The sequence below is a fragment of the Hibiscus syriacus genome, unplaced genomic scaffold, assembly GCF_006381635.1.
Source record: "Hibiscus syriacus cultivar Baekdansim isolate YM2019G1 unplaced genomic scaffold, ASM638163v2 tig00110372_pilon, whole genome shotgun sequence".
NCBI lineage: Eukaryota > Viridiplantae > Streptophyta > Magnoliopsida > Malvales > Malvaceae > Hibiscus > Hibiscus syriacus.
The window spans coordinates 784,859-856,947 of NW_024062709.1; the positions used below are offsets into that span (position 1 = coordinate 784,859).

The 72,089-nt window shown below is 34.6% G+C and overlaps 1 long non-coding RNA gene and 3 pseudogenes across 1 annotated transcript; 2 read left to right on the top strand and 2 right to left on the bottom strand.

Moving 5' to 3' along the window:
* Window positions 1-5,305: 5,305 nt before the first annotated feature.
* LOC120121372 lies at window positions 5,306-11,593 on the top strand (annotated as a pseudogene).
* Window positions 11,594-29,161: 17,568 nt separating this feature from the next.
* LOC120121425 lies at window positions 29,162-32,343 on the bottom strand (annotated as a pseudogene).
* LOC120121374 lies at window positions 32,112-35,518 on the top strand (annotated as a pseudogene).
* A 3,802-nt stretch (window positions 35,519-39,320) lies between these two features.
* On the bottom strand, window positions 39,321-54,862 carry LOC120121426. Its single transcript, XR_005515984.1, has 3 exons — window positions 54,762-54,862; window positions 51,428-51,431; window positions 39,321-39,331 (listed from the first exon to the last, which is right to left on the bottom strand). It is a non-coding gene; the product is annotated as an uncharacterized LOC120121426 (long non-coding RNA).
* Window positions 54,863-72,089: the final 17,227 nt, after the last annotated feature.

Below are 72,089 nucleotides of genomic sequence, written 5' to 3' on the forward strand. Positions count from 1 at the left end.
GTGTGTAAAGTGAGTAATATGTGAAGTTTCCATTGCCTGACAAAATCAACTATTTCACTACTATTCTCGACATACTTTGTAGCTACAAAGTAAAATATAAGGGACTTATCCATCCCCTTTATATCAATATAATATAGTTATGGCTTTCTCGGTAAATTGGTTTTGTGTAGTCAACTTAGGTCTTATCATATCAGAAAAAACTAAGAGAAATTGACCAAGCAACAATTTGATCAAACATAAACGAAACAATAAAACTCTCAAACTGAACAGAAATAAAATAACACCTTATTTGATGAGGACACAAATATAAAACAGTTAGATAAAAGAGATCATTACTTTGTAAAGAATGCAGTATACAGAAATATTAATTAACCCCATAAAAAATTTGATCGTGGCTCTAATGCAATGTTGTCTCCATCATTTTTAGTATTCAAGAAAGAGAGAGAATGTGATTAAAGACAATGAAACAACAAAATAATTATTTAATGTTGTTTTGTTAGAAAAAAAGTTTGGATTTCGTATTTAGTTTCTTTATAAATGATGAAAATGGTATAACATCAGTCATTGATTAGAACTCGAGTTCTTATAACAGAACTCCTTTTGAGAGGGAATCGGTCTAAGAAACCATGACTACTATTTATGGTTGGATAATTCCTTTTTCCTTTTTTATAATAAAATAATTTTATATATTTGGTTATCTACTTATTTCTTTCCAATTTTATCATCACATGTCTTTATTTTATAAAAATATTTATTAATGTTATAACTAATCATTAATTAACTAGTTGTTTTCAATCACCTTTTAACTGAAATGAAATCATGGAGCAATAACGGATTTTGGCATAATATCAACAATAATAGGAGGTGATTCATTTTCTAGGAAAAACGTAAATGTTGTGATCATCGTTAGTACAAAGGAACAATTGGTCGGCAGAAGGGTTCGTATTCCGCTTAAGACTTGTTCAACAAAATTAAGATCAACCTAGATCATTTTTCACGTGAAAAAATGAAATCAATAATTTCCTTGTCCTAAAGTGAACTTGTCTTACATCATGATTCTTCATCAAAACCCTTCTTCTATTTTTATTTTTGATATTAGACTCTAGTATTAATTCCCAATTAAGTCAAATCATATGCAAATAAATGCATGCCCCCAAGAGCTTATCATTTTCGGAAAACAGATTACCAATCAATAATGCAGCAAGATCAGGACTTATAGAACAATGGAAGTGGAACATGGCTTGACCAATGAGTTATATGTGTCAGTAGGTCAACAAAGGGCGGTTATAATTGATAAAACAAGAAAGAGCAGTTACATTTGCATGTACTTCATTAAGACGAAATATACTAGCAACAGATACGTAGGTTAGTTGTATCTTATTGGAAAGGAAGGTTCATGCTCTGGTACAAGGTTACTCCCATGTTGTATGATGACTCAATTGGCTCAGAAAAGGCACGCACCGTTCCTTGTCTTTACTTGTAAGCCTTTCTCTCTCATCTTTATTAATTGCAAAATGCTGAGTTCTTGAATATGTAATGGATTGAACGAGTCTCCAGCTCCTTGGTCGAATCGGTTAAATCAGTGAATCTATCTATTATTAGAAGACTATTGTGGATTGGTCTAAATTGGCAAACTTAGCCTACTTGCCGATAGACTCAGCTCGTAAATGGTGTGACCCATTTGTTGGAGGCCTAACTTCAAAGCCCGTTGGTTGTTGTAGGACAGCAGTGAGCCCACCCGTAAGGGAATTGAGGTAGTTCTTCCTCGTATGTCTCGCTGCTTGTAGTTTTATATTTCAATATCAATTATTTTATTTGATTTGGATGACATTGATGGGATAATAATTCTTTATAAGGGTATTAGAAAAACTATTTTTTAATTAGGATGGAATGAATACTATAAAGTAGTATCTAATATCTTCAAGCTCTTATCACCGTTAATAAGTTTTTATTCTATTTTTTTTAATTAAGGGTGTTTGATAAACATATTCTTTTAAGAGTTTTTAGTTTATTTGATCATAGATAACTGATTAGTAGTTAAACCTTTCATTTTTAGTGTTTGATAAAACATATTTTAAAAGAGTTTATTGTGCAAAATAAGCTAAAAATGAAAATGTTAGAAAATACAGCGGTTTGAAAGAGATAATTACAAAATAAGATGCTAAATTACATATTTAACCTTATTTTTTATAATTACATCTTTACCATAAAACCTAATATAATGAAATAACATTCATCCTAATATATTTAAGCTGAAATTTTTAATTTATTATTCTATTTTTTAGTTATAAATTATAAAATATATTTTAGTTAAGAAAATATAGCAAAACATTAATTAAAAAAAATGTAGTGTTGATATTTTATACAAAGTTAATAGTATGCATCAATCTCACAAGGTTAATATTTGTAAATATTAAATTTTAAAAAGATATTCAAAATTTTCAAAAATATTCACTAATTTTCTTAAGGAATTTTTAATACTTTGTAAAAAAACATTTTTTTCGAATAATTTCATCCCAATAAAGACTAAAATATTAAAAATATATATGTACTTAACAACTAAATATACTGTACTCTTATTTGTCATTTTACCTATATCATCTATCGGCTAAATTTTACCAAATATTTTTATATAAAAAATTAATCAAATCAAATTTTCAATTCAACTAATAAAATCAATTTATCAAATCAATTACTAAAATCAACTACTAATTATCAGTTATTTGTCAAACAACCCATTATAAATTAACTCTTTGCTACAATTGCCTGATTTGACCGCCCGAGTCATTGCTTCCTTAACTTTCCAACTTCATAACGACCAAGTGCAGTTGTGCATTTTTGTGTAACTCCTCCCACAACATGTTCATTTTTTGGGATCTTTCTTGTTTGCTTTGCGACGAGGAGGAGATAGAGCGGGGTGATTCTACGATATATAAAATTAAAGAAACATATGATTTAAAATATTATAAACAACATAAAATATTTTTGGTTATAATCTAAAATGTTGTTAAGAAGGTTTACACTCAAAAAAAAATTAAAAAACATAATATTTTAAGTTATATGCAACCTAAATTATTAAGTTTCTTTATAACATTTTAGGTCTCATCTTTCCTTAGTCTTATATTAGATTGTTGCATCATATAACTCCTCCATAGAGTATTGCTTCCTTTAGATAAATTTTTGAAGATGTCATTTCTCCCATATGATTTTTTGAAGACGTCATTTTTTATTGGGGCTGTTTGACAAACAACTGATAGTTGATAGGTGTACTTGATTCTAGTAGCTGGTTTGACCAACTGATTTGATTAGCTGATTTGAAAAAATAATTTGATTAACTGTTTATATAGAAGTGTTTGGTAAAATTTAGCTGATAGTTGATATGTGTAAAATGATAAATAAGAGTATGATACATTTACTTGTTAAGTACATATATATTTTATAATACTTTAGTATTTATTGAAGTGAAAATATTCATATAAAATGCTTTTGATAAGGAATTAAAAATTTTCTTAAGAAAATTAGTGAATATTTTTGAAAATTTTAAATATATTTTTTAAATTCAATATTTACAAATATTAACTTTGTGAGATTGATGCATATTGTTAACTTTGTATAAAATATCAATACTATATTTTTTTACTTTCAAGTTTTGTTATATTTTTGTTAACTAAAATATATTTGAGAATCTACAACTAAAAAAATAGAATAATAAAATAAAATTTCATCTTAAATATATTACGATGAATGCTATTTTATTATATTAGGTTTTGTAGTAAGGATGTAATAATGAAAAAATAATGTCAAATATAAAATTTAACATCTTATTTTGCAATCAGTTTTTCTAAACCGATGTATTTTCTAGCGTTTCATTTTCAGCTTATTTTGTGCAATAAACTCTTTCAAAAAAGTGTTTACCAATAAGTTATTTTTATTCAAATAAACTAAAAACTCTTCAAAAATTTATTTCCCAAACACTCCCATTAACTTTTTAAAAAGATTAGACGTTTTGAGTGATTTTTGCAATCAGTTCTTTTAAACCGATGAATTTTCTAGCGTTTTTATTTTCAGCTTGTTTTGTGTAATAAACTCTTTCAAAAAAGTGTTTACCAATCAGCTATTTTTGCTCAAATAAACTAAAAACTCTTCAAAAAGTTATTTCCCAAACACTCCCATTAACTTTTTAAAAAGATTAGATGTTTTGAGTGATATTTTTTAGCCCGAAGTTAAATGTGAGTAATATTTAAAGTAGTTTATCGTAAATTACTCACTGTATTTTAATCTTTAAAGTTTCATAATTGATTATTATAAAATATAATTAAACTAATCAAAAAAATAAAATATAATGAAATAAATTTTGATAGTAACCGTAGAGTTTTATCTAAAGAAAAACAATCAAATGCTGTTGACTGGCTTTGCTGTTCGAGAAAACGTATAAAATCTCCCATTTGACCTTTTTTTTAAACAATTCGGAAAGGACAAAGATGAGTGTCTAGAGAATTTTAACTTGGGAGACAAGCAATTCTTATGATTTGCTTACCACTGTAATTTAGTCAAAGACAAGTAGGCAACTAGAGAAAGTCCACATCTTCTCCCGTACATCATTCACTATACATTAATTGAAAAAAAATATTTTTTATAATACCTCATACATGCTATTTTCTCCAAACCATTATCCTAACACTTTTTTCATTTAATTTGTGAAGATTATAAATTAGATGCAATATAAAATACAATCTTTATTTTATTTCATCTGTAAATATAAAATTACATAAATAATTTTAATTTTGACCCACTTTACACTTTATTTTTATCATTTTATAACATTTTTCATTTTGATATATAATAATATATGTAAATTGTTTTATGCAATAGAAAAAAATAATATTATTAACATTACGAATTATTAAGTCTGATATTAAATTAAAAATAGTTACTTCCAAAATAAATAAAAAAGTCAGTAAAAGGTAACACCGGTTCCTTCCACTCAAAGTGGCGCTAAAAATCATTCAGTCGCTTTCATTTGATAACAGCAGTCCAACCAAAATTTAAACCGCCAATAGAAATGGACCCGAGCCAAATTACAACGTAGCAAAGCCATGACGTGGCGGAGTACAGCAGAGAATATGGAAACGGTGACGTACTTGCGCGTGTGAGAACAAAGCTCCGTAATCAAAAGAAATGAATAAAAAGAAAGCGGGTGGGTTTTGGATGGTTGGTTTATTTTTCCGCTTTTTATTTATTTATTTATTTATTTTTGTGTGGAGAAGAGAAAACAACGCCCTTTCGATTCTATAAAAAATATGCACACAAAAAATAGAAAAGAAATATTGTTTTTAGAAAACAAAGACCGACTTTCCGTGAAGAAAAGTTCTCTTTTTGTATTTCTTTGATTTTGATTCTCTGGTTTCTGTTAGCGAGGAGGAGAGAGGAAGCGTTTTTGCTTAGGTGACAGCCGGTTTTGTAACGGGGAATGCGAATTCCTACGTTGGGGTGGTGCTAACGCGACAGCTGAGTGATGGTGATGAAGGAAGATGACCGCTGAATTGAATTCTCATTCGATGCAGGAATTCCAATGTCTCGAACAGCCGTGCCGGCGGTGACTATGGCTGAAGGATCATCGCTTTCGCCATCGTTGAATCAAGGCCTCTCTCTCTCTTTCTCTTCATTTATTTACTCTGTTTTGATTATTATTTTACGTTTTTAATCATGCGAATTGCAACTGGAATACAATTTATTGTTTTCTTGGTTCTTCCCCCACCCGAATTGTCCTTTTGCTAATTTTTATGGTGAACTCTTGTTTGATCATTGTTTAATATCAGTCCTTTGGTTAAGTTTAATTAAGAAATTATGTAAATTTTGAATTCTAATGATTAATCTAGTTGCATTTGAATTACTGAGAAAACTATGTAATTCTGCAGTGATTTTGAATAAATTGTTGCAAGTTTTGGTTTGGTAGCCGGGAAGAATCAGAGATTCACTTTCTTAATTTTTCTAGTCAAATTTAAGGGTTCCAGAACTTATTATGAGATTTACAATTTCCTCTGATGATATTTGTCCTATTTTATTTTTAAATTTATTGCTTTATTACTTGTAGAAAAATATTAAGTTCTATTCTTTTATTTTGACAGGATTAAGGTGCATTTTGTTAATGCTTTTACTGCTTATCTAATTTTCCTACCCAATCAGGCGAATTTGATCAAAACATATTAAAAAAGAAAAAACTATTCTTTTTAGTTGTCTTTGAATAAGTTGATGTAAGCTTACATAGTTGCCAGAAAATAAATTACTTCATGTTTTCTATTTTCCTTCCTGTGATTTCCTTGAAATTCCTTTCAAGTTTTGCGAGCAAATTGGAGATCTTTCTTTATTATTATTCATTTTAAGAAAAAAGCTGAAGTTGACGATTAAGTATAGTGAGTTTCTCCTTGTTCACATGTATCTGTCCTTTAATACGAAACTATGGTCACCTTGCAGGAAGAAAGAGACATGATTCTCCAATGAGCTTGATTGGTTTTTGATAGATACAGGAATGTAACCGTGCTAAGGTGAGCTCCAGCAGTAAAATGCTCGAGCTCGACTTGAAGTCATTCGAAATGTTCAAGCTCATTGTTGTAGAATTTGAAGTCATGTTCGAAACAAGATTATCATCGGTACTAATTAAAAATAGTGATAATAATCTGTATTAAATTGAAAAAAACTTGAATAGTAAGCTATTCAGGTTAGGCATTAGGATTTTCATACTTGGCACACTTAATAGCTTAATTCTATAATGATCAAGTTGAATCCAAATTCTTTTGAGTCGAACCAAATAGTTACAGACGTTGTTTAGACCCTATATAGGCATATAAGAGAAGAAAATGAATATATATTTTGAATCTTGGAAAATATATTGTTTTATCTTTTTATTGAATGATAAGTATTCTTTTGTGTGTGAAAATAAAAAAATGTTATAAAATATTTAAAAAAAATCATTTTGGAGTCTTTTAATTAAATTTCTTTAACTATATTTCTTTTAATAGACAACATGTAAGCGTAAAATTAAATTTTATTTTAAAGGATGTATTTAAAGGTATATAAGGAATATATCATAAGAAGGATATATTTTAAAGGATATATTGCCACGCTTATTTGTTTTTCAAACTTTCTGCATTTATCATAGTTGGTCTTCATGATTCCTTTAGTAGTTCTTTACCGCTGTTTTCCATGTATTTTCTGAACCTACTATTAATGTTATTTCAGTTGCTATGTGGCAAATGAACTTGAGATCCAATGAAACGATGGAATCTAGTCTCTATCCCGAGCGTCCCGGAGAACCTGATTGTTCTTATTATATCAGGACAGGCCTTTGTAGATTTGGGGCAACATGTCGTTTTAATCATCCTCCGAACCGAGAAACTGGTATAAACCAATGGCTTGTATACAATTCTTATGGATTCAGAGTCAACTTTTCTGGGGTGCAAAGTTGAGTTGCAGATGTTGTTATTTGAACCCTAGACCTACTAGATTCCGCCTCTTAGGGCTCTTATCTAGCTGAACCAGTCCTGTTCAGAGTTAATGCCTTTTGAGTGAGATCTTTTGGTACAATGCTAAAGAGCTTAACTTTAGAGGCCTTTCATTGTTGTTATTGGCATAATATTGGTAAGAAGTTGTAGACACATGGACCTTTTACGCATGGATCTTTACAACTAAATCATTCTAAAACAGAAATCATTGTAGGAAATTTATATCAATTTAGATACTCAGAGATTAGCATGGTTTTGTATATGCATAACACTAAAGTTGCTACTAGAAAAGAGAGAAGAGGGATTATACTTAACCTGCTACAGTGATTTCATTTAACCTTGTACTACTCATTTGAATTTTTAATATAGTTGTCAATTGAAGTGTTTATTTAGATTATATCAAATTCCAGGCTATTGCTGCAGCAAGGATGAAAGGAGAGTTTCCAGAAAGAGTAGGAAACTGAATGTCAGGCATGTACTTGTTCCTAGGTTTCACATGTAACAAGGGTTGCTGCTTTACATGTGTGCTTTACAATATGCTCTGTATGGTTACCTTAAGTATACTAATTTTTATGTATCTAAAAAAGGAATTATATTAGTTCATAATGAAACAAGGATTACTTCAGATTTAGGGAGAAATCCTGCTGGATGTTGAATAGAGTGGGACTCATTTTAGGTTAACGGAAAATTTATTGAAGATAAATAGTATAACCAACATAGATTATTGATGATAAAGTTTATATGTGTTTTCTTCCTCTCTTGTCTCTGCTTTTGCCTCAAACAGGTTATTGTTTTCAAAATAAATTCATAAAGACAGATTGAATACCGACTTGATCCTAGTAAGAAAATAACCAAATAAAGAAACTAAGAAAATAGAAATATGCTAATATATTGGATTGAGAAAAGGTTTACTTCTCTTCTAGTGGTTTGACTTAGCTGCAAAACTTTAGTTTGAATTGTCTGCCTGACTAGGTGACTGACTTCCTCCTAGTATTTGTTTTCTTCTTTTCCACTCTTCTATTCGGGAAAGGCTATATAGCACCGACTCTTTCTTTTACTGCATTGTGAGCTAAACTGCAATTTTGACAGAAGCTATTCTTTGGTTTTACTGCATCATGTCCAATTATGGGACTCTATGTTTCTCATTTTCATCTACATTTAGATCCAACATCTGAAATTTTGCTCTTAACTGCTCTGCAGTACTACCTGCAAACAGGTACTTGCAAATTTGGAGGTACATGCAAGTTTCACCATCCTAAAGACAAAGCTGGGATAGCTGGGAGAGTTTCCTTAAATATTTTGGGCTACCTCTTCGTCCGGTTTGATATATTTTTTCCTTTTATTCATTAAAATACAATTTTATAATGATACAAAATCATGTCAATATTCATGCCCTGGTTTCAGTTTTTGTTTGCCGCTTAGTCATTTTAACACAAATATTACAATTTTTTAATTGGATTAATTGAGCAAAACCAGGAATTAATGCCATCCATATTAGATCCGATATAAAAAGTACGCATATAGACAAGTATGATAAATTAAATTTTTTATCACTTGCTACGATTCCATGAGAACCTTTCCTCTTTTCATTTTTAGTTATGAATTTGGTTTCAACTTTAAATATGGATTCATGAAGAAAAAATGCTCTTGAAGTTTGAACAATTTTTAGCCTAGAAATTTCGTTTGGTTGTTGCGTAAGGTTGGACCTTGTTAGAGAAGTATATTTCTTCAATGATAGGTTTCTAACATATATATATATTGGTTATTGGTGTTTCATAGTCTTCATGTAACTTGCTTTCCTTTTCTTTTCCTTAACGCAGAATGAGATGAGTGTGCTTATTATCTAAGAATGGACAATGCAAGTTCGGGAGCACTTGTAAATTTCACCATCCTCAACCAACTAATATGATGGTTTCATTGCGTGGCTCTCCTATTTATCAAACTGTCCCTTCTCCAACTACTCCTGGTCATCAGTCATATCCAGGAGGAATTACAAATTGGTCAAGAGCATCTTTCATTCCCAGTCCCCGTTGGCAAGGTCCATCAAGTTATGCACCCTTGACCCCAAGGGATGGTATCAGTTCCAGGCTGGAATGCTTATAGCGTAAGCTTTTCCTTAGCTTATTACTAATGCTTTGCTCATTAAGCATGTTCGTTTCTTGTTATCATGTGTCTGGACAACATTAGAGGTTATAAGTGAGTCAACTCATGAGAATTGTATTCGTCAGTATGCTAATAATTTGTGTTACAGATCTTTAGAGAGAAGGGCTATCTGTTTCTTTGAAAATTTTAGAGCACCTACGGACTGAAGCTACCAGTCTAATTCTTTTCATTTCTCCAGGGTCAACTGACATCAGCCTCTTCTTCTGAGAACCTGCAGCAGACAAATGTAAATCACCAACTCTACGGAACCTCACGCCAGAATGAATCAGCAATACAGGATCCCAAGAATCCTTTCTCAGTTACGGTCTGGTTCTGTTCCTGTAGGTGTTTATGCATTGCAAAGGGAGAATGTATTTCCGGAAAGACCTGGCCAGCCCGAGTGCCAATTTTACATGAAGACTGGAGATTGTAAGTTTGGTGCAGTTTGTAGGTTTCATCACCCAAGAGAAAGAGTTCTTCCTGCCCCTGATTGTGTGTTGAGTCCTATAGGCCTTCCATTACGCCCGGTGAGTTATGTTTTCAGTGGTATTATTTTAGTTTATTTCTGAATCTTTATCTGTTCAAATTATTATGGCTGTTTATTAGAAACCTAGTATTCATGCTACCTAAAAATGTCATTCCCTCATTTATCTTACATACCTTTTCTTCTAAAAACTTGGTTTCCTGATTGATTCTTTTATATTTAAAAATGGATGTTGCTTTGGTACACCTGCTGGCAATTGGTCATTGTGCGACTGCAATGCAGACTTTAAATTATATTAGAAGGAACTGGCATAAAATGGATTTTCTTTCTTGGTCGGCAATTGGAGAAAACTAGCTTTATCAGAGGATACTCTTAAAGCTTGTCATGAACTTCATTGCTATGACCGAACAGAAAAACATTTAGAATACAAAATCCATATTTATTTTATAAAACACATTTAGAATATTAAAATAGTATAGATTAAACTACTTGAATATATATTACTGCTATAGTTCTTTATTCTTTTTATAAAATACAAAATCCATATTTATTTTTCTGAACTGTTCAACAAGATAAAGTCATGAAACCGAAATCAAGTTTCTTAAATTGGAACTTTCAGTAGTTTTGAAATTTCAATTTTGTATGTTCCTTTTGTCCATTATATGGTATCTACATATCCATGTCCAGCTTTTAGACTCTTCATAGCGTACTATACTAATATGAGATTTTGGAGGGAGGAGTCAACCTTGAATCAAATTTAAACCAGAACCCATACCGAAGTCCATGTAAAATAGGTTACAAGGGTGTCATCCAAATTAACTTCCTAATTTCATTCTTAATTCCCGTGCCTTTGTTTTGTTATGGTAGAGACTAGAGAGCCTTATCATGGCATCTTGTTTTGAAGCTTTAATGCTGTTCAGATTTATCTTCAGTTGTAGAATGTTACTATTTTGAATTTTCTTATTTTCGTTTTTACTAAAAAGCATAGAATGTTTTGTTTATCCATTATCCATTTCGCACATATTCCTTTTGGTTTGAGGGTGGCTATTCTTCTCGTCATTTTGTCTTCCATGCAATATTACCATTTATTTTATGGTGCTTGGGGTTGGTATGCAAGAAGTGGACTATCTTCGAATATGCACTGTTGCTAGTTTTATTTGATCGCTTTTATTCTTTGTTGCTTGATATTTTTTACAATATTGATACTGCTACTTATGAATTCCAACAGTGTGAACCTCTATGCATATTTTATTCTCGATATGGAATTTGCAAGTTTGGTCCAAGTTGCAAGTTTAACCATCCTATGGGAATTTTCACATACAATTATGCAGCATCATCTCCATCTGATGCCCCCGTTCGAAATTTCCTGGGGGTCATCGTCATCTACTGGGTTAAACCTGTCATCAGAGGGCTTGCTGCAGTAGTTTTCTACAAAGACCAGACGACTCTCACTGTCCGAAAATAGACAGCTGTCTCCCAGTGATGATAATATTGACACAGAGGGATAAAAGCTGCAACAAGATATGGCTGATTACATTTGAAAATAGTTTTGGTGGATGAGGAAGAGTAATCTGTAAATTCATTTCCCATTGTTGGAGATGTACAAGTACCTGCCAAGTTGATTTTGTTCTCTGAAAATATGCAATTCAGCCAACAAAGCATCTTCTGAATTTCATAATGCTGCATTGTATAAACCTGAACATTGTCACATTTGGTAAAACCTTATGTGAACAATTCATCTGTCCCGAAGCTCGTTTTCCTTTCTGATTTTTGTGTTATTTTATTTCACATTATGTTGTACGAGGCTTTTTCTTTTTCTTTCCCCCCATTTGTGCAGTTTTTAAGCCTCGCCTAGTTTCTGCTGAATCTTATGGTTTAAGATCCTTTTTCCTTCTACTTCTTGGACCTCAAATATGCAGGCCTTTCTAATAACAGCCTTGTTTCTTGAGGTAATAATTACTATCTGCCCATATTGATGGATCTTGTCAGTGACTCTTTAAGTTTTATTTCTTGCATTGAGACTTTCTTCTTGATATTATAGAAATTGTGGTGCAGAGCATAAATGAGTGTAAAAAGAAATGGAAAAGCACTTTCCTATATTGTGATACATCATTTTCTCGAAGTCTTCAAAGCTCCTGGAGATCTTACTTCAAATTGCTTGCTGATGATGAAACTTAAGTCCCCCCACAGAATATCACATACTCTTGTCCTTGCAGGAGGCTTTTGAAGACGATAGCGGGTCTTTAGAATATTGCCAAAAAAGATTCGAGTTTTCTTGTACATATCCTTGTCAAAATCGTATCAGGTACAGTTTCAATCATGGGAAGCTGTGTTCTATTTCTTTACTTTCTCCCACTTCAATGAAAAAAACAAGTTACGTAACATGTTGAGAGCTTCACTAGTTTAAGATACTAGAAGGTTTTGCCTTTTTTTTGGCCAGCCACTTCGTCATTATGCCAATTTTTGATGTGTCGTGATCATTGTGTTGGAATTAATGATCAACTGATTTAACGTGATAATATCTGTTGGATCTCTCCGGAAAGTGGGTTGCTTTGCTCTGAACTGTGACACTGTTGTTACATAGGGATCTAGAAAAACAGGGAAAAGAAGTGGGGTGTTGGAGAAAATTGGATAGAGAAAGAACTCTGGATTTGGGACCTTGTATTTTCGTGCGTTATATAGGGCTGTAAATGAGATGAGACAGATCGCGAGCTACTCGAGATCGATTCGGTCAAGGCTCGATAAATACTCGGATAAAATGAACTCGACTCGAGCCGACTCGAATTAACAAGCCGAAACGAGCTACTTGATATTCGACTCGAAAAGCTCGTGAGCAGCTCGAAAATATAATATATTAAGTTATTTTTTTAAAAAAAAAATATTAATAATTTAAAATTTATGTGTTGATTTTTTTTTATAAAAAATACAGTAAGACTTTCATGTATTTAAGGTTCATGTTCGAGTTTGAGTTTGAAGCTTCAATCTAATTAAGTTTAAGATTTTTTATTTCGAGCCTTTTCGAGTTGCTCACGAGCTTCAATTCAAGATTTCGAGTTCGCGTCGAACTTAAAAATTTAAAGCTCGTGAGTTTTCGAGTCGAGCTGCATTTCAAAGTTTTCGAGTCGAGTCGAGCTCAGTAATACTCGAGCTCGAGTCGGCTCGTTTACACCCTACGTATATCTGTTGATGAACATGATGCTGAATAAGTTGATGAATGATTTTAGGTTGTAGTTGCATGCTTTGTCTTTCATTGCAACAAGAGTATCGTAGTTTTGTGCTTGAAAATAAAAGAAATAACCTCAGTGACCGAAAATGTCTTATAATATACGATTTTAAACCACTTTTTTTGGATTTGCGAAAATGACTAACAAATTCGCAACGCGAACTTCAATTTCGCAACCCAGTTTCACAATGCGATAGTCAAATTCGCAACACTGAAGTCAAATTCGTAACGCGAATCTGTAAATCGACACGAATTTGTAAATCGCAACACAAAAGTCAAATTCGCAACACAAAAGTCAAATTCGCAACACTAAGTCAAATTCACAACACAAAAGTCAAATTCGCAACGCGAAAGTCAAATTCGCAAAGCGCGTTTATTTTCGCAACAGTTTACCTATATCGGTAATTAGCATTGCGAATTTGTAAATCACGTTGCGAATTTGTAAATCGCATTGCGATAGTACTGTTACCTATATCGATAATTAGTGTTGCGAATTTGAAAATCGCGTTGCGAATTGAAAATCGCGTTGCGAATTTGTAAATGCGTTGCGATAGTACTGTTTACCTATATCGGTAATTAGCGTTGCGAATTTGTAAATTGCGTTGCGATAGTACTTTTACCTATATCGGTAATTAGCATTTCGAATTTGAAAATCTCACTGCGATAGTACTGTTTAACCTAAATCGGTAATTAGCGTTGAAATTTGTAAATCGCGTTGCGAATTTGTAATCGCATTGCGATTGTACGTTTACCTATTTCGGTAATTAGCGTTGCGAATTTACAAATTCACAACGAGATTTTCAAATTTGCAACGCTAACTACCGATATAGTAAACAGTACTATCGCAACGCTAATTACCGATATAGTAAACAGTACTATCGCAAAGCGATATACAAATTCGCAATGCTAATTACCGATATAGGTAAACAGTGTTGCGAAAATAAACGCGCTTTGCGAATTTGACTATCGTGTGCGAATTTGACTATCGGGTTGCGAATTTGACTATCGCGTTGCGAATTTGACTTTTGTGTTGCGAATTGAAATTCAGTGTTGCGAATTGACTATCGCATTACGAATTTGACTTCTGTGTTGCGAATTTGACTTATGTGTTGCAAATTTGACTTCTGTGTAATATTTACAAATTCGCGCTGTGAATTTAACTTCAGTGTTGCGAATTGATTATCGCGTTGCGAATTTGACTTCTGTGTCGCGAATTTGACTTCTGTATTGTGATTTATAAATTCGCGTTGCGATTTAACTATCGCAACGCGATATACAAATTCGCAATGCTAATTATCGATATAGGTAAACAGTGTTGCGAAAATAAACGCGCTTTGCGAATTTGACTATCGTGTTGCGAATTTGACTATCGCGTTGCGAATTTGACTATCGCGTTGCGAATTTGACTTTTGTGTTGCGAATTTGAAATTCAGTGTTGCGAATTTGACTATCGCATTACGAATTTGACTTCTGTGTTGCGAATTTGACTTCTGTGTTGCAAATTTGACTTCTGTGTTAATATTTACAAATTCGCGCTGTGAATTTAACTTCAGTGTTGCGAATTTGATTATCGCGTTGCGAATTTGACTTTTGTGTTGCGAATTTGACTTCTGTGTTGTGATTTACAAATTCGCGTTACGATTTACAGATTCGCGTTGCGAATTTGGAAACTGGGTTGCGAAATTGGAGTTCGCGTTGCGAATTTATTGGTAATTTTCACAAATCCAAAAAAAAGCTGGTTAAAATCGTATATTATAAGGCATTTTCGGTCACTGAGGTTATTTTCTCTGAAAATAAAGATGTTGTCAATGGATATCTGGAACTGTTACTTTCGCATAATAAGTAGTTTACTCATGAATTTAACTTCTTCGAAATATGGCACGAATAAACTTACCTTAGTAGTTAAAGGAATTGTTGTTGTTCATTGTCAAATGAAAGATTATTTAAATATATATTATTTGTAATCTTCTTAGCTTAATAAAAAAAGAAAAATATATAAGATCCATACAACTGACGCCAAATCCAAATGATTTATTGTTATTGTAGAAACGTTATGTATGGACTGGTTAGTACGTACCAATATGGAAATAACTAAATGAAGGGGTCCCTCTCATTTGCATATCTATTCTTACACGGGCCAATATGGTAATAAACTTATTAATGGTCTTAACTAATTAAAAAGATATAAATAATTGTTTTTGTCATTTACACACATGAATTGTATTTCCAATAAGGTTTGTCAGTAATGCATATCAAAATTAACCTAAATTAAGTATTGTTTTTCGAGTCTTTATTAATACTTATACATATAAAAAGTTTTTACCTTCATTTAAATTTTTTTCTTCTTTCAAAGTTTATCTTTTTATCTCTATTCATCCAAGTTATTTTTCGAGGCTTTCTAGATTGAAGCACTTAAAGTTTCCATCTGTTGAGTCATGATGGTCATCGAAAAACTCAAATTTAAAAAATTTGTGACATCTTTAGGCCAACAAAAATGGTTAACAACCTGCTTCAAATGCATTCATAAAGTCAGGTCAAGTGATGGGTTGTATTTAATGTTAATGACTTTGTCAGCGTCATAAGTTCATGATTCATTCTAGTTCATCTTCCTCAATGTAAACTAAATTAACATCTTAGAATTAATTCTAATTGTCCTTTAGTTAGTGCCTTCATCAAACCTTATATAGAGAAGAAACAACTTCGATATTTTTCATGAATATATTTATTCCACAATTTTTGTACACAGTTGATCATAAAAATCTTAGTTAAGTAGCCATGGAAACTATGAATTTCAGATAAAAAAAGAGAGAATTTGAATGAAGATAAAAAAAGATTTTGAATGAAGATAAAAAAAGAATTTGAATTAATAGGAATAAAGATAACTTGGATGAAGAAAGGTAAAAAATTTATAGGATTTAATGAAAATCCTAAAAATAATGTTTTAATTTAAGTTTAATTTTGATATGTATTAATAAAGAAACTGATTTAAAAATTAAAATTTATTTGGGAATGACATGAAAAAAGATTGATGTATATTTTTTTAATTGATTAGGACCGTCGATGATGTTATGAAAATGTTCATAAAATAATTTCTCGTTGTTGACACTATTCAACAACTTCAAAGTGAAGAAAAAGTAAAAATTATATTTCAAATTATAACTAAATTTGGTAATTTAATGTGTATTATTTTCTTGTATTTCCTTTATTAAGTAGTTATATATATAATCAATATAAATTACTATATAATGTATTGTTAACCTCACAAAAATTATACATTTAAAAATGATTATATACATAAAATAGGATAAACTACAAGTTTAGTATTAAATTATCACTTTTATTCTGTTTTAGTACCTAAACTTTTACTTTTTTTAAAACTATACTTAATGTTTACTTTTGTTTCATTTTAGTACTTGCTCTTAACTTTTTGTTTTTTTAGTACCTAAACTTTTAATGGTGATGTACTAAAATGGTAAACGTTAGGTATGATTTTAAAAAAAATGAAAGTTAGGTATTAAAGAGACCAAAAATGATAATTTAGATATTAATATTACCTTACCCTAAAATATAATGTAAATACCCTAAAATATATGTACTTTTGAAAAAACAAAGTTTAGATATTAAAAGGAACCAAAACTGATAATTTATATACTAAATATATATTTTCCCTAAAATATAATGTGTTGAGTTAATCGATTGATGAATTGGCCAAGATGGGGATGAATTGGCAAATTAAAATTTCGGTGGAAGCTTAGCAGAAATTGAAAGTAATTGCGCACGATTTAGAGGTTCGACTTTCTCAACCAAAGTCTACGTCCACTACCTTAGCTATCCAGACTAAGGATTTTCCACAAATTCACTAATTTGTCTTTCTTTTGAGACAAAGAGTACCTTACAAATCCCTCAAGAATTATACCCCAAATTCTTGAGAACACTCTCTCCCAAGAGAACAATACAAATTTTACAAACTTACAAGAAAATCCTCACAAGGCAAGATGTTTGCACAATTCTAGAACAAAGAAAGAACACTAAAGAATAATATAATTGAGCACAATAAGTGTTCTTGAAAGCAAAATTGAATATTGAATGAAATAGGCTTGAAATGCTCAAACTTGAGTTTTGATGCTTTCTCTTGATTCTCTCTTGATTCTTGTTTCTTGTTATTGATCATGGCTTCTAAGCTTGTTTAAATACTCCTTCAATTGATTCTGAACGTTGGGGATGATTAGTGGAGTCAATGGAGCCGTTTTAGTGTGAAATCAATTAATAAAACAACCTGGGGGAATCGGTTCCCTAAGTGTAAAATTCAAATATTTCGACTGTTAATAAGGGGGAATCGGTACCCCCTTGGGGGGGAATCGGTTCCCTCCGAGCATTCTGTTTTACTCGGAGCCAAACCATTTAGGGGGAATCGGTACCCCCTTGGGGGGGAATCGGTTCCCTCTGGACAATCTGGAATTTTTGGCTTTGAAATGGTTCGAAATACTTTGTAAAATTGTTTTGAAATTATTTAAGATTAAAACTTAATTTTACACTTGAGTAAGGATTAAAAATGACATTTGAAAGATTTGGAGTAATATATTGATATTCGAATAATTATATCGAATATACTTAGAAAATCTTTTGGAAAATCTTAAAATTCATTTAACTTAATTTGTTATATCGAAATATCAAAATGTTTTCAACAATCTCCCCCTTTTTGATATAACAAAACATTTTATTAATTTTAAGATTTTGAAATCAAGTTTGAAATTAGTTTGAAATTACTCCCCCTTACTCTAACACTTCTCCCTTTTAAAACACTTTAACTCTTATCCCCCTTTTTGTTAAATCAAAAAGATTTGATAAGGATTATAAAACAAGGTTTTGAAAAACATTAGCCAATTGATTATAAATAAATATAGCGTAAGCTGCTAAGATCACAATCAAGAGAAACATTAGCCATTAGTTCTATAATTCAATATTCATAAACAATGTGAAATGGCAAAAATTGGTAATAATGCAACTAATATGTAAATGATGCAAAAATAAATAAATTTAACCAAACCAAATATATAGAAATATAAGTTCAAACATCCAAAAACCATCAAATAAGTTCAAATATCTAACAACCAACGTAAAAACAATCCAAAGTCATTCAAAATATTGAAACAATAATCTCTAAGTTCTATTTCAAAGTATTAAAGCATGACAAAGAATCAAGCATCCGTATGAGGGTCGGGAGGAGGAAAATGAACTCGCATAGCGCCCATCTCATGTGAGAGTGCATTAATGCGTTCATTCATAGAAACGTTGTTCGCGCGCATCTCTCGAAAAATCTCCAATTGTTGAGCTCCCATTGTGGATAAATGAGACTCTATGGAAGTGAAGCGAGAATCCATGGATGCATACCGGAAATCGAATGTCTTCATAAAGGATTGAAAGTATGGAGGCATTTGATCCTCTGGCCGTGCTTGTTCCTCGTGCTGTTCTTGCTCATCGTCGGAGTAGTCGGCTTCTGGAGGTTGTTCATGAGTACAAACCCAAAGACCAATCTCTTCATTGAACTTCCTTCCTGATTTAGTTAAAGAGAAGAGGTTGATTTGGTTTTTGAGAGGGAAAGAAGCATCAAGACCAACTCTAAGCCCAGCCTTTTTAAACAGATTACTTAGAATACAACCGTAAACTAAAGATGAACATAATTTCTTATTTGGAACAAGATTTACGGTTTAGACAAGTTCAGTAAAGATAATCTGTGGAAGGTTGATTTTAAGATTATTTTGGACACAATGTAGCCAAAATAAATCTAATGCTCGAAGAGTAGAGTAACGACCTCTGGATGGTCAAAACCACCAAAAGATCATTAGATGAAGAAAAAGTCATGAAGATCTAAAACACTATCACTATCCCTTCATTTATACTGAGATCCTACCGTTAGTTTTTCATTGTCTAACCCGTCATTATCTAATCCTAATGCGGTGTCAATGTATTCCAGGTCAAGATGAAAGAATTGTCCTAGAAGATAGGATCGAATTCCTATGGTTAAGGTTTTCTCCCGGTTTTGAATGCAAACGACATTAGAGTAGAAGATACGAACGAGTTGGTGGTAAACTATTGGTTCAAGCTCAAAGAGTTTATCAAATTTTCATTCTTGAAGGGTAGGAAGATGTCGAAAATTGATGTCTAACATGGCTTGAAGGGATGGGATTCGTTCTTCCCGGATTTTGTAAGACTCAAAGTATTAACAAAACCTAAAGTAGAGATTTTGTCTACGACAGGGTTCATTAAAGCAAGAATTGTGAATGGTCATGTTTGGATCATCGAGATTAGGATTAGGAATTTGTTGGATAGGTGGAGGATTTGGAGGTAAGTTTGGAGGTTGGCTAGAACGACTAGAGGAAGGTCTAGAACGCTTGTGAGACATGATTTAAGGTAATCGGAATGAAAAGAACAATCTGCAATTTTAAAACACATGTATGCAATATAATCAATCCCAAAACTCAATTGAGTCCTCAATATTTCAAGGTTCTATAAACCAATCCTAATGGGCAAAGTTTTTGAAAATTATGTTTGAAAAACAAGTTTTGAAAAATTAATATGTGTATAGTTTTCATAGTAACAACATAATTAAATCAAAACACAATTTTTTTTAAATTCGAAAATTCAAAATTAATTGAAAAATTATGAGATTTTGATGAAATTAGTTGTAAAATCTAGTTTCTAAACATTAAACAATCAATGCCCGATCACTATTTCAATCTAGAACTAATTAAAAATAGTCTTATGTTCAAAATTTGATAAAATAGAAGTTTTAGAAAAATACCTTGAAGATTTTCGGATTTTGTGAGAATATGATTATTTTTGCACTAGTTTGATGATTCCAACAGATTTAGGAGATGATATTTGAAGTAATTACGATTAGAAATCGATGTTTTGAAGCAAAGTGGAGATTTGGGAGATAGAGAGAGTGAATGGCGGCAAGAAGGAGAAGAAGAGGGTTATGAGAAAAATAGGGTGTTATGCGTGATATAACCAGAACCCCTAGGGGGTATCGATTCCCCTTCAAGGGGGGTATCGATTCCCTCTGCACTAAAACTGCTAAAATTTGATTTTAAACACTCAAAATGCTAATTAATTTGCTCTAGTGGTATTGACAACTCATATTACTAAAAATTAACTATGTTCAATCAATTAAATTTATCATTAAAATTTATTTGAACATATAATCAATTTTTCACAAAGAATCATAAACTCCCCCTAACTAATAACAAAGAATACAATAAAAATTTATTATAAGCATTTTTCATTTATTCTTAAAAGTGCTAAAATTATTTTAAACACTAAGTGAAGATAGGTCAGTTAAACCTAATTCTATCCTAAGTGTCCAAAATCTTTCCTTGTCTAAAGGTTTTGTAAAGATGTCCGCTAATTGGTGCAAAGTATCAACAAATTCTAGAACTACATCTTCCTTAGCGACATGGTCTCTAATAAAGTGATGTCTAATTTCAATGTGCTTAGTTCTAGAGTGTTGGATGGGATTTTTAGTGAGATAAATAGCACTAGTATTGTCACACTTGATATGAATAGTACCTACTTCAATTCCATAATCAAAAAGTTGTTGTTTCATCCATAAAAATTGTGCACAACAACTTCCAGCTGAAATGTATTCGACTTCAGTGGTAGATAATGCAACACAATTTTGTTTCTTTGAAAACCAAGAAATCAACATATTTCCATGGAATTGGCAAGTACCGGAGGTGTTTTTCCTATCTAATTTGCATCCTCCATAATCCGCATCAAAAAAGGCATGCAAGCTAAAGCTAGAGTCTCTAGGATACCAAAGTCCTAAACTAGGAGTGTCCTTAAGGTATCTAAAGATTCTCTTAACAGCTAGTAAATGTGATTCCTTAGATGATTGAAATCTAGCACATAAGCAAACACTAAACATAATGTCCAGTCTACTTGCAGTTAGATAGAGCAAATAACCAATCATTGACCTATATAATTTAACATCCACAAATTTACCTCCTTCATCTATGTCAAGCTTTGTTGATGAGCTCATTGGAGTGTCATGAGGTTTCCCATTTTCCAGTCCAAACTTCTTGAGCATATCTTTGACGTATTTAGCTTGATTGATGAAGATGTCATCTTTTCTTTGCTTGATTTGGAGTCCCAAGAAAAATGAGAGCTCCCCCATCATGCTCATCTCGAATTCACTTTGCATTAGCTTGGAAAATTCTTGGCAAATAACATCATTAGTAGAACCAAATATTATATCATCAACATAAATTTGAACTACTAATAAATCTTTACCTTTATGCTTTAAAAACAATGTAGTGTTAACCTTCCCTTTTGAAAATCCTTTTTCAATTAAAAAGTTTGACAATCTTTCATACCAAGCTCTAGGAGCTTGTTTTAAACCATAAAGTGTTTTTGTCAATTTAAGAACATGATTTGGAAATCTTGAATCTTCAAAACCTAGAGGTTGTTCCACATACACTTCTTCTTTTATAAAACCATTTAAAAATGCACTTTTAACATCCATTTAATATAATTTAAATTCATGAAAATAAGCAAATGCTAATAACATTCTAATTGCTTCCATCCTATCTACGGGAGAGTATGTTTCATCATAGTCTATGCCCTCTTCTTGTGTATACCCTTGAGCAACAAGTCTAGCCTTGTTTCTCACTATATTACCACTTTCATCAAGCTTATTCCTAAATGCCCATCTAGTACCTACAGTGGATTTATTACTAGGCCTTTAAACTAATGTCCAAACTTTACTCCTCTAAAATTGATTTAACTCTTCTTGCATAGCCATAATCCAATGTTCATCATTTAATGCTTCTTTAATATTCTTAGGCTCTATGCATGAGATAAATGCAACATAATTACAAATATTTCAAAGAGAGGATCGAGTTGTTACCCCTTTGGATGGATCACCTATAATCTCACCGTCATTTGACATAGTTGTACTCTCTTGGATAAGACACTTCCCTTTCTTCAATGGTTGGATTCTCGAGAGGATCATGAGTTTCCTCATCTTTCATTTCTTCCTTTGATGATGGTTCTTCAATGTCATGTCTAATGCCATTTGTATTTATAATGCCTACATCATCATTCACACAAGAATCCTTCCTCGGAAGGAGATTATCATCGAAAACAACATGTATAGACTCTTCTACAACTAAAGTTCTTTTATTAAATACTCGATAAGCTTTAGAATTTAAGGAATAACCCAGAAAAATTCCTTAATCACTTTTAGCATCAAATTTGCCATGATTGTCTTTACCGTTGTTTAAAACAAAACATTTACATCCAAAAGGATGAAAATAGCTAATGTTAGGCTTTTTATTTTTAAAAAGTTCATATGGAGTTTTCTTCAAAATAGACCCTAATCATTACTCGATTAATAACATAACAAGCGGTATTAGTGGCTTCCGCCCAAAAATATTTTGGCAAATTGTTTTCACAAAGCATGGTTCTAGCCATTTCTTCTAATGTTCGATTTTTCCTCTCAACAACTCCATTTTGTTGAGGGGTTCTAGGTGCTGAAAAATTATGGCTAATACCGTTAGAATTACAAAATTCAGTAAATCTAAGATTTTCAAATTCAGTTCCATGATCACTCCCAACACTAGTTATAGAGTAACCTTTTTCGTTATGGATTACTTTAAAAAACGTGATGAATTTTTCTAATGCTTCATCTTTAGTACTTAAGAATATAACCCAAGTATATCTAGAATAATCATCTACCAATACAAATGCATATTGTTTTCCACCCAAGCTAGTAGTTCTAGATGGCCCAAAATGATCTAAATGAATCAATTGTAATACTCTACTAGTGGATACGTCATTAATGGATTTAAAAGAAATTCCCTTTTGTTTTCCTTTAGCACAAGCATCAAAAATTTTATCATTATCAAATTTTAGTTTACGCAACCCTCGAACCAAATCTCCTTGAACTAACCGTTTCAAAACACTCATACTAGCATGTCCTAGTCTCCTATGCAATAACCAACTATCATGCTCATCCTTAGCAACTAGGCATAAAATAGTCATATTGATAGAATCTAAATGCACCATGTAAATGTTTCCTATTCTATGACCAACAAGCATAATCAAAGTACATGCAATGTCAGTCAATTTTGCAAACACTTAATTTAAAAATAAGACATTGTATCTTTTGTCAAATTCATCTAATCGGATTATGATTTAATCCATTCATATACAAAACATTATGCAATGTTGATTATCGAGATTAATAACACATGCATAAAGTTTTTGAAAATGTTATGCATTAAAACTTTATAATATTTTTAAAAAAAATATGCATAATCATTAAGAAAAATTTAAGGTCAAACCAAAGTTCTTGAAAAATCGATATCAATTGTTAAAGAGATATCAATTACATTTTAAAAACAATTTTGACCAAAAATTAATATGATGACTAGAGTTTATAAAACATTACAAAAAACTACTATGTTCATCATACAATATTTTTCAACATGTATGAGATAAAACATAATCATTTAGAATTATTCAACATTTAAAACCTCATGCATGCATAAACTAAATGAGCAACCAAATAAAATAAAAATATTAAGTTTAGAGGTTACCCATTCCTTTTTAATGTGTGACTAGAGCATCTTGAATATCATCATCTTCATCACCATTGCTCCCACACACCTACAAGAGACATTTAAGTAGATTCCTTGAACATTAGTTTCAATGCCTCTTGTTCCTTTTGGAACCCATACTTATATAATTTTAAATCGTTTTCCTTTCTTTAAAGGACAAGTATATTCCTTATGACAATGATAATGACAATGTGAACATATTGTCATTATTGAACTAGATGAATTATTTAAAATGATCTCTTTTTCTTTTGTTAAACATTCAAATCGAAATTTTATTTTTCAATACTTTCAAATTTCATTTTTGAAAGCTCTAAATCCTTCTTCAAGATTTCATTTTGTTTTTCAAAATTCATTTTCGTTTCTAGAAGAAGTTTGTTTAATTTGACAATTTTTTTTTCAAAGTTTTCAAATTTTATTTTTGAAAGCTCTAACTCATTTCTCAACATTTCATTTTGATTTTCCAAGTCTGTTTTAGCTTTCAAAAGAAGATTATTTTTAGCAATAAATTTAGAAATTAATTTATTGTATTTGGAGTTCATGGTCTCAAACTCCGAAAATAATTCATCATAAGCATCTTGTAACTCATTAAAAGATTTTGAATTTAATTTATTTGAGTTAGAAGATACCTTTGGCTCTGTGAGAGCTAATAGAGACATCACCTTTATTGTTTCTTCTTCTTTTTCCTTGTCTCCATAGATATCCTCAAGCTTATCCCATATCTCCTTGGCACTTGAACAAGAAGAAACTCCTTTATATACATTAGGATCAATTTCACAACATAACATGTGTATAGCCTTTGTGTTTTGTTGAACTTTCTTTCGTTCTTGATCACTCCACTTCTTTGCCTTATTCGTAGGGAGAAGAATATCCTTTCTCGATCATCATCCAAGCTTCCATATCAAATGCTTGGATAAATATCATCATGAACTTCTTCCAAAGACGATAATTTGTTCCATTGAAGTGTGGAGGCACGTCAATTGGTCTGGATTCTTCCATGGAGAATGAACCGGAAGTGGACGTCATCTTTATCAATTTAACTCTTCCCGGATCTACTCAAGAGGCGGTTAAACCTTCAAATGAGCCAAGCTCTGATACCAATTGTTGAGTTAATCGATCGATGGAATTGGCCAAGAGGGGGTGAATTGGTAAATTAAAATTTCGGTGGAAGCATTGCAGAAAATTGAAAGTAATTGCTCAACGATTTAGAGTGGTTCGACTTTCTCAACCAAAGTCTACGTCCACTACCTTAGCTATCCACACTAAGGATTTTCCAAAAATTCACTAATTTGTCTTTCTTTTGAGGACAAAGAGTAACCTTACAAATCCCTCAAGAATTATACCCCAAATTCTTGAGAACACTCTCTCCCAAAGAGAACAATACAAATTTTGCAAACTTACAAGAAAATCCTCACAAGGCAAGATATTTGCACAATTCTAGAATAAAGAAAGAACACTCAAGAATAATACAATTGAGCACAATAAGAGTTCTTGAAAGAAAAAATGAATATTGAATGAAATAGGCTTGAAAATGCTCAAACTTGAGGTTTGATGCTTTCTCTTTGATTCTCTCTTGATTCTTGTTGATTGTTGTTTCTTGTTATTGATCAATGGCTTCTAAGCTTGTTTAAATATTCCTTCAATTGATTCTGAACGTTGGGGATGATTAGTGGAGTCAATGGAGCCGTTTTAGTGTGAAATCAATTAATAAAACAGCTTGGAGCGTGGGGGGAATCGATACCCCTCATAGGGAATTGGTTCCCTAAGTGTAAAATTTAAATATTTCGACCGTTAATCAGGGGGAATCGGTACCCCCTTGGGGGGGGAATCGATTCCCTCCGAGCATTCTTTTTTTCTCGGAGCCAAACCAATCAGGGGGAATCGGTTCCCTCTGGACAATCTGGAATTTTTGGCTTTGAAATGGTTCAAAATACTTTGTAAAATTGTTTTGAAATTATTTTAAGATTAAAACTTAATTTTACACTTGAGTAAGGATTAAAAATGACATTTGAAAGATTTGGAGTAATATTTTGATATTCGAATAATTATATCAAATATACTTAGAAAATCTTTTGGAAAATCTTAAAATTCATTTAACTTAATTTGTTATATCGAAATATCAAAATGTTTTCAACATAATGTAAATACATAAAATTATAAAAAAAATTAAGCAAACCTCAACTTTTCTCTACTATTTCTTTCTATAAAATTTCATGGATAAAATCGAACATAAATTTGGTTCACATAATGTAAGATTACCTTTGGAAATAAGATTAGTGGAGTGTAACATTACTCTGAAAATGTTGTATTACCCTGTTTAGTTTACTTCGTAGGAATGTAATATCACAATAATTGGTTGGAGGAATATAAGATTACGTGTTACTTTCAAAAAAAAAAGAATATAAGATTACGTGGATACATATTTTACCAAATTATCATTGAGATATATATTTTATTAACAAATAAAACTTTAATATTAAATTATAAATATATGAATGAAAATTTATAAAAATATTTTTAATTATTACACTACCTAAGTTTAAAGAAAAAAATACATTTAACATATAATTAATATAATTAGTAAATCAAACTTATAATTTTAAATAATTTTAATAAGTACATTATTTATTTATATAAAATATTATATAATATGAAAAATAATATTATGATCTCGATTGGACAAATATATTAATTTTTAGTGTATAAGATCTATATTTTAATAACTCAAATAATATTATTTTAAATAATTAATTTTTCACAATAATAATATTTTCACCTCATAAATTATAAAATAATTAATATACTAAATATTAAAAATATAAAATAATTTTAATTTCTCAAAATTATTAGTATTTTATTAAATCAAACTATTTGTATATTATTATTATGAATAAGTTTATAATTTTGAGTAAAACATGAATAATAAGAATTGAGAATGATTTATATGAAAAAAATTATTATTTCAGGAGTATTTATGTTTAAAGTAGTGAGAATTGCTCATTATCTAAGAATTTGGAGGTAATGACATTCCCAACATTTTAAACAAAAAATGATACTATTGGTAAAAAATTATTACCTAACAGTAGATATTTTCCATGAATTAAACATGAAAATATAATTCTGACTCGGTAATGATCTTTTTCGAGAACCAAACAACCCTTAAAAATTTAGGTATTTTTTATTATGCTTCCAGCTAAATCCCATCGAAGACACTGTATATAACACGAGCAACAACATAAAGAACTGCAAAAAAGAAAATGTTCTTCAAACCCACTGCTACAAACATGAAACTTGGTCACGGGGTCACTCTTTTTCTCCTGTTTCTCTTCTTTTCAGCTCACATCTTCAACTACAATGAAGCTACAAGCACGGTACAAGTAAGTTATCACTAACCAATGCCCTTAGTTTTTTTTTAATTTTTTATTTTGGGGATTTAGAGTTGGGTTTCTTGAATTGAAGGTAAACGGGTATTCAGAAATGGTTCCATTGGTGAATGACAAGACGGTGATGAAGATGACAATGTGAAGGTGGAGAAAGCTGGGGAGTTCCAAGATATGCGCTGTTTGTACGTACATGCTGTGGTGGAGCTCAAGGTGCTTGCTCACCATCTCCTTGCTGCTATGCAATCGATTGCCACATTCCACACAGACCCTTTGGTTTCTGTTCTTTTGTTCCCAAAACCTGTAATTGCTTTGGATGCCATCTCTGAAACCTTCATTTTATCTTTATATTATCTCAGTTTATGAACTATATATGTTGATTCTGATGCAAGTTTGAAAGTGGAGAAATAGAAAATCTGTTGTTTTCTTCATTTGTTTGTTTATAAAAATTTCGTATGGACTAAATTCGGTCCTCCTATTTTATTAAATGAATCAATTCAGTCCTCCTATTTCAAAGATTGTTCCAAATTAATCCATATACTATTAAATAGATCGATTCAGTCTTTATACTATCAAATAATCATAGATATACATAAAAATTAAATAAGACAATATAATATAACATAACAAACCATCACGAAAACACGGAATAGTATTTTTGTGAGTAGGTCTAAGTGTTACATGAAGCATGATCATTGATGGATTGAGTGGAGATGGTCAATCCCTAAAAAAATTATTTTTTCTTTCTTTTATATTTTATATTATTATTAAAAATACGTTTTCATATCCCCTAAAATTTTATAATTTTACCTTCTTAAAATTTTATAAATTTTTCCCCTAATATAAAAGTCGGTTCAAGATAATAAGATTTAGACATGAAGCAACAACCTTGAGCTACTTTTAAATGAGTTGGCAAATGTAGCATCACCTTGTGATAAAAGTATTCCTATTTTTCATATACAATTATATATATAATTGGGTTGAGTTCATGCGTAATGAGATTTGGTTGCCCCACTAAGATGAGAGAACACACCACCTTCATTTTTAATTTTATTGATTTATTCCAAATCCTACATTTGCTTCTTTTTATTTTATTTTATTTTATTAAATTTTAGCAAATCATGCATCTTTTTTATATTATATCTTCTTTTTTTCAATATTACATAAAATATTACGACAATTAAGAAATTAAAATTAAAATATTAAAGATTCTCATAAAATAAAAAACCCTATTTGAAGTTTATAAAAGATATTTATAAATTGAAAGAAAATTATTTGACGTGTACAATAGAAGGATTCTTTATCGTTGTTATGATTTGTTGACTTTCATCTTTTATTATCCTATCAATAATATATATATATATATATATATTTTTAATTAACTGACCCTATTCCCATATATGTAATGAGGTAAGGGAAGGTAGGATAATAGGCTACCCTCAATGCCAGATTGAGAACAGCTTCCGTGAAAGACTTCCGTTATGAATTGCCCTCAATGGGACTCGATCCCATCGCCCACAAGGTTAAGAACCTTGTGCTCTACCAACTGAGCTAGACCGGCAATTCATCATATGCTAAATCAATAAAATTTTAACGCATTAAAAAATATTTTCTTTTCAATATGATAATTATGAAAAGTATAAGAAAGCACAAGAAAAAGGAAAGGTTTAATACTTAATTCAACACTTTACTATTTTTTTCACTTCGGTACCTAAATTATTATTAGATCCTATTTGGTACCAAGTAAAAAAGTTCAAGGACCAAATTTCGAATTAAGCAAAATGAAATTGAAGTTGTTCAATAATAATGTATGATGTAATAGAAATACCAAGGAAACATATGCAAAGGTGAAGGCGCCGAAAGGGGGGAACTCAACTATGAATTCCCGAGGCAAGCTCTGTGATGGATCGAGTAGAGGGAACCAGTGCAGCAGGTTGTTTGGTCACTGCCACCAAAATGTCGGAATAACCGACCACCCCGACTAAAACGTCTTCGTTATCATCTTCAGTCACCACATATGGGCAGCCCTATGAGACAGCATTTGAGCCATGACTGCGGCTAAAGAACTCCAAGTTTTACACGTCAAGGGTGCACTTCTGCGCCTATACATGCTCCTGCCAACACCGAAACTCGGACTCACCGGATTAAACCCGATGCTTCTACTACTGAACCTCCTTAGCCTTGCTGACCCACTACCATTTTCTGTTTTGTCATCTTGATCTGGCGACTTAACAGAAAAATCGGGAAACAATCTTGAACCCGAATTATCCTCAACTCCCATGACAAATTGTCCAGCTGAGAGGTTAGCTAAAGCCCAAGCAGCAGCCAAGTAGTCACATTTCCATAGTTTAGAGGCTGAGATATCTCCTAGAATCTGACGGTAACCATCTGGTGTGATCTCCACAACGGCAACTGCACTGGGATCACCGGGATGCTTTTGAGTTGCTTCTAAAGCTGGGAGCGAAGCTTCAAAGGAGCTATAATCTAGATTAATTGCACCGAGAGAGGAAATGGAGGAGAGGGGAAGAGGAGCTAGAGCAACAAGGCAACCTATGAGGAAGCGGATGATGTCTTCTCTCGAGAGACAGCAAAACTTGTCATGCATGTAGGTGGAGGTTGATGAAGAGGATGGGCGGTTGGCATTAGCAATGAGGTTGCTGCTGCTAGCATTTTCATTGTTCTTGAGCCACCTCCCATTATAAAGAATCGAGAATCGCCTGCTCATGCCCTTCCATACTTTGCTCTTTGGAACAAGAAATCGCCTCACACCCTGCTTCATCATCTCGAGTGCATCTATCAATCTAGCCCAACAACAAAGAATTAACAACGCTGATATAGAACATCAAAGGCTGAGCCAAAAAATTAGATATGAAACAGCTTCTTGGCAAAATCTAGCATACATGGCTATACACTGTAAGCTAAAAACTGATACAAAGGACACGAGCGACTCCAAGTGCAAGATGCTTCCTCCTAATCGAAACTTACATGCATGTATTCAGTACAACTGCTTAAGTCTACCTAAACATGCCTAATTAAAACCATGTCAATTAGCTACCGAAACAATAGATAAGAAACATCAATTCTGCATATTAGCTTAAGAAAGCTTGAGAAGAAGAAAGGATGTCCACTACCAGTGAACAGAAGTTCACTGTAAAACACTCGACAGGTTCTAAATTTTCTTTTACGTTCCATTAAATTGCTGCCCAAAAAGTAAGAAGCAGAACATAATAATTGATTTTCCAACTGCTTAATTCCTTGATTAGCAATGAAAATAAAGTATCCGTCGCCAAATGCTTTAAGGGAATCATTCAACATGGCCATAAAAGTAATATACCTAATTAAAAAGAAGGAAGATGAAGAAGAAAAAGAAAAAAGACAATGATAATGCATGCTACTGCTATCATCCATTCAGTAATGGCATAACAAAAACGACAAATCGAATAACAGTTGCTTATAAGAAGAGAATGCTTATACAAACATCAAGATACATAAGAAAACACACTCATCCTAGAACAGTGGTTTCAATGTTGACATGAGTCTAATTTTTGGTTATCTCTACAAGGAATGTTCGAGAACAAGTAGTAAAGTTGCTTTTCAAGAGACAGCACATTTTGAACAAGAAAAGGGAAAGCATAAGCTTTATTCTCGAAAAGACAACTAGCAGCAGCCTCAGTAAAAAAAAAAAGGGAATCTAGATTAAAAAGTAAAAAAAAAAATAGACATGTTTTATACTTTTATTATCAAGAACAAGGCACCACACTGAATCTCTCCTCCATGTATGAAGGCAAGGATAAAAGTCTAAGTCACTTTAACATAAAGTTCTAGTCATAAAGATTCTTGTGAGGTCAAGGCCATAGGTCAATCCTCTGAAAATGTGAACTTTTTCCAAGATTCTAAGCTGAAATAAATAAATAAAGAAAGAAAGAAGAAAGTGATGAAACATAAGCAGTGATGAACTAACCTGGTGGCAGGATCAACAATCTTCAAGAGAGAATTATTAGGGACAACAATATCAGAAACTGGTGTTTTCATAGCTTTATCTTGATCTTCCAAACACTGAGATTTAGCTAAAAAGGAGACAATATCAAGTGAAGTTAAAATGCCAACAAACCTCTGCTGCCTCATTTCATTCTTTTCAATCATTCCCACAGGAGGTATCCTCTTCCAAACTGGTATCCCACACTCCGTCAACTCTCCCATCGCTCTTATAGCTGCTTCCATCGTCTCTGTTTCCGGGAATTCAACCAACTCCAGCTTCCCCACGGTCAGATCTCCCACCACATGGTACAATAGCACAGATGCCATTCCTTCAATTTCCCGTTTGCTTACTGGGAAAACTGAAAAAAAACAAAACAAAGAAAAATCATCATTAAGATCTGAATGTTCATCCAATTCCGATAAAGGGTGCTTTTATTTTCAATTACAAATTTCTCTACTCAACTAAATAGAAAAAACCACAAGAGCAACAAGAAAACTGTCCCCGAGAAGATACTGAATTTCCTAAAAAACTTGTACAAGTTCAATTCTACAAGATAAAAACGTCAAAAGGGTACCTTTTTTTAATCAAGGATCTGTTCTTTCCCTCCTGAATTCAAATTCGAAAGGAAAGAAAAATCCGGACTTTTTCTTTTCTGTTCTAGAAACCGGGAAAAACAGGCAAGAAGGACGAGTTATAAGAGAGAATGGAGGAATATAAGGAGGAGGTGAATGCGGGTGATGGGTAATCTATGTAGAATCAGAAGAAAGCAGAGATATGGAGCCATGGAAGGGCATGAAGAAGATGCAAAGAAGCAGGGTTTTGGAAACAAAAGCCCATTAAGGATGAACTCTCCGTTCAACAATTGACTGGATTGGTTTTGGCAACAAGCCTGGATTTTAGGGAGGAAGTAGATATTGTTTTTGTTGTTGCCTTCTTTGGAGAGTCCCCCCCCCCCCCCGGGCGAATACTGATAAGATTAACAGAGAAAGAGAATAAAATTTGAGGAATTACTTAGAGAGGGTGGTAGCCACCCAAGTGAAACTCACTGCTCTTTGGAAGATTATAGTAGACGGTAGGATGAGTAAAATTATTTTAAAAATTGATTTTTTAATTTAATTTAAATTGATTTTGATTTGTAATTTTATAAATTTGAATCTAGAAAATTTTAAATTCAATTCGAATTATAAAATAGAACTTGAACAATTTAAATTTTTTAGTAATTAGTGGATTGATTTTTAAGTTTGAGTTTAATCTCTCTATTATATATATATATATATATATGTTGTATATGATTATAAAAAATCATTTAAATTAAAATCAAATAGTATGATAATATTATAAATATTTTTAATAGAAATCCGAAAACTCGACTCGACTTGAAAATATTTTAAATCAAGTTCGAGTCATAAAATAAGACTAACCAATTTAAAATCGAACTTGAAAATATTTAAAATATTTTATTTGACTTGATTTGATCGAACGCTTACCGCTAATAAACTGTGGGTAAAATATCATTATTTTATTTATTCATATAAAATAATATTGAGAAAATGAGAAGTTTTGATTTTCCCATAAAATATAATATGGGGTTGAATTATTTTGGTGGGGGCTATGTTTGTATGATTATGTTGGAAAAAATAGATTCTTTGAGATTGACGTGTTACTTCTGTATTTTATTTCTTAATATATTAATTTTATATTGTACTAAATAATGTTTTATACGAATATTTCCTCGTGATAGATATTATATGATTTAATATATATATCTTCTTAAACTTTCCAATTTTGATCATTTGCAATTAATTTGTAGATCAATATCAAATGTTGTATCTTAAACAACAGATAAATGAGTTTATAGCGGCATTTTTAACAATGTTTTTTTAAATAAATGTCGCTAAATATTCATACTTTAGTGACATTTTAATATAAACGCCGCTAAAGACTTAGTGGCTTTTCTATATAAATTCAGTTAAAAATTCGTACTTTAGTGGCGTTTTTATACAAATGCTGGTAAAGACTCATATTTTAGTGGCGCTTTTTGAATAAACGCCACAATTTATCAGTACATTAGCCGCAAGTTTACAATTTCTAAGTCCCGCGCCCCTTTAACCATTTTTTATTTTTCCTCTTAACCTATTTTTCCATTCCCGCCGTTTACATTTTCTTCTTTTGATCTTGTCCAACTTCGTAGCCAAATCGTTAGTATCCGGCGACAAGCTTTCCCTTTCTTCTCCGACATTGAAAGTGTAATTTCCCCCTTTTTGTTGTTTTGGTGTGATTACGGTATTCTGTTATTTTTTTAACCTAGAGTTTACATTTCTAAGTTCTTTTGATCCAATTCATGTAAAATTTGGTGCTGAACTTTATAAGCTTAATCCCGTATGTCTATAAGCTTAATATGAGAAATTTTGCTTCTTTTATGCTTGCTTGTTTTGATATTTTAAGCTGGATTTCTTTCTCTTTTTAATCAGGTTCGTTACAAGTCTGACTGTGAGGAACTTTATGGAATGATCCTTGACAACTCTAGTGTTGTATCTTCTCTTCAAGGCACGTGTAAAAGGAAAACGGAAGAAATTTGGAACATATTTTATCCGGATGAACCTTATGACTTCGATTTCACTAGAGCATCATCTGAAAATGCCTCTGAAACACTTTCTGGACTCGAAAAACACACCGAATATGATCTAATTTCAGCTGTAGAAAGGCAGAGTCCTTTCTTTTATCAGGTAATTCCGAGAATTATCATTTGAGCTTTTTGAATGTGTGATTTTTGTAGCATTCATCTTATACTTTTGAAGGAAGGAAATGTTAGATTAATTAGTCATCTAATTGAGAACTGAAATGTCAAAAACTAGATTTATGCAATGCATTTTGCTCTCACCAAGTTGATTGTCAGGTTGAAAGCTTTATGCAATGCTAAGGCAACCTGGTTTCTTTGAGGATAATTATTGAATTAGGAAATTGCTTCACGTAATAAATCACAGTTTAGTCACTCAAATTTCTGATATAGATTTTCAAATTTGCCATCTTCCAATTTTTCTTGAATCTACCTGGTCTCGTCTTCTACTCCAGGTATCCAGAGAGCATATGAATAATGATATATTGTTTCAAGAAGCTGTAGCTAGATATAAGGGTTTCTTTCATTTGATCAAGAGGAATCGAGAGAAGTCCATTACACGCTTTTGCGTTCCAACTTATGACATCGACCTTATCTTGCACACCCACCAGTTGCATCCTGTCTCTTACTGCATAGATTTGAACAGAACACTTGGCAAGATATTGGAGCATGATGATACTGACTCGGATCGAACTAAAGGGAAGAAGCTTGATGTTGGGTTTTCAGGGACAACTAAACAGTAGGAGGATACATTTGGCACAAGATACTGGAAGGCAGGGGCCATGTATAGAGGGAATTTTCCATCTCCTATTACAACCATTCCTTGCTAGCCTGACATTTTACCTAAGGAAGTAGATGCTGCAAACGAGTTTCTGAAAATTATTAAGCTTCCTGAGATGAGGTTTGTAGAGGTAGTTTCTGGAAACTTTTTCCACTAGCATTTCATTAAGTACAAGATCTTTTTCATTAGCCGGTTTCATTTTATTTCCTATTGTTGTCCTTTTGCTTGTAGATGTTTCTTATTTTCAACTTGTTTTGCCTTTATTTAGCCTGGACCAAGGTTACTGGTGCTGCTTTCCGGTTTTAATGGGCTCTTCCTCATTATGTTTAATGCTTTTTTTTTCAGGTCTTTTTGGAGATTGTTGAAGTTCAGAACTTACCGGATGAAAAAAAGGGAACCCTCTTTGTCATGTTTAGTAAAACTCAACCAGATGTGTTCTGTAATAATAAGCAGAAACTATCTTATCTGAGTCTGGGCAGAAACATGTTGCTTCATTTCAGTGTGATCCTACTGATGAACTGCTTTTTGAACTCGTATCACATTCAGTTTCCACCTTACCAGGAAAAAAGATATGCAAAACTCTAGGTACTACTTCGCTCTCCATACAAGAGTTTCTAGTTCTGGTTTCCAAACTTGCTGTGGAGAAGTGTTTGGATTTGGTGCATGCTTTTGGAAATGGTTCTTCAAAACCATTTGGCATACGTGTTTCTGTTTCATTCACAGTTCCTACAGTAGCACCACATGTGCTTCACATGGTTCGCCCCCTTGCTTTTTGAAAAGGTTCTTGTTTTCAACTCCCTCTCGTTGAAACGGTCTCAGCTGGTAAGAGCTACACCCGTGTCATTGATGAAACTCTAGCTGAGGTCATTAGGCTCCAAATGAGGTATACTTGCATTCACACCAGTTTATATGCTGGCAAGCAACTTTAAGTTTGCCTTCAATGTATTTTAGTGGATTGTTAAATATTTATATCCTGGCTGTGCATGCATGTATTTGTCTCTTCGGCTCCTGCTGTTTACATATTGGTGAAGTTTTAAGAGATGATGTCATATTTATACTACATTATTCCCAAAAGAGCTCTAACTTTTCTTAGATTTGATGTCTGCCACTGATAACCTTTAATTTTCTCATTACACAAAGTACTGTTCGACTAGGAAAACTGTTTCTCATGATAAAATTCATGACACAAATAAATGTTTATGGTTTTTGTACTATATGATTTAGTTAATTTGTTTAGGATATTAAATATCTGAATCCTATTTGTTGACCTTTATGTCAGTATGATAATTCTTTGGAAAACCATTTTAGAGTGCCTATGCAGTTTTCTGTTTTCTCAGCACAGTTAGTTGTTTAGGATATTAAACTTTTTACTCTTGCTGAAAATGATTCGCCTGTTGTTTGTGAAGCACAAATATAGAATGCATAGAAGACACATCTTGCCCAAGGAGGATGATCGAAGGTGGCCGCAGAGAGATCACATGCAGAGGAGTTGTTATCCACATAAACCAATCATGGCCTTTCCACCACATTACTCGAATCATGTTGTCCCGGTTGGTCCACCCTATCCCATGTGGGGACCACCTCCTCATCCATCCAGCATCCAGATGTGGGGTTCACATGGTTATTCCCGTGATACGACAAAATTAAACTTAGAGTCTACAATTTTAGGTGTTATTATTATTTATTGTAGTTAACAATATTAAACTACATTATATTTTACGTTAATGTAAACTTTGATTTATTATTATGGATTTAAAGTTTCTTGTCATGAATTTCAAGTTTGTTGTTATGGATGGCAAGTTTATTGGTAATGCTACAGGTTAAATTTGGGTAACAAAAGAGTAGAAAACATCATTAGAAAAATTAGTTTTAATTCACGGCGTTTGTATAAAAAACACCACTAGATCTTTTGCGGTGTTTATACAGAAAACACCACTATATACATAGTCAATAACGACGTTTTACATTCACAAACGCCACTATATGACATAATATTTAGCGGTATTTTTGGAAATAAACACCACTATATGTCAGAATATTTAGAGGCATTTATGGGTCAAAACGTCGCGAAAAAAACATAAATAGCGACGTTTGGAAAAAACGCCGCTAAATATCATAAACTTTAGTGGCATTTGTAAAAAAATAAAGGCGTTAATATCATTATATTTAGCGGGGTTTGTAAAAAAATGTCGCTAAAAATATAACATTTAGCAACGTTTGTGAACAACAAACACCACTACCTTTTGCGGTGTTTGTTTCAGTGGCACTTTTTGTGGCGTTTGTTTTTACGCTACAAAGGTTTTTAGCGCCGCTTAAAAACGTCATTATATGACTGAAAAAACGCCGCAAAAAACCTTTTTTCTGGTAGTGAGATGATGACATTAATTTCATATAGAAAAATGAAAAAAATATCATTAAAATTTAGAAGAATAACTCTATATATCTAATCAAAAGTTCTAGTTGTGTATTTTAACAAACTTTATTTTTTGTATAATTAATTAATACACTCTTGATAGTTTGATATCATACATAAAAAGTTCTCTTAAAAATTCACTCGATTCGCGCTCATTAAAATAATTTGTTACTCTACTCATTGCTTGCCTCGTTGCTAATTAATCTTATCGAAACTTTTACCTTATTTTCTAATTAACTATAAGTAAAATCTATTAATATTATATAGAGTTTGATATAAACATAAATTAATAATTTAACCCAAAAATTATGAAAATAATGTACGAAGTAATTTTAAAGTCGAAACTCCAAAATACGTTTAAAGCAAAAGCATCCTCAAAAAGCAATGTATCAAGGTAGCTCCCATAGCGATGAAAAAGTGCTCCCCACGATGAGAAAACGTACGATGGCTCAAACGTGAAAGAAAGAATAGTGGTGCAAATACCCCAAGATCAATTGCTTGAAAGGCCTGGTTCACCATTGTTACGATGTGAAGAAAGAGCGACCAAGAAAGTCAAGAAAAGATCAGACAAATGGCCCTCCCTTGGGAATGACATGGATGCAGACGTGAACATGAGAAGCGACGAAGAACAATAAGTAGAAAGAATTATGGAGGAGACTGAACAACACCCAAGAGAACACATATCCTATGCGGGAGTTGTCGGTAACGCCAGAAATCAAGAAGCTAACCTCCTATCCCTGCAGGCAATGGATGAGATTGTTACCGAAGAAGGCGAATATAAGGTCGACCTAATGGCCCATACCCGTCAATCAACTTCGGAGAATGTCCATGAAAAGATCGAGCATAGTATGAGAAGAACGATCATAGTTCGATTCTTGGGTCGCGGTGGGATACAAAGAGCTCTTCAACAGGATGCAAACATTATGTCAAACACAAGGTAACTACCAATTCGAGGACCTTGACAACGATGATTACATAGTTAAGTTCGAAAGTGAGCAAGATTATGTCCATGTCCTATCGGAGGGGCCATTGACAGTTTACGGAAGTTACATAACATCCAACCATGGAGTTGGTCGTTTTCAACCAGCAAAAAGTATCCTTCGCATGTGATAGTGTAGGTTACGTTGTCGGGGCTGACATACAGCTAAAACTGCAAGGCTATGTTCAGACATATAGCAGCAACACTTGGTGGGGCAGTGAAAATAGATTACAACACTCACGCTAGTGACCGTGGCAAGGAGATCGGAACAAGTGGGGAGTCGAATAAATTGTTTAATCCTACCGAACCATTGGACATTCCAGAAGAGTTAACGAAGGAAAAGGAGATGAAAGATGGGGAACCCTGGGGAACCCAATCCATCCCTTTGAGTTTGACCTCTTTTATGTTGATTGTATTTATTATAACCAGACTCATTTTCTGGAACTGCCATGGAGCGGAGAGCCTAAGCTTCCGAAGGCATTTTAAAGAGCTTTGTAAAGTTCATCAATCTGATATTATTGTACTCTTAGAAACGAGAGTGAGTGGCAATGTGGCCGATAAAGCAATTAAGCAGTTGGCTTCCCTTATTCCTTTAACGTTGAAGCCCGGGGCTTCAGCAGTGGTATCTGGTTATTATGGAGAGATTCCCTGGATGTCGACATCAAGGAAATTTCCAACCAAATCGTCCATGGCAAGCTCAAGGAAAAGTTTAGGAAGGAATGGGTGACTTTCACCGTCGTTTATGCTCCCCGAATGCTACTGTCCGGAAAGCTTTATAGAATCAGCTCCTTCGCTTGGAACCAGCCCTGACGGAAAACTGGGTTATTGGAGGAGATTTCAATGCGATCCTTAGGTGAATGAAAGATATGGTGGTACAACCATAGGGTCAGACATTAACAATTTGTTCAATGACTTTGTAACACCCTAATCCAGTTTGACCTGAAGATCCATAGATTACAATGTTATACGGAACTACCGAAATAGTGACCCAAAAATTTCTTTAAAAGTTGTTTGTAACTTCAAAAAATAATTCATACATAAGAATAAAATAAAACGTGATAATAATATGAGTTTACAAAACGGTAGGGAGCCCCAAAAATAAATCCAAAATAATACAGTACCAAGTACAAACCAAATTTACGACTAAATAGATAAAAAGGGTCCATAACAATATATGCCCTCTAAAGATGACTCAAGACATATTCTGATGGCCTCTGATAGTCTGGTCTGCTGCATTGGAATGTTTGGGATGATAAATCCCCTTGAACTTCCCCTAACAACCTGCACGTGGAAACATATTCCAAACTCTGAGCTTACAAGCTCAGTACCTCACTAATAACTATACTATGCTATACTATATGCATTCATTTAAAGAAAAAGATGGTTAGGTAGACATTATGGTGCAGTTGAGGGGCTGCATTTCGGAGCTCACACACCCCCTCTAGCCTACCGGAATACCTTTGGGTGTCTTAGTGAGATCTGGAGCTGCATCGAAAACTTACACCGGCCCCTTAGATAGTCGGGGTGAGCTCCGGAGCTGTATCGGAAATGAACACCCCACCAACTTACTTCGTTGAGTCTTGGGGCATCTGCCCCCAATCGGCTGTTGAAGTGCCTTGACATTGACTGTCATATTTCTGCTATGAGGAACTCGGGTGTCCTGACTGTTTCCCGAGCATCAAACAAGGCTAGTTTTATGTGATGCTAGCTTTTACTATTTCTACTGTTCGAATATTGATTATCGTTCTCGCTTGAAGTCTTGTTTTTTGTTATTCTGAAGTATTTGGGGTACCTCGGGTCTGATATAATACGTCTTAGTTTGTTCATCCAAAAATGTTTGTGAAAACCAATATTGAGTCCTTAGTATCGATACTGAGTCCCTTGGTATCAATACCCACTTGTTGGTATTGATACAAGCTAACTGACACAAGCTATTTAGTTAAGGTAGTATCGATACTCTGGCTTTGGGTATCTATACTGAACTAAGTATCAATACCAAATTTAGGTTCGACGTTTCAAAAATAATCCTAGTATCGATACCACCTTTTACAGTATCGATATCCCTATTTTGGTATCGGTACCCTATGTGAGTATCGAAACTAAATTTGTATTATGGAATACGAGTCTCGATACTAATCCAATCTGTATCGAGACTGGGACCATAGTATTGATACTTTATGAACGAGTATCGATATTCCCCTTTTAAAATTGCTTGTTTTTAAGCTTGATTGAAGAATAATATCGATATTGTTCATACATTATCGATACCCATGCTACGAAAAAGCCCTGTTTTGGCTTGAAAAGTCCCATCTTTCTACCCAAACACCTAGTGAGGTCCTCAATTGGCGTTTAAGTATTTTATTTGACATTAGGGGTCCTAAATAGGTCTGAAAACATGTCGAAACACCCAAATCATGAATCTACCATGGAAATGCTTCAAGCTTATATAACCTACCACATTTCATCTAATTGACCTACACATGGTATAGCTGAGTTAGAAGTGAGTTACCTTGCTAAACTTTACTGCTGTAACGTTCAAGGTTCAACCCATGGTGAGTTTCTCCTCCCCCTTAGCCTTAGAGTTTTCTCTAAACTCTCTCACTAGACAAAAATCAAAACTTGAGTTACTAGTAGAATTTAATGGTTTAGAGGTTTGAAGAACACTTCTAAAGCCTATAAATCTCTGGAAACATTTTAAAACCCTTAGCCTTCTCAATCCCACAAAAACAAATTCAAACACCATAGCCAAACCTTAATTTTTGGAGCTCGAAATGAAGCTTATGGTGGGTAGATTTCGAATCTTACCTTGAAAATGTTAAACAAGGATTGGAATTTAGAAATCTTAAACCTTTTCTATGATTTGGTGAGGAAGAAAATGAAGGAAGAATATGATAAGAATAAGAGAAAAGTTCTATTAGGAGAAGGGGACATGCAACAGACGTGAGATCACCAATTTTTAATGGTGATCAAACTTTATTTTGATCAATGGGAAATTGCTTCCTTGGTCCCTCAAATTTTGGTTGTGAACTGAAATCACCCCTTGTCATTCTTTATTGGGCTAAACCCAAGCCCTAAACCTCTTTTTACTTAGGGTCAAAACCTCATATGAACTAAAGTATTAAAACAAGGTCTGCCTCGATTTAGTCCGAACTCCTAACCCAAGATCTACAACATTACAAGTCTCATCTCTTAATTTAGAATTTCGTCCTCAAAATTTACCTGAGTAGAAGAGGTTAGGGTACTGAAGTTGCATGTCCCCCTCGGTTTCCCAAGTCACTTATTCGATGCCATGATTCATCGATATCACTTTCACTAAAGGTATCATATTGTTCCTTAATTCCTTGATATCTCTCACTAGGATTCTAACTGGCTCCTCTGTATAGGTAATGTCTAAGCTAACCTCAATCTGTTTTAGGGGTACAACGTGATAAGGATTTGAATGGTATATCCTGAGTATAAAAACATGGAACATATTGTGAATACGTTCCAACTATGGTGGTAAGGCTAACCTGTAAGCCACTGATTTGACTCTATTGAGTACCTCATAGGGTCCTATAAAATGAGGAGTCAGATTTCCTTTACACCCGAAACGGAGCACTTTCTTCCAAGTGAAAACTTTGAGGAACACCTTATCCCCAACTGCAAACTCGATGTCCTTATGCTTCAAATCCACGTAAGACCTTTGTATGTATGAAGCTTCCTTTAGTTGTCTATGGATCAGTTGAATCTTCTCATCTATCTCTCTGATAAAGTCTGGCATGACTATCTTACCCTCACTAAGCTCTTTCTAACATAGCGAAGTCTTGCATTTGCACCCATATAAGGCCTCATATGGAGTCATATGAATGCTTGACTGAAAACTGTTGTTTTAGGCAAACTCTACTAATGGAAAGTGGTTCTCTCAACTACCCTCTAGATCAATGATAGTGCGCATGAGCATGTCGTCAAGAACCTGGATAATTCACTCTGAATGGCCATTTGTTTGAGGATGGAAAGCTGCTATGAAGTGTAGCTTGGTGCCTAAAGACTCACGAAGGGTTTTCCAGAAGTGAGAGGTAAATCGAAGGTCCTTGTCTGAGATGATGAAAGTTGGTGCACCATGCAACCTTACTATCTCACAGATGTACAACTGAGTTAACCTCTCTAAGGTATAGTCCATTTTTACAGAAGGAAGTAAACTGATTTGGTCAGACAATCTACTATGACCTAAACTACATCATACCTATATTTGGTCATTGGTAACCCGATCACAAAGTCAATGGTTACCCTATTTAATTTCTACTGAGGAATATGGATGGGCTAAAGCAAGCCTACAGGAACCTTGTGTTATGCTTTAACTTGTTGTCACACTAGACATCTAACGACAAACTCTGACACTTCCCTTTTCATACTCGGCTAATATAATAATCGGTAAAGCTTCTGATATGTTTTATTACTACTTGGGTGCACGGTAAGAGGACTATAATGCGTCTCATAGAGAATCTTACTATGTAACTGATCATCTACGGGTACGTACAAACGACCTATAAAGTATAACACACCTCCAACGCGTAACTCGAAACTTGAGGCCTCGCCTAGATAGACCTATTCAATCCAATTTCTCAATCAATCATCCGAACTCTACAGTTTCTCGGTTTCATATATCAGTTCTGGTTCAACTCGTAAATCAATTAACAATCCACTATCCCTGAAAAACTCAAACGTGCTAGAAGGGCTCGTAACTCGGTCAGTGATTTATTTCTCAAAGCGTCTACCACCACATTCGTCTTTCCCGGATGATAATCTATCACAAAGTCATAATCTTTAATTAACTCAACCCATCTGTGCTATCAGAGGTTCAACTTCTTCTGAGTGAGAAGATACTTGAGGCACTTGTGATCAGTGAAGATATGATAGTTCTCACTGAAAAGATAGTGTCACCAAATGTTCAAAGCAAACAATACTATTGCTATCTCCATGTCATGAGTAGCGTAATTATGCTCATAAGGCTAAAGCCGATGGGACGCGTAAGCTACAACTTCACCCTTCTGCATTAGAATACATCCAAGTCCATTAAATGAAGTATCACTGTAAATTGTGAAGTCTTTACCCGACTCTGGTTGGGTCAACACTAGGGCTTAGGTCAAGATGAACTTCAAATATTCAAAGCTCTCATTTCGCTTATAATTCCAAATGAAGGAAACTTCTTTATGAAGCAGTTTGGTTAACGGGGCTGTTATCATCAAGAAGCCTTGACTAAATTGACAATAGTACCCGGTTAACCAGAGGAAACTACATACTTGTAATACATTCTTCGGTGGCTCCTACTCTACTATGGGTCAAATTTTTTGGGGTCTACTCTGATGCCTTCTGCCGATATGACATGACCCAAGAAGGAAACCTCTGATAGCCAAAATTCATATTTCCCGAACTTGGGATACAACTGTCTATCTCTAAATGTCTAGAGAACAATTCAGAGATGCTGATCATGCTTGTCCTCTGATTAGAAGTACACTAGGATGCCATCTATAAATACCACCATAAACTGATCTAAGTATGGGTGGAAGACTCGATTCATTATGTTCATAAATGCCTTTGGAGCGTTGGCGAGTCCAAATGGCATCAGTAAGAACTCATAATGATCGTACCTTGTTCTGAAAGATATCTTTGCCACATCTTCATCCTTGACTTTCAACTGATAGTAACCTGACCATAAATCAATCTTGGAAAAGATGCATGCCCCTTTCAGCTGGTCGAAGAGGCTGTCTATCCTAGGGAGCGGGTAGCAGATCTTAATGGTTAACTTATTCATCTGCATGTAGTCGATATATAGCCTCATTGACCCATCATTCTTTTTAACGAACAAGACTAAAACTCCCCAAGAAAATATGTTTGGTTGAATGAAACCCTTTTCTAGCAACTCTTAAATCAAAGCCTTTAATTCCTTTATTTTAATTGGTGTCATACGATAGGGAGAAATAGACACCAGAACTGAACCTGATATTACTTCAATGCCAAACTCTAACTCCCGCTCGGGTGGTAAACTTGACAATTCTTCTAGAAACACATCTGGAAAATCTCACACTGTTCAAATATCCTTGACTGTAGGGACTGAGATTCGGGTGTCGACCACGTGAGACAAGAAGGCCTCGTAGCCATGGTCAATCATCATTTGGGCTTTCAAAGCTGAAACTATCATTATCCATCGGGATCTTTCACTAGTCATTAGTAACTTGGTCCCATCAACCATTTTGAGTTTAAGTCGTCTGGCTTTACACCTTAGACTGACATCGTCCTCTATTAGCCAATCCATCCCCAATATTATGTCAAACTCCCTGAAGGGTAACTCCATCGAATGTGCAGGGAATGTCTGATCCTGAATCCTCGCTGTACATGATCTGAAGATTTTGTCCACGAGGACATCTAGTCCTAAGGGGATCGTTACTCAAATACCTATCACAAGATCCTCTAGTAGGGTTTTTAGTTCTTGGATTAGGTTAGAGCAGGATTAAGAGTGGGTGGAATCGAGATCTATCAATATGGTAACTAAATGAAAAAGATTGTAAATGTACTTGATATCATCTATGCTGCATCGACTTTTTTATGGGCTCGCACCGCATACTATCTGTAAGCAATTCTCAGTTCTGCTAATGTAGATGTCCCACGGCTCTGTTACTTAGACACTGTATTACCATCTCTAGCTGGCCCTCGCCCCTTTATATTGACAATACCTATCACTGCATTACTACTGACACTGCACCCTAAGCTCATGTGTAATATTTAACGAAGTAGTCTAAGGAGCTACAACTGTAGTAACCCTTTGAACCATACTGACATTTCTCTGGGTGCATCCTCCCACACTTAGCAAAAATGGGGTGAGTGAAAAATTTGGTCGACCCACTAGCATCACCCTAAGGAGGATAAGTTTAGTGGTCTCATCCTAGAATCAGACCTACCTTCACGATTAGAACCCTGCACAGTTCTTCTTGACTGTGCGGTTGGAGGTGTCAATGAACCATGACTGTCTATGGCTCTCTTGACTAGAGTTTGAGATGGCCTCACTGGCTCAGGGGCTTTCTTAGTCCGTCTCGTAATCTCACCAATCTTCTTGGCATGCCTATCCACAACCCTCTTTCCTGTCTTGGCCTAGTGGGTCAGTTGAGTGAATACCCTAGGTGGATCTACTGTAAGGTATATTAGAATGTCACAGCAAAGGCCCTATCTAAACCAATGACACCAGTTTTGCTTTGTCAGAATCAACTCTGAGGCATATTTGATGATGCTCAGAAACTCTCGCTCATACTTCATCATTGAGCGATCACCCTGAGTCAGATGTAGAAAATGCTTTATCAGATTATCAGTATGAGTCTGCCTGAACTCCAAGAGGAACTGCTCCCATATCGGCCTTTCTGGCTCTATAGTCTCATCGATCGTCTCCCACCAGTCTATGATGTTACCCTTGAACAGGGCGGTGGCACACTCCATATTACCCTCTTGGGCAAGTTCATCTGTCAGAGAGTGTGAAACATATCTCTAAGCCACTAATCACATGCGATAGGATCATCATCCTTAGTACCGAAGAACTAGGTGGTCTTGTATCAGCGGAATCACTCTACTGGGGCTCATGGGGCATGGCCACTAGGTGTGCTAGGGGTATAGGTGGTACAACTGAGGAACTGAGGAGAGACTTAGCTATTTGTCTAAGTACAAAGGTGAGGTCCCTGAAAAAGATCACCTCAGCGACCCCCACATCTACTGGTGCCTACCTCTGAATTATATCTGAGATAAACTCGTCACTAGTATTTCCTGCTAGTGAGGCATGATTCTCATCTCTGCCCTACTAAATAGGGGTTGAATCATCTTTCATGGATTTTATCTGAAATTAGAAAGAGAATGGGGGTCATTATCGTCATTCCAGTTGTTATAGTAATCTTAACTCCCGAGAGACATGTACATATATAGACACTGACTCTAACCCGCAGATCCTAGGAATGACTAAACGCAGACGCTCTGATACTATTAAATATAAGACCTTAATCTAGTTTGACCCGAAGATCCATAGATTACAATATTACACGGAATTACTGAAATAGTGACCCAAAAATTTCTTTAAAAGCTATTTGTAACTTTTGAAAATAATCTATCCATAAGAGTGAAATAAAACATAATAATAATCTGGGTTTAAAAAATAGTAGAGAGCCCCTAAAATAAATCCAAAATAATACAGTACCAAGTACAAACCAAACTTACATCTGAATACACAAAAATGATCCATAACATATGTACTCTAAAGATGACTCAAGACGTACTCTGATAGTCTCTGATGGTCTAGTCCGCTGTACATGAATATCTGGTGATGATAACTCCCCTCAAACTACCCCTAAAAACCTACGCACAAAAACACATTCCGAACGTTGAAATTACGAGCTCAGTGCCTCACTAATAACTATAATATACTATATATATTTATTTAAAGAAAATAATGGCGGCACATGTTTGTGCATGTTGAATACTGAACTATTAAGCGGTGCCAGACATCTTGGTATTGTTGAGGGGCTGCATATCGGAGCTCATATGCCCTTTAGCTTATCAAAATACCCTTGGGTGTCCTGGTGAGTTCTGAAGTTGCATCAGAAACGTATACCAGCCCCTTGGGTAGTTGGGGTAAGGTTCGAAGCTACATAAAAAAAATGAACACCCCACTGATTTACTCCGTCGAGTCTTGGGGTATTTGCACCTACTCGGCTGTTGAAGTGCTCTGGCACTGGCTTGGATATTCACTGACTGTCGTATTTCTGCTATGAGTAACTCGGGTGTCCTAACTATTTTTTTAGCATCAAACAAGGCTCATTTTATGTGTTCTTAGCTTTTACTATTTCCACTATTCGAATATTAATTATTGTTTTCTCTTGAAGTCTTATTTGTTGTTATTTTGAAGAATTTAGGGTACCTCAGATCTGGTATAATATGTCTTAGTTTGTTTATCTAAAAATGATTGTCAATACCGATATTGGGTACTTAGTATCGATACTAATTCCCTTAGTATCGATACACACTTGTTGGTATCGATACCCGCCGACTGACATAGGCTATTTAATTAAGGTAGTATCAATAATATATGTTGAGTATCAATACTCTGGCTTTGGGTATCATTTCTAAACTGAGTGTCAATACTAAATTTAGGTTTGATGTTTCAAAAATAATCCTAGTATAAATACCACATTTTGAAGTATATGTATCCATATCTTGGTATCAGTAGTTTATGTGAGTATCAATACCAAATTTGCATTATGAAATATGAGTCTCGATACCAATCCAATCTGTATCAATACTGGGACCCCAATATTGATACTTTATGAACGTGTACTAATACCCCCTTTTAAAATTACTTATTTTTAAGCTTGACTGAAGAACAATATCGATACTTCAGCTGCGAAAAGCCATGGTTTGGTTTAAAAGGTCATATCTTTCAACCCTAAAACCCTAGTTAGGTCTTCAATTGGTGTTTAAGTATTTTATTTGATATTGGGGTCATAAATAGGTCTGAAAACTTTGCTGAAAAACTCAAATCGTGAATCTACCATGGAAATACTTCAAGCTCATGCAACCTACCACATTTCATCTAAATGACCTACACATAGTATAACTGAGTTAGAAGTGGGTTACTTTTCTAAACTTTGATGCTATAACGTTCAAAGTTGAACCCACAATGAGTTTTTCATTCTCCTTAGCCTTATAGCTTTCTCCAAGCTCTTTCACTAGATAAAAATCAAAACTTGAGTTACTAGCTGAATTTAATGGTTTACAGGGTTTGAAGAACAGTTATAAAACCTATAAATATTTGAAAATGGTTTAACACCCTTAGGCTTCTCAATCTCATAAAACCTATTTTCAAATATTATAGAGTAACCTTGATTTTAAAAGTACAAAATGAAGCTTAGGGTTGTTAGATTTCGAATTTTACCTTGAAAATTCTGAACAAGACTTGGAATTTAGAAAGTCTAAACCTTTGCTATGATTTGGTGAATAAGAAAATGAAGGAAGAAGAGAAGAAGAAGATACAAGTTCTATAAAGAGAAAGGGACATTATCCGCAAATTGTGAGTACTAAATATGGGTACGAAATTATGTGCAAGTATACACAATCGAACAAGTAATGCAATGATGAGTGAGTATCGCATCCATATGGATTGGAGAGATCTTAAGTAAAGTTTATGCACTATTCTAAAGTAACTAAGTATAGCTAATGATATTCACAAATGAGAATGCTGTGGCAAAATGGATGGAGATGTCGTGACAAATTAAATTGTGTTTAGTGCAAACAAATGGAAATACAAAGGCAATATAAAATGTAAATACTGGATTTGATTATTAGGACTTTAGACTTCCTCACACGACAAGCTACTATGAGAATGAGTGATAGGAGTCACTAAGGAAAATCTAAGTTTACTTCTCAGAATAATATTAATTCTATGCCTAATCTTCCCAATAGAGTCTACTAGGGTGCCCTATGCTATCTCTAGTAAGGGACTCGACAGAGTGAAGATTCCTTGGCAAAACCGGTTGGCGTAAACCCCTGCAGTGATCCTATTGGTCCAAATAACAAGATATGTCTCGGCAATACCTTTTTGCGGCAGCATTAACATCTAACCTATTGCTCATGCACAACTCCTTTTAGTCGAATGAAATCCTAGCCTTATCTTTAAGGTGGATTAGGCCTAGTTACTATCTAGAACCCCTTGCTTATATGGTTTCTCCCTAGTTTTTCTCGAACACTAAGGATGTGCTACCTAGACATTCTCTCGCACACTAAGTAATATCCTAAGGAACGACTACTCTTGTAGCTCATACAACCTTAAGGTACTAAGCTTCATAAACAAAACAAAATATAACATAGAAAAATAATCATTCATTAAAGCAAAACTTAAATATCCCAAATAAACTCCCACCAAATAGGATTAGTTCATGGTGGGGGTTTGAAATAAACAAGCACGAAGCAAGTTAATCCATTCCTTACAACCCAAACGATAAAATATGAAAGCAAAGAGCAAAAAGAAGGAGGAAAAGCCTTCGACGTGCACTACCAGAGTTTCCCTCGGCCACCACAGACAGTCCCAGTGAACTAGCTCCTCTCAGACACCTAGAACGCCACTCCCTCTAGCTTGTCAACGGAGAAATGCCATGGAAAAAGTGATTGACAGAAAAAGGATAGATCTTTTTCTTTGAATTTTTAGCTCTTGGCGGCTGGTCAAAAAGTTTGAAGTCTCCCTAAAAAGTTAGGCTTCATCTCTTATTTATAGGGGAGAATGAACCTAGGGTTTTGTGTTAAAATTACACTAGTACCCTAAAGTTCATTCCTTTTATGTGAGAGTCGGTGCAAAGATGGTAATTGGCCCCTCCTTTATAGCTGATTGTAGAAATCACACATAGTCAATGACATCTAGCTCTTACTAAAAATATCTTCTTTGATCTTTTCTACCCAGAAATGTCGTCTGAGTTGTCGCGACAATCGCATTTTGCTCAGTAGTCTCATAATGTCATGGCAATTTCCTTTTGCTTATCCTTGCTCCCAAATCTTGCACATCATCAAACAAAACATCTTCCCCATAAAGTAACACTGATTACAAAATAAAATACCGCAAAAAACAAAATTCCACCACATGCAACTATACGCTCCTAAATGCATCTATATGATCCTAAATAGGCTTTTAGACAATCAATAACTTAAGTGAAAAGGTCTCAAATATGATCTTTTTACGGAGTTATCACACCCCCAAACTTAAGCTATTGCTTGTCCTCAAGCAATGTATAATATTAAGCAAAATAAAAATACCATGGCAAGTTCAAAAGCAGAATAGTTGTATAGGATAAAATTTTAGCCCTCAGCACACTTGGCTTTAACATGCTAGACTAGTTTGAGAAATCAAGTATTGTCCTCTATGGCAAGATTCTTTGTGTGGGTGTGTGCGTGTTTGTATCCAGTCCATACTAAACAAACCTAAAAATTTTCTAAGCAAGTTTTCTTGTTTTGCCACGACATTTACAATTTTTACTCCCACATTGTTTTCTTTTCCTTTTTTTAACACTTCTACGAGGGGCGTCAGCCCATCACACCTACCATCCCACACTCTAGGTGAAAGGGAGCATACCTTCCACCCCCGACCTAGTCAAGTAGAGTCATCTCGTGACTACTTTCATTCACTCATATATCATAGCTACCATTTATTTAAATGCAGTTTCCAGGCAATGCCATGGCATAGCGGAGTGTCCCTCTATAGATATGGCGAAGCATTTATTCACAACTTTATTTTTTTCTTTTTTTACAAAGTGGGGTTTTCATCATTTATGCCAAGACATGCAAGAGTTCTCTTATAAAAAATTTCTAAGTTCCTTAAGCATGAAAAACATACAATCTTGCATGAAAAACATACAATCTTGTATTCAAAGGTTTCAAAGAAGCAAGTCCTAGAGTTGATTCTATCATCCTCAACAGTCATGTACATTCAATCCTAGCTATCAAGAATTCATCATCATCGGGCATCCTTAATTTATTACAGAAAACCAATTCAACCACTTACTAATGTCATGGCATATTCATTATACTAATACTATCATGCAGTGATTTAATAACTCTACCTCCCCCAAACTTGAGAGAAGCATTATCCTCAATGCTAAATAAAAACTAAGGAAAATCTAAACTACATGCTATGAAATTCAATGCAATACAAGGTACATTGACTTCATGCTTGTGGTGATGCGGCGGTCGTGCGACGTGTACACTTTTGAAATTGTGTGGAGCTGGAGTGTTTAGAATCTGATGCTGGTACGATTGAAATTTGGATGGACCCTAACCTTGCAAAGAAAAATAAAATATTCAATTAAAAGGAAACTGAATAAAAACAGTAACAAAATAAACATTTATTTATGCACAAGAGTAAATCCAAAATGTAACGGTATCTTCAAGATGCTTGGCAAGTCTCGATATCGTGCAAGATGAGTGCAAATTTGTCGCGTTCGATTGGTGCACCAGTATAAACCAAAATGCCCCACACATATAACAGTTCCACCTTCAAAGTAATTTTCCCTGACATTTTGTGTCTTTCACATCTGAATTGTAGGACCTTATCAGTAGTCCTCTCTTCTTCAAAGTGCTCTTTGCCTGAAGCTGAATGGTAGTGGAGTGAGATATCTTTTCGTTATTTTTGTCGTGGCAACTTGTAATCATTTGGGAAGCAAATTCGTTGAAGATGTCGAAGTTATCCCTATGACAGTAGCCACTATCGTGTATGGCCTTGTTCTTTCCTATGCTATTCAAGTAAGGAAACAAAACAACACTAACGAGAAAATTGACAATGTTAGCATACCACAAAATTGTCGCAGCAAATAATAATTTCTCATTAGGGAATTTTTCTTAATCTCTATTCCATTCCTTAATTCTTTTATAATTTCTAGTCTAGACAGATGGACAGTTACTTGGGGTTTGGGATGAGTAAATTCAATAGAATCCAAAGGTTCAAATTTCATACCTGGTCTAGCTATGGGTGAGCTAGACTGACTCATCTCCTTTTGAATATCATCGAGCTCCTCTTCGTCTTCTTCATCAAGCTTCAAGTGATTATCAGTGCATAAAAATTTGTTGCGGAAAAATTTTGCAGCTTTCCTTTGGTCATCAACTTTTATTGATTGGGGCTTTTCTTTTGCCGTGGTAAAATTTTTCTTATCTTTATTGGTTTGCTCTTCGACCCTCATCATTGTTTTCCAGAAAATGTGAAGCTTTTTGCACCTTCAGATCTTCGTGCATAATCTTATTACCAGGCTCTCTGAGTGTCTCCCCCCTAAACTTAGTGCCACTCCTTAAGGTGAATTTACCACAATGTTCTCTGTCTTGACCCTTAGTGACTTCAGTATCACTAGGTAGACTGCCATGTAGGCGAGACTATAATGTCGTGCCAATTTGGCCAACCTGACCCTCAAGGCCCTTAAAGACGAGCTGTGACTTTGAAGCAAAGCTTCTTGGCTTTTTATAGAGGTCGCATGATCATGCAACATGGTCTTCGTGGTTGCTATAAAATCTTACATTGTGGCCTCCAAAGAACTTGTGTTGGATGAAGATTGCACTCACTCGTTAGAATTACGCCATGGCATTTTTGAAAAAACTGGGAGTCATTGAAGTTTTGATGCCTAGCGGGCTGACTAGCATTGTTGGTTCCTTGATTTCCCCAAGAGAAGTTTGGACACTGACATCATCCAAGATTATTAGAATAGGGTTGTTATTACCTCGATTATAGTTCTCTACATAGTTTATAGACTCCTGATTATTCGAACACTTGCTCTCATGGTGATTTCCATGGCATAATAGACATGCTGAGTTGGATGCATTTGTCGAGGCATCTAGCATCATCCTTTACCTTGAATAGGGAAATTGGTAATCATGGTTAGCAATTCGATCAAGAATTTTAAAAGCCTCTTCAGGTGATTTGTCGAGCAATGTTCCATTTGTCAAGACATCTAGCATCATCCTCGTGGGTGCATTGACTCCATTGTAGAACATCACAACTTGAATCCAGTCGTGGAATCCATGATGGGGTACTGTGAAGCAAACTTTTGTATTGATCTCAACACTCATACATAGACTCTTCATTGCCTTGGTGAAAAGATGCTATGACATTTCTAAGATTGTTATTCATATTGGGTTGATTATGCCATAGCAAAACGTTTTTGCACAAGTAGTCCAAGACCTTATAAAGCCGGAAGGTAATCCATTGAGCCATGCCCTGGCGTGATCTTTCAAAGAATACAAAAATAACTTCAATTTCAGCACATCTTCATACACACCTTGTAATCAAAAGGAGTCACAGACCTCTAAAAATGCCCGAACATGTTGCCTTGCATCCTCATGAGGAACACCACCAAATTGTCCAATCAAGTCCAACATGTCGAACATAACCGGTTTGAGCTCGAATTGGGTTAACTGAATCTTGGGAGCTACAATAGCAGGTTTTAGGTCGTCCAAGGTGGGAGCTAAGTGATCTCTAATAGTGCGTGGTCGAGCAGCATTCCCAACATTTGGAATTGTCATGACATTTAGAACTGCAGGATCATTCACCTGATTTTAAACAACATGAGCCTCCGGTTCAATATGAAATAATGGTTCTTTGGGTCTTTTACGGGTCATGCGACAACGTAACACCTGAGAAAGGTAAACACAAAAACAAGTAAATATGTACAATGAGAAGAAATAAAATGGTGCAACAACTAAACTCAACATCGTCAATTGCCAATTCCCAGTAACGACGCCAAAAACTTGTCCACAAATTATGAGTACTAAATATGGGTGCGAAAATATGTGCAAGTATACACAATCGAACAAGTAATACAGTGATGAGTGAGTATCATATCCACAGGGATTAGAGAGATCTTGAGTAAAGTTTATGCACTATTCTAAAGTAACTAAGTATAGCTAATGATATTCACAAATGAGAATGTTGTGGCAAAATAGATGGAGATATCGTGACAAATTAAATTGTGTTTAGTGCAAACAAATAGAAATGCAAAGTCAATATAAAATGTAAATACTGGATTTGATTATCAGGACTTTAGATTTCCTCACATGACAAGCTACTATGGGAACACTACATCAAAATAGGGTTTTAACGGCGTTTTTTAGTCCTATAGCGGCATTTGTAACCGCTGCTAAAAGTGCTTGCAGCGATTGGAAAAATGCCACAAGAAGCGCCGCTAAAAACAAACGCCAAAAGAAGCGCCGCAAAAGGTCGAGATCTATAGCTACGTTTTTTGGAACAAACGTCGCAAAAGGTCGAGATCTATAGCGGCACTTTTTGGGTACAAACGTTGCAAAAGGTCAGATCTATAGCGGCGTTTTTGGAACAAACGTCGTAAAAGGTTAGATAAATAACGACATTTTTGGACACAAACACCGCAAAAGGTTAGATAAATAGCGTCGTTTTTGATACAAACGCCGTAAAAGGTCAGATATCTAGTGGCGTTTTTTAATACAAACGCCGCTAATACCATTCTTTAGCTAATAGTAATTGATATTTTGCATATTTCATTTTTTCTACACATCACCTAAATTTAATATCATGTTACTTTATATAATTAACAACAACCATAAATTTTAACAACAAATAAATTAAAATTTATAAACATTAAATTAAATGTAATGTAGCTTTGATGTTCATTACTTCAAAAATATTGAGTTAAAGTCCACATATGGAAATAAAAATAAATTAGTATGCATATAATATAAGCTACAAATGCCATTTGGCTAGATTCCTAACCTAAAAGCCATTCCAAATTTTCTTGGAGATTCAACTTCTGCAACTCCTCCCATTTTTCTTTGTCTGCAACCATTTTCAAAGTTATTGGACATTTCTTAATGGAAAGCATAAGCGAAGGATGATCTCTTGCAACCTTCTGGACTACGCCCACCGCTGCCCACACTGAAACTGAGAAGAGCCTTATAATTAGATATAATTTCTAAAAATGGTTGTTATAGAATGAGTGGTTGATTAGTTCAAGCTTGAAGGCATGCAAGGTCTACTTTCTCAAAGAGGACTTGCCTGTAATAAAGTTCCCTTTAATTATTTATTTGTTACACATCTTTACCCCTATTATAGTTGTTGAAAATGAAGGATACTTACGCTCCAAGTGAGACTTTGACCAGAAATTCAATAATGGCATCCCAACTAAAGCTCTGTCCAAGTACCATTCTATAGAATAACTGATAGACCACAATTACTGTATTGAACACATAAGTTAACATCATCTTTATCATAAAATGTGTAAAAGAAAAATACTTAACAACAAAATAAGGGAAATCGACAAAATTCTTAAAATAAGGAAAATAGACAAAATTGTACCTATGTTCATATATATATATATAAAGAAATAACACATACTTGAGGACCAAAAAAGTTTATCTCAATAACTTTACAAGTTTCAGTACATTTAGTAGCTTTCTAGTTTTCTTCATCAACATGAAGAGGATGATAAAAGAGAAAAACATGTCCAACAATAAAAAACAATAAAAAAATCATTAGGAAAATAAAGAAGCAAATACACATGAACATGCTTTATACTATGAACACTTCCAAACTAAAGCCTTGTATATAAAAAAAGCACTAACTATTAATGCATGGATAAATTAAGACAGAAGGATAAGTAAAAATTGCTTGATCAGGCTTTATAGAACTGAAATTCTAATGCATGATTCCAAAACTAATCCAAAATGCTTTAACAATTGCATACTTATAGTTGGAAGTAAATGTGTGGATTTGAGTAATTCAGACCTGTTGTCCCCAATGAGTGCCATTATTTGGACTATGAGCAGTTGTTAACTCAATCTCTTAATGAGCAAGATCCTCTGCTCTTCCCTGTTGCACTAAGATAAGAAGAAGAGTTATCTCGCACATTGAGCTTGCAAAAAATGTAAAGAATGCTGCAAGTACTTAACAAATATTACAAGTAGTTGCTCAAGCAAAATAATGAAATTACATGACAAAAAATAGTACATTAACACATCATAAAAGCAAAGGTCCTGTTAGAAAAAATTAAGCTAAATTACATCTATATCTCATTTATATATTTTTTAGAATTGTTGTCCAAGAAGAAATACGGCCCATCCGCATAATATGTAAAACTATGAGATATTGAAGCGAACCTAAGACATAGGTATATGTGAAAAGAAGGTTCCTCAACTATTTTGTACCAGAAACCATAACCCATATAGCGACACATAATATATTTGAAATCTAGACATTCAGGTTTTATAAGATTTTTATTCCTATAACAAGTTTAAAACCAAAAATCTCTGTCAACACTGAAGAAATCTGCATTCATAAACCACTGAACATAATATAAACCAATAGAAGGATCATAGCAAATAAGTTTCACAAAATCCAAAACGAAAAATGATTTAGTTACATAAGGCAATTGATCAGCAATTGAAACTAAAATACAGAGCAAACTTGTAAGTTTTCAAAATCTAGACGTTTCAATTTGTAAAATCTATCATCTTTCAAGACTTTGTATCCCTATAATATGCTAAAAACCATAGCATCTCTGGAAGCAACATATATCATCTCTCTTATCATATATGAATGAAAGTTCTTGACATGGATACTTAATAAATTCAAGAGGGATGAGGAGTGTGTTTTTAGAATGATTTAGAGGCTTAGTATTTATAATATTTTTACTTGCTAACAATAGAATAGATGGTTAAAAAAAATAAGATGGACAATTTTTAAATTTACTAAAAAATTATCTAACATCACTTTATGTAGAATACATCATTCAAGTGACAGCTAATTACTACATGATTGCCCATCAATAAGCATGATTCTGAATTCATGCAGTAAGGGTTATAAACCAAGGCTGCTCGAACTTGTTTCAGTGCTCTGTATACAGATTGTTTCTTTCTGAAAGCTCAACCAGTGGGGTTACCCGAAAGAAGATGTATGTATATATGTATGTGTGTGTACGTGTATGCGTGTATGCGTGTGTGTGCGTGTATGCGTGTGTGTGTGTGTGCGTGTATGCGTGTATGCGTGTTGCGTGTGCGTGTATGTGTGTGTGCGTGTGTGGTGTGTGTGTGTATGTGTATGTGTATGCGTGTATGTATATATGTATACTTGATGATGAAGCTAGTTTACCTCTATCTGTAACCCATTTACTGGACATGTAGGGACATACTTAAAATATCCTGAACCTTGCCAACAATTTCAATGGATCCCTAAAGAAAAAATTAAGATGAACAGAGGAAAAATTACTATCGTTGAAAGCGAAAGCAAAATCGACATCGGAGCTAGAGGCCCCAAGCAAAATAAGTTACTGGTATTCACTAGTTCAACTCAAGGATCCTAAGCTCTAATTCCATTGAATAAGTTACTACAATAAATTATAAAAGGAAAAATGAGACTCTAGCACAATGAGAAGGTAAAGAATAAATATACTTTAAGGAATTTCAAACATATATAAATTACAAAATAAATAAAAACTCACCAGTCCACATAGGATTGTTGAATAGACAAATTTACTTGCTTTATATGTGAGTGATGAAAAAGGAAGCAACAAAGAGACAAAACTTCAGAATCTAAGGTACAAAGGGAAGCAACAAAGAGAAAAAACTTCAGATCAAAGTTACAAATCACAGAAGCTAAAACATGCTGAGGAGAAGAGCATAAAAGCACCTGTCTAGATCTTCCTCCATCTAGTTTCTGTCGTTTGATGGCTTGGTTTTCTAGAGCCATATTAGGAGTTCCAACATTGTCGGTTTTCATCTTCAACCCGAGGGGTTCCATATCATTCTAGCTATCTTTTTAGCTGTCTGATGCTTCTTATCACTCCCTAGTTTTTTTCTGAGAAATCATCAATGGTTTAGGGGTGCAAGCTTCAGCTTCTACTTGCACAATACATTTGCTTTTCTCTTCATCATCGGGAAAATTTAAACATGATTTTTCAGTTAGGGCACTGAAAATCCGACATAATCGAATCAAAGACACAATTATGAGAACCAAAGTATTCATACAGAACTCGATTAATGTTGGAAAAAACCACAATTCTTTTAAAAAAGCTGCATTATGAAAAATACCAAAAGGAAATTAAAAATCTCAACTTTTCTCCTTGATAAAAATGCAACAATTTTACTTGGTAACAGGTAAATTGTTGATTAGATTAATATCCCAATATCCCTGAAAACTATCTTAATTCGGTGAAGCTTAATTACATCACAATTTTTTTCTTTCCCTATCAGATCTAAGCAATTAAGAGAACCACGAGTCCTATAATTTTTAGAATATAATTCAATAACAAACAATTAAAATCAATCGAGTTAAAATCCAAAGTAAAGTAATGACTAAATCAAAACCCTAAAAATACCAAGAAAACCAAGAATAATGGATCAAAACGATACTATTATAGAGAAAATAGTAAGAGAGAGAAAAAAGAGAGAACATACAGGAAGGAGCGTAGCTCAAGGAGGTTTCGAACCAGTGCTCGGCATTGCATGCTTCGCCTTCCAATTCTCCTTTCATGAAATCAAAGAAACATGGCGCGAGAACTCGTATAACTGGTCGATAACTATGGACGTCATAACGTTTGATCCGTCCATCAGGTTCCTAAAACGGTGAGATTTTTTCTCACTGTTTTGTTTTGATGGGGGGAGGAATGAAATTTTGTGAAAAGGGATTTTCTTCAGTCTCTGATTTAGGCACAAAATTGTAATTAACCATAACAAAAATGAAAAAGGGTTAGAAACTGTAAACTTGCCGCGTTGGTGAACTTCAAAATTACAATCAAATCTAAACATATGAAGTCAACAAAGGGATAAAAAAATTGGGAAGAAATGATGGAACCTTACAGTGAGAGAAATAATAAGAAGAGATGGTGATGAAGAAATAGATCTGAGAGACGATATACTTTGAAATTTGAAGAGAGACAGAGAGACGATGAAAGAAAAGGACGAAGAATATATAAAAAAGTACAGAGAGAGAGAGTGTGGCGCGCCTGAGAGGAGGCTGAAGTTTTTCTTTGAATTTTTAAAAACTTTGTATCACGTTACTTTAGTTATTAAATACTCGTACTTTAGAGGCATTTTTTAAACAGACACCGCTAAAGTATCATTTTGTGGCGTTTGGATTGTAAACGCCGCTATATGTTTAAATTTTCTGGCATTTACTCTACAAACGCCGCTAAAAATGTTGCTACAGAACAGTTTTACTGTAGTGGAATGAGTGATAGGAGTCACGAAGGAAAATCTAAGTCCACTTCTCAGAATAATCTTACTTATATGCCTAATCTGCCCGGCAGAGTCTACTAGGGTGCCCTATGCTATATCTAGTAAGGGACTCGACAGAGTGAATATGCCTTGGCAAAACCGGTTGGCGTAAACCCCTGCAGTGATCCTATTGGTCTAGATAACAGGATATGTCTCGGTAATACCTTTTTGCGGTAGCATTAACATCTAACCTATCACTTATGGATAACTCCTTTTAGTCGAATAAAATCCTAGCCTTATCTCTAAGGTGGGTTAGGCCCAATTACTATCTAGAACCCCTTGCTTATATGGTTCCTCCCTAGTTTCTCTCGAACACTAAGGATGTGCTACCTAGACATTCTCTTGAACACTAAGTAATCTCCTAAGGAACGACAACTCTTGTAGCTCCTACAACCTTAAGGCACTAAGCTTCATAAACAAACAAAATATAACATAGAAAAATAATCATTTATTAAAGCAAAACTTAAATATCCAAAATAAACTCCCACCAAATAGGATTAGTTCATGATGGGGGCTCGAAATAAGCAAGCACAAAGCATGTTAATCCATTCCTTACAACCCAAATGATAAAATATGAAAGCAAAGAGCAAAAGGAATGAGGAAAGCCTTCGACGTGCACTACCGGAGTTTCCCTCTGCCACCACAGACAGTCCCAGCGAACTAGCTCCTCTCGGATGCCTACAACGCCGCTCTCTCTAGCTTGTCAACGGAGGAAGTGTTAAAATTATACTAGTACTCTAAAGTTCATTCCTTTTATGTGAGAGTCGTGCAAAGATGGTAATTGGCCCCTCCTTTATGGCTGATTGTAGAAATCACACATAGTCAATGACAGTTGGCTCTTACTAAAAATATATTCTTTGACTTTTTTTTGCCCAGAAATGTCGTCCGAGTTGTCGCGACAATTGCGTTTTGCTTAGTAGTCTCATCATGTCATGGCAATTCCCTTTTTCTTATCCTTTCTCCCAAATCTTGTACATCATCAAACAAAACACCTTCCACATAAAGCAACAATGATTACAAAATAAAATGCCGCGACAAACAAAATTCCACCACATGCAACTATATGCTCCTAAATGCATCTATATGATCCTAAATGGGCTTTTAGACAGTCAATAACTTAAGTGAAAAGGTCTCAAATATGACCTTTTTACAGAGTTATCAGACATGCAACAAACGTGAGATCACTAATTTTTAATTGTGATCAGCCTTTATTTTGAACTATAATGCCTTGAAACCCAAATCAGTAGTTCGGGTCAACCCAAGACCTTTTTTAGAGCCTAAAAGATGTATTAAGATGGTTTAGACCAAGTTTAATGGGAATGGGCTGAGTTGGCCCAAGATTTTTATAGAAGATGGTGAAAGTTATTAGGACTGGAAGTGTAAGGGACCTATAGTGTAGTTTACCTAATTTTTTGAAGATGAAAAATCACTCTCAATTTATATTAGATTCACGTGAACCAAAGCCCCTAAAATCTTACCAAATACTCTTCTCATTCTTCTTTCAACCATTTTACATTTCTCTTCTTCTTCCATATCAAATCTACCTTGTTTTCTAAGAATTTCATTTCCTTTTGGTTAAAGCAAGGTAAGATTTTGAATAACCATTCTTCAAGCTTTAATTTAAACCCTATATTTTAAGTTTTTACCATAGTTTCAAAAATGGGTTTTTGGGGAGGTTTAATAGAAATCTTTGATTCCAAGTTTCTTTGATAACTTTATGTTTTAAGAAATATTTACACTCTTATTTACATCATGTTGGTTCACATAGAATTTTCTTTTCTTAACATTGAATAGTGAAAGAGGTAGGAGAAACTTCAAAGGCCAAAGAAAAAGAGAAAGCTCCATTAGAGTGATTGGGGCTTTGCATTTAGCCAAGAACACTAGGTATCCACACTTTTAACTCTCTTATACTTTTTGTGGGTTATTAAGGAAGTAGTAGTTGCTTGAAGGTTAGATAAATCACGATAAGATGATTTCCATGGTGATTTTTGTATTTTGATGTTATTAGCATGTTATAAAGCCTTATTTTTTACTCCTATGATCACATAAAACTTTAATAATAATTAGGAAACCTCAAGGTAGGAAATTAGAAACTTTGAGAGTGTGTTGGAGAGTTTTCTCGGGTGAAAAAGTGAAATATGTATCATAGGTTTTAAAACCCCTAGGCTGGTTTCGAAACCCTTTGTCCATAATGACATTCTGCTAGAGAGGTTTTAAAACCCCTAGGATGGTTTCGAAACCCTTTGTCCATAATGAAATTCTGCTAGGGAGGTCTAGAAACCCCTTTAGAGGTTTCGAAACCCCTACCCAAAATGTCAAAAAATGGCCCAAAATATTGCTCGGGAGACCCTAGACCCATGGTATGACCATAAATGGGATTGAATAAGTGTAAAACACTAGAAAAAGTGCTAGAAAATGTGTTTAAAGTTGGGTTGCAACAGATGAAATTATTCTAGGGTTACGATAAATTAGGTAGGATATTGATACTACAGAGTATATATCTATATGTAAGGCCAGTATCGATACCAGTGGTATATTTTAGGCTTTTAAGCAAGGATAATTATATAGACAAGAGAGGTTTTCCCAATAATTTTATAATTACTCCCAAATAAGACTAAAAGTGAGAACAATAATAAAATGTCAATCGTACATAGAAACAAAATAAAATAGGGACAATTAAAACTAGAATTGTTTGATGCTCAGGGAAATGAGTTTAGGATTTAAAAAGTATAGATGCAGTCCGAATATATCCTTAGGTAGGGCCCTTAAAACTAATTAGCTAAGGCGCAAGGTCCAACACTTGCAAGGGGTGGGCTAGTCGGGGGTACAATGCTCGATGCAAAGTTTGTGGGGGACATATCCTTGGTAGACTAGAGGGGTGCATGAGCTACGAGATGCAGAAATACCTCAGCCGCACCTTGATGTCTAACATAGCGTAGAGAGTGAGTATCATAAGAATACTCACTAATATTGGAATTTAGATAGTTTAATTGTACATTCTTATTAAGTTATTTGGGCATATTATAAATGATCCTGTTAGTATAATTTAGTTGTTAGCGTGGCACTGGGATAGTTAGCTCAGTGTTCTTACACAGATTACGTAAAGAACCGTAAGGGAGCCTGTTGACCAATATTGATCCAGGCCTAATCCAGAGCAGAGTACGTCTCGATTCCTTTAGAAGACATGTATATTCAAATTTATTGTTTTATATACTCGATTCATTACCGTTTTAAAAGATGCTTTATATATTTTTGTCTAATTATTTTGTGGGAGTTCCCGAGCATAAATTATTTGAATAAACGTTCTTATTTATTTTATTATGAATGTGTACCAGTAAATATTTTTTATGGATGCATTTTAAAGAAAAATTTTGGTTATTCACTTCGGTTGTCCTGTGTGACATTCTTATAGGCCGACTGTGTGTCATACTGGTGTAGGGTGTTACATTTAATGATATCAGAGCGTCAAGTTTGACATTCCTAAGGTTCGCAGGTCAGAGTCGATACAGTTTATGAATTTACATGCCTCTACGGACTTGAAAAGTACTTATGTTTCTGGAAAAGTGTTATAGTTGTCTAAAATTTCAAATAGTAGATATGGACGGATGTCCATGCCACAATCAAGATGGGAGACATGAGAGTGGGGCATCCCTTACAGACGATTTAGGTGATGAATTTTTCCTTGACATATACCATGAGGAGTCCAGGGATGTGAAGGTCGAGGTGGTGACCCTTTTTAGGGATTTAACGGAGACCCTTAGGCGTATAGTCAGAGCCCTAACTCAGACACCCTCTACTTTAACTATCTGACCAGTTCATCCAGCTCCACCTGCAGTGACACATCAGGAGACCCCAGTTGAGAGGTTCCAAGATTTCAGGCAACAAATTTCTTTGGCACAGGAGACAACGATCTTGTAGTTACAGATTAGTGGCTTAGAGAGATCATTCGGACTCTTTGCCAGGTATATCTTACCCTTGAGGGTATGTTAGAATACATCATCTCGTTGTTGAAAGGTGACGATATTAATTGGTGGGAGATGGTAGAGATGTCCCTATAACAAAACGACCTACCTGGAATCGCTTCTTAGAAGAATTTAGTTAGAAGTATATTGAAGAGGCTCATATGGATGCCTTGAGAGACCAGTTTATCCAGCTGACCCAAGGGAATTATACAGTATTTGAATATGAGGTGGAGTTTCTCCATCTGAGCTGATATACACTCGAGCTGGTATCAACAAACTATTATTGATGTCAAAATTTTAGAGATGGCCTCCGTTTGGATATTCTGACTCATCTAGATATCGATGCGCCAAAAGTTTTTACCAAATTGGTTCGATAGGTAAAAGTCATCGAGAGGGTTTTAGAGAGAAAAACAATAGAGTCAGAGGTACCTCGGTCCAGAATAGAGAACCAAGAGGGAAAAATATTCTCAGGGGTCATGGAGAGCACCATCAGGTCAACCTACCAAATTGTCTCACAGTGCGAGCAAAGTTGGATGCTGATCTAGTCAGTGGAGGATGTCATTTGTTACTGTGTTAGTTGCTAGTTCAGGAGGTTCTTTGAGAGCAAAATCTTATCCTAGTTGTTCTATTTGTGGCAAGAGTCATCAGAGAGAATACCTACAGGGGTCCAAGGGATGTTACCATTGTGGATCACTGGACTATTTCGTGAGAGATTATCTGGAGGCACAGGAGATGACTCCAGCTACTATCCAGAGATCAGAGTTCTCCGTTCAGAGGGTTAGAGGACCCAAAGAGGTGAGAGTTCTATATTTGACCAGGCTGGTATGGGTGTAGGCCGATCTGGAGCCAGTTCCTAGCCCAGAGTTACCGCTCGCCAGTATGCAGTCCGAGCTAGAGAGGATTATGATAAGGTCGATGTGATTTCAGGTACCTTTACTGTGTTTTCTCTTCTAGTTAATGCTTTGAATGACCCTAGATCCACTCACTCCTATATCTACTACGATTTAGTCCAAGAGAAAAATATCCCAACTGAGAACCTTAAGATAAGAATCTGAGTGTCCAGCCTTTTAGGATTAGATGTCCTAGTAGATAAAGTTCATTGTAGATGCTCGATTAATATTTAAGGTGAGTTCTTTCCTGCTGATTTGATAGAGCTACGTTTCAGAGAGTTTGATTTGATTTTAGGCATGTATTGGTTGTCAAAGCATGATGCGAGTTTGAGATGTAAGCTTTGATGGATTAAACTTCAGAAGAATAATGAGATTAGAAATGTTATGTTTGGTGAGAGGACTAAGGGTGCAAAGGTCGTATCGACTTTTAAGGTGTAATGAATGTTAGATTAGGGTTGTGAAGCCTTCTTGGCTCACATATTTGATACTAAAGTTACAGTTCCAAGGATTGAGGATATTTGAGTTGTTAGAGACTTTCCATATGTATTTTCAGAGGTTTTTTAGTTTACTACCAGACAGAGAGTTAGAATAAGACATAGAAGTAATGCCTTAGTTTGCTTCGGCGTCCGTAGCTCCTTATCACATGGCACCCACATAGTTAAGGGAACACCAACCTTCTTTGTTAAAAAGAATAATTAGTCGATGAGGTTATGCATCGACTACCATCAGTTGAACAAGTTGACTATCAATAACCAATATCCTCTTCCCAGAATTGATGATCTTTTCGATCAGTTTAAGGGCACTTATGTATTCTCCAAGATAGATATGAGATCTGATTATTAACATCTAAAGGTTAAAGAGGTAGAAATCCCAATGACAACATTTAAAATGAGATACAAACACCATGAGTTCCTTGTAATACTGTTTGGACTCACCAATGCCCTAGCGACATTCATGGATCTCATGAACTGATTTTTTCAACTGTATTTGGACCAGTTTGTGGTGATATTTATTGATGATATCTTGGTGTACTCAATATTAGAGGACAAGCACAACCAATATCTTGATATAGTTCTTCAGATACTTTGTGATCATCATCTTTTTGCTAAGTTTATGAAATACGAGTTTTAGTTACCCGAGGTTTCATTCTTAGGGAATATAGTAGCAGCAGATGAAATTCGAGTCGATCCTCAGAAGATTCACACGATACTCGACTGAGAGTCATCGACAAGTGTAACTGAAGTGTGAAGTTTCTTGGGACTTGCATGCTATTATCGTAGGTTTGTGAAGGACTTTTTGATTATAATGGCCTCGATGACTAAATTACTTCAGAAGGGAGTACCACGTTTGAGGGGAGAAAGGAAACAAAGTAGTTTCGAGTAGTTGAAAACTCTTCTGAATCAAGCCCTAGTTCTAACTCAACCTGAGTCGGGTAAAGAATTCATAGTTTATAGCTATACGTCGCTAAACGACCTTGGTTGCATTTTGATGTAACTGGGAAATGTGGTCATTTATGATTCTCGTTATCTTAACCCTTGTGAAAGAAATTATCCTACTCATGACTTAGAGCTTGCAGCAGTAGTCTTCGCTCTTAAGATTTGGAGGCATTATATGTATGGAAAGAAAAGTCAAATCTTTACCGACCACAAGAGTTTGAAGTATTTGCTTACCCAAAAGGAATTGAATCTGAGGCAGTAAAAATGGATTGAATTATTGAAGAACTATAATTCTGTTATCGATTATCACCTAGGGAAAACAAATGTGGCAGCAGATGTGCTAAGCTAGAAGTCGATATAATAATGGAAAGCTCTTTTAGCGCACTTGAGCATTTATAGTAGTGGTGGATTATTGGTTGAGCTCCGAGTAGAACTTGAGATAGTTAGTGAGATCAAGAAACTACAAGGTTCAGACAACTGTATAAGAACTTGTGTGGAGCAAGTTTACTGAGGTGATGCCCCAGGGTTTGAGTTGTATGAGGGAGATGTGTTGTATTTTCGAGGATGTATTTGTGCTTCGGAGGTCAATCAATTACGTGATAAGATTCTTCACGAGGCCCATTACAGTTCAATTTCAGTTCATCCAATAAGCAATAAGATGTACAAAGAAATTCAACCATTATATTATTGGCCGAGGATGAAGATAGATGTTTCTGAGTTTGTAACGAAGTGTTTGTTTTTTCAACAAGTCAAGACAGAACATCAAGTTCCCTCAGGATTACTACAACTGATCCAGATATCGTAGTGGAAGTAGGACAGAGTGACTATGTATTTCGTGACTGGTTTACCGATGACAAGACGTAAGCATGACATGATATGAGTAATAATAGATTGGTTGACCAAGTCTGTGCATTTTTTTCGGTTATGATGGATTTCACTTTGGACAGATTGGCGCAGCTCTACATCCAAGAGATAATAAGATTGCACGAAGTTCCGGCCTCGATTATTTCTGACAGAGACCCTAGATTCACCTATCAGGTTTGGGAAGCTTTGCATGAATCTCTAGGCACAAAGCTCCATTTTAGCACCATGTTTCATCCTCAAACAGACAATTAGTTAGAGTGGGTCATTCAAGTTATTGAGGACACACTCATGTGTGTAGTTATTTATTTTGGAGGTAGTTGGGAGGAACACCTACCTTTAGTGGAGTTCGCACATAATAACAGTTATCATTCGAACATCCAAATGACTCAATATAAAGCTCTGTATGGGCGAAAGTGTAGAACTCCCCTATATTGGAATGAACGTAGTGAAAGAAAGATAGTGGGGCCAAATTTAATTCGAGAAACTGAAGAAAAAGTTAGGATAATTTAGAATAGACTAAAGGAGGCATCGGATAGACAAAAGTCTTATGCATATTTGAAATATAAAGAAATTGAGTTTACCGTGGGCGATAAGATATTTCTTAAGGTGTCTCATTGGAGTAAAGTACTTCGGTATGGGTGGAAAGGCAAGTTGACTCCATGTTTTATCGGTTCTTAAGAGGTGATTAGGAGAGTCAGTATAGTGGCTTATCGTTTGGCCCTTTACCCAGACTTGGAACTCATTCATAATGTGTTCCATGTGTTTAGGCTTCAAAAAATATCGCTAAGATCCATCGTATATCCTACCCTTGGAGCAGGTTGAGTTGAGCCTCGACATGACCTACGAAGAGGATCCAATCAGAATCCTAGCTAGGGAGGTGAAAGAGTTAAGGAGCAAGAAAACTCCCTTAGTGCTTTAGAGGAATCATGGAGTCAAGAAAGCCACTTGGGAAACAAAAAAGAAGACATGCAGCTTCAATATCCGTATATTTTCTACCTAGGTAAAATTTCGAGGATGAAATCTCTTAAAGAGGGTTGTAATGACCCGAAACTTGGGTCAGTAGTTCGGATCAATTCGAGACCCATTTTAGAGCCCAAAAGATTTATTAAGATGGTTTGGACCAAGTTTAATGGGAATTGGCCTGAGTTGGCCCAAAAGGTTTATGAAAGGTGGTGATAGTCATTAGGGTTGAAAGTGTAAGGGACCTAAAGTGTAGTTTACCCAATTTGTTGATGATGAAAATTCCCCATCTCATTTTATATTAGATTCACTTGAACCAAAACCCCAAAATCATACCAAATACTCTTCTCATTCTTCCTTATAGCATTTTCCTTTTCTCTTCCTTTTTTTATTTCAAATATATCTTGTTTTCTAAGTATTTCATTTCTTTTTGGTTACACCAAGGTAATATTTTGAATCGCCATTCTTCAAGCTTTAATTTAAGCCTCATTTTGTAAGTTTTTACCACAGTTTCAAAATTTGGTTTTTTGGGAGGCTTAATAGAAATATTTGATTCCAAGTTTCTTTAATAGCTTTAAGTTTTAAGAAATGCTTACAATATTATTTACATCATTTTGGTTCACTTAAAATTTCCTTTTCTTAACATTGAATAGTGTAAGAGGTAAAAACACTTCAAAAGCCAAAGAAAAAGATAAAACTCCATTAGAGTGATTGGGGCTTTGCATTTAGCCAATAAAGCAAGGTATCTAACTTTCAACTCTCTTATACTTATTATGGGTCCTTAAGGAAGTAGTAGTTGCTTGAAAGTTAGATAAAGCATAATAAGATGATTTTCAGTGATTTTTTTATTTTGGTGTTATTAGCATGTTATAAAGCCTTATTTCTGAGTCTTATAATAACATAAAACTTTAATAATAATTGGGAAACCTCAAGATAGGAAATTAGGGACTTTGAGAGTGTGTTGGAGAGTTTTGTTAGTTGAAAAAGTGAAATCTATAGCATATGTTTCGAAACCCCTTATCTAGAATGACATTATGCTAGAGAGGTTTCAAAACCACCCTTAGAAATTTTAAAACCCTTGTAAAAAATGTAGAAAATGGCTCGATACATTGTTCGAGAGACCCTAGACCCATAATATGACTATAAATGGGATCGAATAGGTGTAAAACACTAGAATAAGTACTAGAAAAGGTGTTTAAAGTTGGGTTACAATAGATTAAATTGTTATAGGGGTATCAATACCTTAGGTAGGGTATCGATACTACATAGTGGGTATATATATTGTAAGGCCAGTATCGATACCAAGGGTATGTTTTAGGCTTTTAAGCAAGGAGAATTATAGAGGAAAGTGAGGTTTTCCCAATAATTCTATAATTACTCCCAAATAAGACTACAAGTGAGAACATTAATAAAATGTAAATTTAATGTAGAAACAAAATAAAATAGGGAGAAATAAGACTAGTTTTGTTTGAAGCTCAGGGAAATGATTCGGATACCCAAGTTTCTTTAGTTTAGGGTGTCGAAAGTATAGATGCATTCCATATATATCCTTAGGTAGAGCGCGCATGGCCCTTAAAACTAACTAGCTAGGGCACAAGGTCCAACACTGGCAAGAGGTGGGCTAATTGGGGGTGTGGTTTTCGATGCAGAGTTTTCGAGGTCCACATCCTCGGTAGACTAGAGGGCTGCATGAGCTCCGAGATGTATAAATCCCTCAGCTGCACCATGATGTCTACCATAGCGTAGAGAGTGGGTATCGTAAGCATACTCACTAATGTTGGAATTTAGATAGTTTAATTGTACACTCTTATTCGATTATTTGAGCATGTTATAAATGATCCATGTTAGTATAATTTAGTTGTTAGCGAGGCACTGGACTAGTTAGCTCAGTATTTGGAATTTGTTTCCTTACGCAAATTAGGTAAATTACTATAGGAGAGCCTGTTGACCAGTAGGGATCCAGACTTGATCTAGAGCAGAGTATGTCTTGAGTCTTTAAGAGGGCATGTATATTCAAATTTCATGTTTTGTATACTCGAGTCATTACCTGTTTTAAAAGATGATCTATATATTTTGTCTAATTATTTTGTGGGAGCTCCCGAGCATAAATTGTTTGTATAAACGTTGTTATTTATTTTATTATAAATGTATACCTGTAAATATTTTTTTTATGGAAGCATGTTAAAGAAAAATTTTGGTTAGCCACTTTGCTGGTCTTGTATGGCACTTTTCTCAGTTGACTGTGTGTTGTATTGGTGTAGGGTGTTGCATGAACAATGGGAAAATTGCTTCTTTGGTCCCTTGAATTTTGGTGTAAACTGAAATCACCCTTTGTCATTCTTTATTGGGATAAACCCAAGCCCTAAATCTCTTTCTACTTGGGGTTAAAGCCTCCTATGAACTAAAGTATTAAAATAAGGTCTGCCCTGGTTTAGACTGAACTCTTAACCCGGGATTTGAGATGTTATAGACTTTGTTTTGGACAGTGGCTTTATGGAGGTTGAATATAGAGGTTTGGATTTCACTTGGAAAAGAGGTACGATTAGTAAAAGGCTTGATCATTTTTTCCTGAACGATAATGAAACCAACCAATTCCCGATGACTATAGTCATCCATTTGGATAGGATCGGTTAAGATCATTGTCCCCTTCTAATTTAGTTGTAAGAAATAGATAAGATTAGTTAGAGTATACCCTTCGAGTTCATTGCTTCGTGGTAACACCATCCAAAGTTTAAAGATTTGATCGAGGAGATCTGGGATAAGAACAAAAGCACGTTAGAGATTTTATCGATTTTCAAAGACAAGGTTAGTGAGTGGAACATACATGTTTTTGGTCATATTATGAAGAATAAGAAAGAATTGTTCGCGAGAATTCATAGCATTGATAGAGTTCTGTGAAGCAAAACCTGCAGTAGTAAAATGAATAGAACAAATAGAAGAATGAATAGAAGGTCAAGAAATTTTTAACCAAAAGCATGCCAACACTACACACTTTCTGTTTATTTATATTCTAATCTTAGTTTTAGAATCTGATAAAATCTATTAACGCCCTGGGAGTTTTCCTTTTGTGTGAGCTCCTACGCCTTTCAAGGACGTTAGTAGCTAAGTTAGATTTCTCTCTTTCTAGCCGTATTACTGATATATTCTCTCATTCTTCAGCTACCATTCCATCCTCTTCCATAACATCACATTCCCCTGGTTTGAGAACCTTGTCCTCAAGGTTCGAGTCACATTCATCTTTGTCAACATTATAAGCAATTCAAAGCAAAGATAAGTGTAATTTGTTGATGTGGTTGACCTTTACAAGGTTTTAGCTGGGAAATATGATAAACTAGGTGTATCCAGTTGTAGCAGGCATGTCCAATTTATATGCTACAACTCCGATGCGTTTAAACACTTGATAAGGTCCAAAAAATCATGGACGCAATTTCTACTGGCCCTTTAATCTTAAAGACAATTATCGATAAGGCTGTAGTTGTACAAACACCTAAGAACCTTCTTCGAGTTGGAGTTTCTGTCGGTGTTTATCAGCCTGAATTTTCATTCTCAGTTAAGCTTGATGCAGGTTCTACTTCAACTCCTTCAAAATCACATCCTGATCATGGAGCTCTTTATCCACATGTTGATTACTCGAACTGCCTGCCAGATAATACACAATGGTAGGTGGATCTCAACCATAGAATGCACTGAATGGATCCATTCCAGTAGATATGTGATATGTTGTATTATACTAGAATTTAGCTCATGGTAACCAATTCACCCATCGGTTTAGTTCATCCTCAGTTAAGCATCACAGATACATTTCTATGCAACGGTTGAGAGCCTCGGTCTGCCCATCTGTTTGAGGGTGGTAGGCTGAACTCATTCGAAGTTTGGTGCCTTGTGGTCGAGCCAACTCAGTCCATAATTCACCTCAAGAAAATAGGATCTCGGTCCTCACTATAGTGCGAGGTACACCTTGTAACTTAACCACTCCATGGACTATAAGTTTCGCAACATATTTTCCATCGAAATGTCGAGGCAGAACAAAAAATGACCATAGTTTATGAGTCGATCAAGACCATTAAAATTACCTCCCTACCACTCTCACTCTTCAAATATCTTCAAATACCTGTTATGGAATAGGAAGTGGTTGAAGTAAACTGGCAGGTGACAAACTCTCACTCTTCATTCGTTGGTACACCTGATATTCGGTGACAAATTTACACACATCCATGCACATTCCCTTCCAGAAAAAAATGGAGGATCTTTGCCAAGTGCGCAAGATATTCGCATGACCCCCGATAAATTAACGATGAAATTCGCACAAAATGAGAGATTTCAACACATTCTCACTGGGTATCACAATCTGCCCCTTGTTTAAAACGAGGTCATCCTGGGTAGAGTACCCCAAATACTGCTCATTTCTTTCTCTAATTTGATGTATGATACAACACAAATCCATTGTTAAAGTCAATTTTAATGGCTTGTTGAAAATTATCATTTCGGTGCAGCAATTGGCATCGAATTATTTAGTCAAAGGGGGCACCGAAAAGGTGCAACAATTATTGAATTTGGACAATAGTAGAATCACAATTTAGTCATTGTACTTTAGGGTATTTATAAGATTAGTCCTTAAGCTTCAACTATAAATACCCTAACTCATTTAGCTTCAAAACCATCCCAAAACATTTTCTTTCACCCACTACTAAAGAGTTAAGAAAGTTTTCTTGTGAGTTGTGAGTGTTTTGTAAACACCTGTAAATTTTCTCTCTTTACTAAAAGATCTGCAACAGTCCGGAGACGTAGGCATAATTGGCTGAACTCCGTTATCAATTTCGAGTATTATTATTCCACTTTTATTTCGCATTCTCACTAATCTGGTTATAGGAAAATTACTCGTTTAATTCCCAACAACTGGCATCAGAGCTTTTGGTTGTGAATTTTGTCAATATTTGTGAGGTTACTATTCATATGAATAGTGAATTTCATGAATAGTAAAATTTGTCGGCGATACGAGTTTGTCGACGGAGGTGTTCTAATACACGGTGGTTCGTAGAAATTGTCAGAAACGATCCAAAAGAAGCCATATTCGAGTGGGAGC